Raw genomic sequence first — 72089 nt, forward strand, 5'->3', positions numbered from 1 at the left:
ATCTTCATAACAGTCTTTTGATTAACAGTTTCTTTATTGTTGAAGAAAAACGATAAGATATACATCCGACCTTCTTCTTTGACTCGTACACTTTAATCTTCGTCAAACTCCAGCATATCGCTTTAAACGTTAGAAAACTCCTCGTGTCTCGGTTAAACTTCACATGGTCGAAGGGTATTCCTTCCCCATGTAACTCCGAGCTAAACTAAATCTAAGCTTCTGCACAAGAAACACAGCACCAAACAAGCCCTTGATTACGTAATAAATCCCACCCACATAATTACGGGCAGACTAAAATTTAAAGACAAATGCCATAATTAATGACACACAAAATAAGCCAAAAAGGCCACTACAATTGGGATATTGCAAATGAAAGGAGAATTTTACATTTATTTGACAGCCTGCACAGCAGAAGATGCCAGCAACCTGCCTGGAATTCAAGAGAGTAGGGGGCAGAAGTTAGTGAAGTGGCTATTACTAAACAGAATTTGCTTGGGAAGCTGAAAGGTCTGAAGGTGGATAAGTCACCTGGAACAGATGAAAGAGGTGGCTTTAAAGATTGTGGAGGCATTAATGGTGATCTTTAATGAATCACTAGTGTCTGGAATGGTTCCAAAGGATTGGAAAATTCCTCATGCAATTCAGCTGTTCAGTTTGTGTTAAATTTTATTGTGTATTGTATGTTCTTTTTAAGGTTATCGCTGCTGGCAAATTCATTTCACTGGACCTTCGGGTGTATGTGACAAATAAAATTGACTTTGAAGGGAGCGAAGCAAAAGAGGGAAAACTGAGGCCTGTTAGCCTGACTTCAGTGGTTGGTAACATTTTAATGTAGAATACAGTGTAGGAAAGTGTGCATTCGTGCACTTTGGTAGGAATAAAGGCGTAGACTTTTCTAAATGGTAAGAGGATTCAGAAATCGGAGGTGCAAAGGGACTTGGGAGTGCTGGTACAGGGTTCCCAAAAGGATAATTTGCAAGTTGAATCGGTTGTAAGGAAGGCAAATGTAGTGTTCGCATTTATTTCGAGAGGACTTGAATATACAAACAGAGATGTAATCCTAAAGCTTTATAAAGCACTGGTCAGACTGCATTTGGAGTATTGTGAGTAGTTTTGGGCTCCATATCTGAGGAAGGATGTGCTGGCGTTGGAGAGGATCCAGAGGAGGTTTACGGGGACGATTGGGTTAATATATGGTGACAGCACTGCGCCTATACTCGCTGGAATTTAAAAGGAAACTTGCCATATAATGAAAGGCCTGGATGGAGTGGATGTGGAGAGGATGTTTCAACTAGTGGGAGAGTTTAGGACCAGAGGGCTTAGCCTCAGAATGAAAGGATGTACCATTAGAAAGGAGATAAGGAGGAAGATCTTAAGTCACAGGGTAGTGAATCTGGAATTCATTGCCACAGGTGACTGTGGAGGCCAAATCATTGGGTATTTTTAAGACGGTGATTGACAAATTCTTGATTAGGAAGTGTGTGAAGGGTTATGGGGAGAAGGCAGGAGAATGGGAATGAGAGGAGAGGGAAAGACAGATCAGCCATGAATGAATGGCCTAATTTTGCTCCTATGAAATGAAAAAAAAATGTGATCGTGTTCTTAGCTTGTGATTGTGGTTTACTAATTGAACTATATGCCATTAAACATGGAGCTAAATTAAAGCAATTAAATATTTAACGGTGTAAGTAATCGAAGACTGTCTTGGCATTGTTCAGTTTTTGGAATTTCGTGTTGGAAAAATTCAGGATGAAAATGGATGGCAATTTGATTTGTTTGATTTGAATGCTGCAGAGTTGGACCACTTGGGAGTGAACTTCACATTCATCCATGGTTTCCATTTGGGTAATGCACGTATCGGCAGTGAAGATTAGTTTATCTTGATATCATGTTCGGCACAGACATTGTGGGCTGAAGGGCCAGTTCCTTTTCTACTTTTCTGTTTTGTGTCCAGTGTACTGTACTTATACCTTCTGTATGTGATATTCTGTAGATGACAATAGACAATAGGTGCAGGAGTAGGCCATTCGGCCCTTTGAGCCAGCACCGGCATTCAATGTAATCATGGCTGATCATCCCCAATCAGTACCCCGTTCCTGCCTTCTCCCCATATCCCCTGACTCCGCAATTTTTAGGAGCCCTATCTAGCTCTCTCTTGAAAGCATCCAGAGAACCTGCCTCCACCGCCCTCTGAGGCAGAGAATTCCACAGACTCACCACTCTCTGTGAGAAAAAGTGTTTCTCCGTTCTAAATGGCTTACTCCTTATTCTTAAACTGTGGCCCCTGGTTCTGGACTCCCCCAACATCGGGAACATGTTTCCTGCCTCTAGCGTGTCCAAACCCTTAACAATCTTATATGTTTCAATGAGATACCCTCTCATCCTTCTAAACTCCAGAGTGTACAAGCCCAGCCGCTCCATTCTCTCAGCATATGACAGTCCCGCCATCCCGGGAATTAACCTTATAAACCTACGCTGCACTCCCTCAATAGCAAGAATGTCCTTCCTCAAATTAGGGGACCAAAACTGCACACAATACTCCAGGTGTGGTCTCACTAGGGCTCTGTATAACTGCAGAAGGACCTCTTTGCTCCTATATTTGATTCCTCTTGTTATAAAGGCCAACACGCCATTCGCTTTCTTCACTGCCTGCTATACCTGCATACCCCAGCAATTTTGTGTACCTTCGATATTCCAGCATCTGCAGTTCCTTTTTGACCCAGCAATTTTGTGTACCTTCGATATTCCAGCATCTGCAGTTCCTTTTTGATGAAGAAGAGTTTCGGCCCGAAACGTCGCCTATTTCCTTCGCTCCATAGATGCTGCTGCACCCGCTGAGTTTCCCCAGCAAATTTGTGTACCTTCGATATTCCAGCATCTGCAGTTCCTTTTTGAATACTTACTTTCATAGACTGATGTACAAGGACCCCCAGTTCACGTTGTACATCCCCTTTTCCCAACTTGACGCCATTTAGATAGTAATCTGCCTTCCTGTTTATGCTACCAAAGTGGATAACCTCACATTTGTCCGCATTAAACCTTCATCTACCATGCATCTACCCACTCCCCCAATTTGTCCAAGTCACCCTGCATTCTCATAGCATCCTCCTCACAGTTCACACACTCTGTGTGTGTTTGTACTTGTGTCTCTGAGTTACTAGTTCAGTAAAAGGAACAATTGCTTTTAGTTTTGCATTAAGAAGAATGTATAATCAGTAAGTTAGTTTCTCGATTATATTAAGTTTCAACTTTTTCTTAAGATATCTATGTTAACAATGGAAATGCCACAAGTACACACATTCTTCCAGGTGTATTGTTAGTGCTTAGCAATTACCCACTTGTTAATTTTTTTCTCCCCTTTTTTTTAGGAAAGTGGAAGATATGTCACTAAACTGGAAAACATGGGATTCAGAGTTGGACAAGGACTAATAGAGAGGTAATAAGCAACTGCATTTTCTAAATAAACTAGACTAAGTGGGACCCGTTGGGTCCCAGCATCAACGGGAGGGCTGGTCCCCCACCGCAATATTCCACCTCTCCACCAATTCCAATATTGGTGGCCAGTGGCCAGTGGGGGGAGGGGGTGCTTTCTGGAGCACTTGTATGGGTGTTGTGGGCTGAAGGGAATGGTTTCCAGAGGGCTGGTATGGACATTGTGGGCCGAATGGATTCTTGGGCTGGGAGCTCAGTCACTCAAGCCTGTTGTGCTGGCAGCTCACTCACTCATGGTGGGCTGGCAATTGACTCACGGCTATTCCTTGAAATTCCATTTCAAGCAGGGTGCAAGGCCACCAAATTCAAGTGCAGTGTCATACCATTTCAAGCAGGGTGCAAGGCCACTAAAGACAGCGAGTCATGACCTCTCCCTCCTCCATCTTGCAGAGACTGAGCCACGCCCACACTTCTGGGTTTATAGTCCCTACCCAACCTTCCACCAGAAGGGACGTGGCTTTCATGGAGTGATTGACAGGGGAGAGAATCTCAACATTTTTTAAACACTAATAACTCTTTTATTTTTCATCAATGGGAAAAATCCTCGGCACCTGATGAGCGGAGGGGGATTCTGAGTAAGATGGCCAAAAATCACAGCCATACGTGGTAGCTTTTTTTTTCTAAAATCTATATAAAGTGCAAACAGGAAGTGGTCAAGATTAGACTTTTAATTATATAGAAGACAAGGCAACTTTAATTAGACAAGGCAACTTTAATTAGGCAACACAGCTATAGCATTTCCAAACCAAAGTCAACACAGCTTTAGCATTTCAAACCAAAGGCAACACAGCTTTAGCATTTCCAAACCAAAGGCAACACAGCTTTAGCATTTCCAAACCAAAGGCAACACAGCTTTAGCATTTCCAAACTATATTTTCAAACCACATAAAGGGCACTGACAGGTCAGTAAAACCACTCACAGTTTAGTAGACACCTGTTCAGTGTTATTCACAGCTCAGACTGAGAGACGTGACCCTCTCGCTCCCCCCATCTTGCAGAGGCATTCAACACTTCCGGTTTTTATAGTCTCTCCGGAAGGGGCGTGGCCTTCAGGAGAGAGAATCTCAACATTTTTTAAACACTAATAACTCTTTTATTTTTCATCGATGGGAAAAATCCTCTTATTCTGCGCAGCGGAGGGGGACTCTGAGTAAGATGGCCAAAAATCACAGCCGTAAGTGGCAGCGTTTAAAAAAAAATCAATATACAGAACAACAGGAAGTGGTCAACATCAGACTTATAGTAATATAGATATAAAATAAGGTCAGCAAATGTGGCTGCCCACAATACAAGAATCCAGAGGGCAAATTTCCATCAGTGGGCTTTGCTTGTATGTTAAAGAAAGGTTCAAAGTTGCAACTCCTTACTATGGTCACTCACAGGAGAGAAGCATGCTGTTTACTTTGCCGCATTGGGCAGAGTTTTGTTGGGAATGAAAGGCCATTTTTGTCAACAGTTAAATATCTAATCGACTGAAAATTATATGTGATAGAAAAATACAAGTTACCTTTAATTCCTTAATTATTTTTGAAAACTCTTCCATTTCTTTTAAACATATGCCATTCTCACTGCTTGAGGAATATATACATAGTTTGTCCATGAAGCATTAATTCATTGTTTGGTACTGAAATATAACTTCCTCTGGCAGTTTTAAAACCAATTATTATCAATTTAATCTTTTGTCTAAATGAGTTGCAGATTTTTGCTTTCTGGATCATTGTGTTTTTTCTCTCGGCTTATTTACTTGCTATAGTCCTTTAAGTAGGTTGTGGCTTTCAGTTTTGCTCATGACCCAGATCTCCATTGATATCAAGTTTTGTTTTGGAGACTAAAGTAATCCCTTGCCATAATTGCAAGTGTTGACTGTCCAACTACCATGCTATAGGTGGCTCCACACTCCTTTCTTCCCCTTCCATCTACACATAATTAGAAGACTGTGAGCACCCATGTCATGTAGGATTAATGCCAAAAGCAAGATCTTTCATTTCACTTGAGCCAGAGTTATGCATGGAGTCATGCTAAATCTTCATATAACTAGGACTTTATTTTTAATCTTGAAATATTTTTAAATGAAAATCCTATAAATGTTACTGCACTTTCAATTAAATATTTATGGAATGATACTCCTTGCCATGCAACATATTGGTTGGACTAGTCTATTGCCACTAGCCTTTTAAAGCTGGGTTATTGATAATGTTTAACAAACAGTTAGTTATTCATATTATGGCTGGTTTGATCACAGGTTTACTAAAGATACAGCACGATTCAAAGATGAATTGGATGTTATGAAATTCATTTGTAAAGACTTCTGGACAAGTGTATTTAAAAAACAGATTGATAATCTTCGGACCAACCATCAGGTATGTTGTTCAGATGTATTTAAAATGCAGTTTGTTTAAATTAACCTGAATTCTGCTGGCATAAATAGTTATTATTGCCTCAAGTTAAGAAATAGTAACATGTATAAGTGCACCTATTGTGGTGATATCGAACTTGCTAAAACTAAACAAAATGTAGTTATTTTTAAAATTAGACTTTAAGAGGTATGAAAATGATCAGACAATAAATATCTGAAAAGATACTGGGAAAGATTATTGAAAAGTGGCTATTGCCACTGACTTTTTAAAGCTGGGTTATTGATAATGTTTAACAAAACAGACACTTTCAAAAGAGAGCTAGATAGGGCGCTTAAAGAGCCCTATAAAGAGTCAGGGGATGTGGGGAGAAGGCAGGAACTGGTTGGGGATGATCTGCCATGATCACATTGAATGGCGGTGCTGGCTCGAAGGGCCGAATGGCCTACTCCTGCATCTATTGTCTATTGTCTAAATAGAAGACTTTTTTTCAGAACTGATGCCAATAAAATAGATTACGTGGCCTCAGAGGGGCAGTAAAATTCTACAGACTGAATTTTACTGAGTGCAGCCAATTGCCGCATTCAGTGTTCACAGTAGTTCCATTGTCCTGATCACTTAGTCCAGATCTTTTATACAGATGGCTAAGGCTGGGAATACCAACGGGTTTATGCTGCATGGTAATTGAGCAAAATTTATACAGTGAAAGTTGTATGCTTTATTGCTTTATGATCTTAATGCCAATGTGAGAAGAATGTAAATTTCCTCAATTGTTTAGAAAAGTTGATTGGATTCAGGAAGTACAAACTGAATTATTTTATGTGACCGTGAAAATGAAATGATCTATTGTCAGTAAATCCATACAAGCACAAGTCATCCATGTACAACCAATGCCCAATTTAATGCAATGCGATCCTCATGTAAATGTAATAGTTCCCTTGTGTGCTTATTCCAATCCTTTCTATTTTATAAATTTCAAAAAGATTTACTGTACGCTCCAAGTAATTTCCACCATGTTTTTTAAATCTCATTTTAATCCCATTTAAATTAATACTTTCAACGCCTATCTGTTTTTTTCAGGCCTCCTTTAAGCTCATGATTTTCAGTAAGGAAACAAATTATGTAGAAATTCTCTCCCACATAGTTTAAAGGCAGCAGTCCCAATGGATGAAACTCAAAGATAATTTCGTATCATATGATTTATTAGAAATGATGTGAAAGGAAAAGACTCTTAATAGTATGCAAATTTCAATAATAATAGATGATAGATCACTTAAATGACCAGAAAGCTAACCAGTGTCAGTCAGAATGGACAGCAGGACAAATGGGACTGTTTTATCTTTCCATACTGGACAGCTGCCATCGCAAACTGTTATAAGCATACACTGCTCTCCATAATGTTTGGGACAAAGATCCATCATTTATTTATTTGCCTCTGTACTCCACAATTTGAGATTTGTAATTGAAAAAATCACGTGTGGTTAAAGTGCACATTGTCAGATTTTAATAAAGGCTATTTTTATAAATTTTGGTTTCACCATGTCGAAATTACAGCCGTGTTTATACATAGTCCCACCATTTCAGGGCACCATAATGTTCGGGACTCAGCAATGAAAGTAGTCATGTTTAGTATTTTGTTTCATATCCTCTGCATGCAATGACTGATTGAAGTCTGTGATTCATGAACATCACCAGTTGTTGGGTGTCTTTCTCTGGTGATGCTCTGCCAGGCCTGTATTGCAGTTATCTTTAGCCTATGCTTGTTTTAGGGGCTAGTCCCGTTCAGTTTTCTTTTCAGCAAATAAAATGCATGCTCAATTGGGTTCAGATGGGGTGATTGACTTGGCCAATCAAGAATTAACCAGTTTTTAGCTTTGAAAAACTCCTTTGTTGCTTTAGCAGTATGCTTGGGATCATGGTCTACTATAGAATGAACCGCCGGCCAATGAGTTTTGAGGCATTTGTTTGAACTTAACAGATAGGATGTGTCTATCTACTTCAGAATTCATTATGTTACTACCATCAGCAGTTGTATCATCAATGAAGATAAGTGAGCCAGTACCTTCAGCAGCCTTACATGCCCAGGCCATAACACCCCACCACCGTGTTTCACAGATGAGGTGGTCTGCTTTGGATCTTGGGTCGTTCCTTCTCTCCTCCATACTTTGCTCTTGCTATCACTCTGATATAAGTTAATATTTGTCTCATCTGTCCACAAGACCTTTTCCAGATCTGTGGTTGCTCTTTTAAGTACTTCTTGGCACACTGTAACCTGGCCATCCTATTTTTGCAGCTAACCAGTGGTTTGCATCTTGCAGTGTAGTCTCTGTATTTCTGTTCATGAAGTCTTCTGCAGACAGTGGTCATTGACAAATCCACACCTGACCCCTGAAGAGTGTTTCTGATCTGATGGACAGGTGTTTGTTTTTTTTTCTTTATTATAGAGAAAATTATTCTGTCATCAGCTGTGGAGGTCCCTCATTTCAGAGCACCATAATGTTTGGGACACATAGTATAACAATGATCAAGTGTTCTCTCCCCGCTGGTGGGGCAGGTAACGTGATGTCGATATTTGGGAAGCTCTCGGCTGAGGTTAGCCTTGTTAAAATCCCCCAAACCTTTGACCATGGAGTCTGGGCAGTCACTCTCTACTCTCATTACGTGGACAGCGAGTTGTGTTTGCGCCTCACCTACGCAGGCTTGGGGGAGGGGGGGGGATGTAAACTCCAGCGAGAATAAAAGAGGTAAATACCCTCGGAGAATGAAAGGGTTTGCAATTTATAAAAAAAGATTCCAGATGAGAACAGAAGTTAGACAGTACCGTGATGTCGCTGCACCAGCCCTAGTTAGTATAGAAGTATATTCCACCGCCTCTTGATTTCCCCGCTGCCACCGTTTCGCAGTCCGCTCTGTGTAGTTGAAGGTCAGCCAGTTGCAGCTCATTGTCTGGGGTCGACTCACACAGCCAGGACTCGGTGAAGCACAGTGCAGTGGCTCGAGAGACGTCTTTGTTTGTTTGGCACAGGAGTTTCAGTTCGTCCACTTTGTTGTTGAGAGAACGTAGATTTGCATGGATTACCGGTGTGCGTAATCCTCGTCGTCGGAGTCGGGCGAGTGCTCCAGAAAGCTTCCCCCGGGTCCTCCTCCATCTCAAGATCTTGAACACCAACCACAGCCCCGCCGACAAGTATGTTCAAATAATCCAGCGAGTGAGAGAAATTCGGAACAATGTATATCTGAAGTTAATGAGTACCTCTCTCATGAAAGTGATCTTTGTGGGATTTTCACAGACGACACAAACGAACAAACACAGGCTAAACGGCAAGGAGCCGTACATCGTGGCCGCAATGGTCGGCACCAGTCACATAGGTGTCACATGGACTGTTTTATGCCTACCAGCACCTTTTTGTCTAAAAAAACAATGGTAAATCCAAGGGACCTGCTATAAATCTAGGATTACTTGAGTGGATACCAACACAATTATTATGTTAGAGAAGCAAGAAACTGCAGGTGCTGGAATATAGTGCTGGAGGAGCTCAGCAGGTCAGGCAGCATCTGTGGAAGTAATGGACAGATTACATTTTGGGTCGGATGTCATCCTCAGATTATTGTGACATTGTTCTATTGCTGGGATCCATATAGAGTTCAACAGCATAGCCATTGACAGGGATTTCCAGGTTACATCAGGAATTTTTCTCTGATCCTTTGCCATTCAACCTGGGCTTTTTCACCTGAATGGCAATTTCCACCCTAGAGTTTAGGTGACGGAAAAGGTAAGTTTAAGCAGTTTGTATTTTGCTAGTGCTTGTCTACTAACATGCTTTGCTGGCCCTCTGCATCCATCCTAGGTAGATGTGAGCAACTGAGGCAAGTCTGAGCAGTGGGCTGAATCAAGCTCAATTTAACTCACCAATTAATTTTGTTTTTGGTAATCAAAGGGAGATTGGTGGAAGGGAGAATTTCCTGCTTTTAAAATAACGCGAAGAAATTTGTACAAATTATCTGAAGAGGCAGAAGTAATCTAATTCTATATTTCCACCAAATATTGTCATCGATTATAATGCAGCGCTCTTATGGAACTGAAGAGTTACCATAGCTTAATGTTAAATCCTTAATGAAAAAATAACATTGAAATCGGTTAAACAATTGACTTTTCAGTGCTTTTAACATTTTTAACTGTTGTCATATTAACCCTACAGGGCATTTATGTGCTTCAAGACAACAAGTTCCGCCTCTTGACTCAGATGTCTGCAGGAAAGCAATACCTGGAACATGCACCCAAGGTATATTTTGGTTGCACACACCTTTGTTCTTTAGGTTACATGTTTTCTTTTGGATCTTGGTCTTTGCCTGCCTTTAAAGCTATTTTCCCCATGACGTTTCAAATTCAAGAATTAACCTTGTGTTAATTAGCAACTAGATGTCTTGGTCATTATCATCAATCAACCTTGGTGTGTTCTCTAAAGTTTCCTAACGGGAGATAATTACGATGGACCTTGGGGTAGGCCAGATGCAGTGGACTCTCTGTACTCTGTTTGGGTTGACTTTGAGCTGCTGAGAAGAACTCTCTTTGCAGGTTCCTTGCGATCTTTAACATTTGAGTTTCCTTGTGGCAGCTTATTTACAGCACTTGTTTTGGGGAGAGGTCGAAGGAGAAAACAGCTAATTACTTTGTGGTCGTTCCAACTATTTTTGGTACCTACCATGCTCTGGATCTTTGATGGTACTTTGCTTGAAACATGATGGAATCTATGTTGAAAGGGGGTATTGCCATGAAAGATTGTTGCTTGTCTCTTTGCTAAATCGGTATGTTAATTATAGCAAGACTCTGCTCTGTTATGGTTTGCTTCCTCTATTTTCTCTGAGCCATTCACGCACGTTTCTTTGGAGTGCAGCATCTGGCGTTGTCCAGGGAGGAGGGTGGAATATCAATTTGTCTGACTGGAATGTGGAACAGAGTTCTTTCTGGGGCAGATGAGAAGAAAACCAAACAATTGTTCATTTCCTCTCCCAATTAAATATGCAGTTTGTTTTTTGAGTTACTAGTGCAATCATTTTGAGTTGTATGTGGCTCGGATGGTAGTATTCCCAAAGGTTGTGGATTCAAATCCTACTCCAAAGTTGAGAACCAAAATCTAAACTAGCCTTTTAAATAAGTGCCTGAGCGATTGCTGACAATGAGATACAAGTCTGAGGCTCCTTTTGTTCTCTCAATCGGGTGATACAAGCTTAATGGCACCATTCAAAGAAGAGGAATGGAGTTATCCATGAAGTCTTGGCCAAAATGTATTGCTCGAGTTGCATTACAAAAAAACATATTAACTATTCATTTATCACAGATCTTTTTATGGGATCTTGCAGGGTATGAATTGGCTAAAGTGTTTCCTGTACTGTATCATTGACCACATTTCAAAAGTACTTTGAGATGCTCTAAAAGCTACGTGAAATATTTCCAGTGTACAGAGAGCAAAGAGATTTTTTTAGTTTATATTAGAGATATAATGTGGAAACATGCCCTTCAGCCCACTGAGTCCGTGCAGACCAGCGATCCGTTACACTAGCACTCTCCTACACACTAAGGACTATTTACAATCTTTAATGAAGCCAAATTAACCTACAAACCTGTATGTCTTTGGAGTGCGGGAGGAAACCAGAGCACCCGAGGAAAACCCACGTGGTTACGGGGTGAACGTACAAACATTGTACAGTCAAAACCTATAGTCACGATTGAACCCGGGGTCTCTGGCAACAACCTTACCGCTACGCCACCTTGCCGCCCTGAATTAAAAATAATCTTTGACAGGTGGATCGGGCTGTGCACTATAAGCAGGTCTCCTTTATTAGATCCCGTGAGAACTCCCTTAATGGCCTTTGGGTCCCCACGATCAATGAAGGCTTAATTTAGTTACTCTGGAGGGGGAGTTGGGGGGTGTATTTGTTCAGCATTCTCTGACCCAGGTGAGCACAAGAAGTTAATAATAAGAGTAGGTAGCCATTCAAGCTTGTCCCACCATTTAATGATCATGAAGAAAAGACAAAGTGCTGGAGGAAACATGGATTGGTATGTTTTGGTTCGGGACCTTTCAATGGACTGAAGCTACCTTGACCCAAAATGTCACCTTGATTCTGAAGAACGGTCTTGACCCGAAACATCACCTACTGTATCCTGGTTCTCCAGAGATGCTGTCTGACCTGCTGAGTTTCTCCAGCACTTTGTTTCTTTTTTTGTAAACCAACATCTGCAGCCCTAGTTTCTACATTTAATGATCATGGCTGTGCTCGCCTCAACTCTTCAGGTGAGCGTGCTATAAGGTAAAGCGAGTTGAGTTGAAAACCCCACAGATGTTTGACTCGATCGTCTACATTTTTAATGCTAATTTACAGCTTGTTGCTTTCATAGAAACATAGAAAACAGGTGCAGGTGTAGGTCATTTGGCCCTTCAAGCTAGCACCGCCATTCAGTACGATCATGGCTGCTGATCCAAAATCAGTACCCTGTTCCTGCTTTCTGCCCATATCCCTTGATTAAGTTACCCTAAGAGCTATAATCTAACTCTCTGTTGAATACATCCAGTGAATTGGCCTCCACTGCCTTCTGTGGCAGAGAATTCCACAGATTCACAACTCTCTGGGTGAAAAGGTTTTTCCTCATCTCAGTCCTAAATGGCCTACCCCTTATTCTTAAACTGTGACTCCCCCAACATCGGGAACATTTTTCCTGCATGCAGCCTGTCAAATCCCTTAAGAAATTTATATGTTTCGCTAAGATCCCCTCTCATCCTTCTAAATTCCAGTAAATATAAACCCAGTCGATCCATTCTTTCATCATATGTCAGTCCCACCATCCGGGAATTAACCTGTTGAACCTGTGCTGCACTCCCTCAATAGCATGAATGTCCTTCCTCAAAGTAGGAGACCAAAACTGCACACAAAAGTCCAGGTGTGATCTTACCAGGGCCCTGTACAACTGCAGTAGGACCCCCTTGCTCCTATACTCAAATCCCCTCGCTATGAAGGTCAACATGCCATTTGCTTTCTTCACTGCCTGCTGTACCTGCATGCTTACTTTCACAATCATCCTTGATTTGTGTCCTTTTGTAGAACATGGACCTGAATTTAAAGTCCGCGGTGTGCACGTCTTTGAACCATATTAATTATAGGTTTAACTTTTTATTTTAGCACAACAGAAGTTAATAAAATCCCTTTTTTAATTTTCAGTATTTGGCATTTACGTGTGGGCTGGTTAGAGGTGCCTTATCGAACTTGGGAATTAAAAGTATTGTGACAGTGGAAGTTACTACAATGCCAGCATGTAAGTTGTTATTGTTTTTTGATGTTTTGGTAGCATTAACTGAAGAATTTAAGCTTTTATTTCAGTGAATCCCATATTTGTGTTTCTGTGGCAGGCTGTTTGTAGATAGCTCTCAGATGTTAATGTTTTTTGTATGCAAGGCTAAACAGCTGAGAGTATTAACTACAGATTATAGTTACTTTGTAGTGGCATCTAGTGGTGGCTTGAGGCAATGCGAACCCTTGCTATTGGCTGGCGCTGTCGCGTGATCACAGGTGTGTTTTTCACGGGTTTTTGGTTCCTCAGTTAGTTGAGCTCCACCTGTGTAGCAGGAGCTTCAAGATATTTGGCTGATCCAGCACGCGGTTGTATTATACACTTTGTTTGTCATTTCAAATAAAGAAACTTATTTTACTCAACTGGCTCGTCTCGCCAAAGTGGTGACCCCGACGTGTGCCACTTTGGCGAGACGAGCCGGTTGAGTAAAATAAGTTTCTTTATTTAAAACGACAAACAAAGTGTATAACACAACCGCGTGCTGGGTCAGCCAAATATCTTGAAGCTCCTGCTACACAGGTGGAGCTTGACTAACTGAGGAACCAAAAACCTGTGAAAAACACACCCGCGATCACGTGACGGCGGCAGCCAACAGCGAGGGTGGTTTCAAGCCACCACTAGGTGTCGCTACAACTTCCTGTATTGAAGTCAGCAGAACCAACTCTCCCATATTTAGCATTAACAACCAAAGAAGGATCCCTTTCTCTTTGCCCCCCCCCCCCCCCCCCCCAACCTTTGTTCCCCACCTCCCAGTTAAAATACGAATGTTGTGACTTTTGTTTGCTTATAAATTGCACTATTACTTTTGAAGCTACCAAACTGCTTGATATTTATTTTTTTGGAAAGTTAATGAGTTACTTTAAAAAAAACCTAGCTTTAACATTATCTTTCTTTTGCAGGCAAATTCCAAGTAATGATCCAAAAGATGTAGAAGTTATTTTCACAGGCACCGTTACTGTTGGGAAACAGGATTATTTAAACTAGGAAAGTGTTATCTCATATTCTGTAAAACAGCATTATGATGTATTTTGTTTACATGTCTTTTTAGCTATGTATATAAGTTTTGACATTTGACTTTACTAATAAATACATGTGACTATCATGCCAACTGGCAGAATAAAAAAATCTACTTCAAATTAGGGCAAAGGAATTTGACTCCTGGTCAGGTATTGTAAGTGTTATTATGGATAAAGTGTAGTACTTTTCTGTTCAACTGATTACAGGAGCATTGTATTTTAAACTCCAATTTTGATCGATATTTGCTGAAATTCTGGTTGAAATGTTGGAAACATGCAAGTACTCTGTCTGAGTTCTAGAAGACGCTTGAATATTTAAATGTAATTGCTGCTTATGTCCATAGTACTTTTTGTTTTTGTGACTACTTCAGCATCAGTTGCAGGTTTAACCGTAAAGACAGCGGGGTATTTTTTGCAAAAAAAGTGGAATGGTCTATAGGTTCATCTCATTGTAAGGTGTGTAGAAAGAAATATGTGGGTAACAAATGAATCCATGCAACTTGTGCAGAGAGACTATGTATTGAGCTTAATATGATTTATTTGTAGTTTGTTAATCTAAAACATGGCCAGTTCCAGTATTATTGTATTTTTCCCATAAAGATTTATATTCAACAGGAATTAGATGTTTAACTGAACTAGGAATGTTAGAGAAAAGATCAAAATTGACCAGAATAAATTGAGATCCAAAAACTGGGTAGTTAAAGGAAAACATTGGGGTCACCCATTGTAATTACTTGCTGCTCATACCTGCATTGGAACATGTGACCATGCCATTAAAATCCTAGCTGATTTGTGATCTGATTCTACGACCATGTCTTTGTTCTGTCTCCATTAATAACTTTTGATGAACTAAGCTGCCGACTCAAATACCTGCCCATTATCCCTACTGCTTGCTGCTATTGAGCCAACTACTAAAACCTCACAGCTGTTGGCTGGAGACTTGTACACGACTCGCTGCTGCTGAGCCTGTACAACCTGATTACCTTGTTATACTCTCATTTTGTAATGATTCTAACCTCAGTTTTTTTTTCACCTTTTAATTGTTCATCTTCAATCCAAATTTATAAAATGTTCTTTGCTTGGATAAGGAACAGTTATTTAGGTCACATTCTACTCTGCCCTTCTTCCCCACTGTTATTCATTTAAAATGCTTTGCATCATAGTTTTCCCTTTCCCTTCATTTCTAAAGCATTATTATTCCATGCTTCTATTGTTTGTTTTTCACATTTACATCAACTCTTACATTTGACTCTGTTACCCCATTTACTAGTTTAAATTCCTTGAGTACTTTAAATTATTTTGGCACAGTGGCGCAGCTGGTAGGAGCTGCTGCCTCCCAGTGCCAGAGACCTGATTCAATTCTGCGGTCTATGTGGACTTGCACATTCTCCCTGTGACCATATGGGTTTGCCCAAAGATATGCAGTTTGATGGTTAATTGTTCTCCGCCAATTGCCCCTGGTATGTATGGAGTGGATGACAATGTAGGATAAAGGTAGAACTAGTTTGAATGGGTGATTGATGGTTGGCATGGACGGTGGGCCAAAAGGCCTGTTTCCATGCTGTATCTCTGAACATTCCAGGTAAAGACTATCCCAACAATTGCATGTTGTTGCCAGTGTCCCTTCAAATTGAAGCCCCTCACAGCTATATTCCTGTCTGTTCAACAATACAATACAATACAATACTAGATAATTTCCTCTCTATATGTAGGAAATTATCTAGAGGTTACCCGTGACGTCTTGTTTTGCTCCAACCAGGATTCCTTTCCTACATTTTAAAAAATGTAGACCATAGCATTTGGATCATTCTCAATTTCCAGTACCCTTTCATGCTAGTTCAAGATGCACTTCACCCTACTACCAGTTACACAACATACCATGTGCCATTCTGGCTCGAGATACAAACCAGACACACAAATGCTGGAGCAATTCAGCGGGTCAGGCAGCATCTCTGGAGCACATGTATAGGTGATATTTGGGGTTGGGAAGGGTGGGAAGCTAGCATGATTTAGGGATGCTAAGTTCCTCAATTACAAAATCAGATTATATTATTTATTACTCTCTTTCCCAGTCTTGTTTCATGCTCCAAATTGTCATGGTCGGCATTCCGTTTATCCTTGAGTTCGAATCTATATTTGAGTGACAATATCTTTTTGGATCAGATCAGTATTACACATCTTTGTTATCCATCTTATTTATTAATGTGATTGCGTTGTGATCTTGCACATAAGGAGCAACATGGGCCTGGAGCAAACTGGCTACTCTTTACTCTACTTGCACTCTTGTTCTAATCATGAGATTTAAGAACGAGGTATCTGTGATGGAATCATGGCATCCTTAAAAATCTGTGTTTTAGACATACAACCTGTACTGCCATATTTTTGTCTGCGACTACTTTGCGTTTTGATTGAAATGAAGCATGGAAACTGGACAACTCAATACTGCCTTAAACTTACACAACTTACATTAAAGGCAAAATAAACACCCTTCTCTCTCTCCGGCTTTCCATTTGAAGTTTCTGGTTGCATACTGATTTGTAACAAATATAATTGCTGCCCATCAGCAGATGATAATTTTGTACTACTTTTGCGTTACAAGTGCTCGCTGCTATGCTGGCAAACATTGAATATCTGGGAAAACCTTTACTATTGCAGTTAATTGTCAACTAACTTGCAGGTTTTTAAAAATCATATTGAAAGCATTTAAGTGGTAAACAACTCCATTTTGATCTTTTAGAATTCCCCACTTTACAACATTTATCTCAACTATGTCCTGGCAAATGTATTTCATGTGTGGGATTGAATAATACTTTATAATTTTCCTTCAGTGAGTTCAACTTTATACAGAATTCCATTATACATCAGGTATTTGTTTTGCCTTTGTTCAATAAACTATTGTTTTTTCCAGCAATCAAGAGTTGGATTTCAGTTCTGTTCATGTGATGCAAGAGAATGTTTTAGGAAAGAGGATCAGTATTCTGTTACAAATTTGTATTTTGCCCAACCATGTCCTTAGTAGCATTTGTCCTAACAATGTGTATCTAGTTCTGCACTTATTGGGTGTGTGGCCAAGAGATCGTGTAAGCAGGATATGTTGTATACTAAGGTCAGGAAGCACACTGCAACAAATGTTTCAAAATAATGGTTAAAATACCGTAAACTGTTTCACGGTATAATCATACTGTAGAAAAAACAGTGAATCAAAGGTTTTAGAATGTTAGAAAGATAAGTTATGTGATCAGTTTTCAAGGCAGATTAAATAATATCATAATTGAAAAGTAATCATTCTTGTTTTCAAACAAATTCATGTCAACTTCCTAACTCCAATGTTCATTCTCCCAGATACATTTGCACTGCTCTAGTTTACAAGCAGAGCTTCCAATGTAGATGTAGACAAAGGGAATGTATTAGAGATTGTGGTAGATGTGTGACTCGACTTGTTTGAGAAACAATCTCAAAGATAATATGTTTCAAATATTAGCGGCCTCAATTTTTAATAGTGACTAGACCAAGGGGGACCCGTTGGGTCCCGTCCCCTCAACGCGCAGTTGCAGGGGGGGGGGGGCGGCCTTCGGCGTCACACAGACACACACCACCCCCCACACACACTAACCCCCCCTTGATATTATATTAATATTATTAATTCGCTCCTTTTACCCCACCCCCCCGCCCTATCCACTCATGCATAACCCCCAACTGTACAGGCGTGGCTAGAGAGGGAGGGGGAGGGGGTAGAGATGAAGAAGGAGGGGGGTAGAGATTGAGGGGTGGGGGCAGGGGCGCGGGGTCACGGGAGGGATGGTTCTCAAATGCAATACTCCACCACTCACTCATAGGTCCCAATATTCACCACTCCCTAGAGAGGGAGGGGGGCAGAGAAGGAAGGGGGGGGGGGGGTGGGAGGGAGGGGCAGAGAGGAAGGGGGGCTGAGAGGGAGGGGCATGGAGGAAGGGGGGCAGAGAGATAGGGGGGGCAGAGAGCGGGGTAGAGAGGGAGGGCCCCACTCCTCTCTCTCCCCCCTTCACCCCCCTCTCCATCCCCCCCTTCTCTCCCCTCCTCTCCTCCCCCCTCTCTCTGCCCCGGGAAGTGGGTAGAGAGGGAGGGGGAGGGGGTAGAGGCAGCACCTGCTAAGGTCGTAGAGCAGAATCTTCTCCACCAGGCGCCGGGCCCGAGCTAGGCTGCAGCCAGAGCGAGGCCCGGAGCGATCTGAGGACGGTGAAAAGCAGCGGAGGACTGGCCGATGGTGGCTTCCGCGAGGGTAAGCCCACCCACCAGCGTGACAGACGATCGGGCGGGGAGAAGGAGAGGAGGTCATCCCCTGTAACTCGCAGCTTGTGGAAAACAGTGGGCCTGCGCGTTGAAAATTCTGCGCAGCTTGCCGCGAGGAGCAGAGGCATTATGACGTCATTCAGCTCGCTTCAGCACATCAGATTTTAAAAAAAGATGTCAGATTGGTGAACAATTCTAGTAAAAACCACAGGAAATAATAAATCAAATTTTCAGATGAGGTGATTTTTGAGATCATGAAGTAAAACTCTACCAGAATATGTAAAAATTTCACCGTTACCACATTGGGTTTTCGAGGAGATGTGAATCAAAGAAAAAGTTCAAGCAAGCAAACGCACGTAAACATCCAAGAATCAGAGCTTTATAATAATACTAGACCAAGTGCAGACCCGTTGGGTCTGTTCCCCCAACGCGCGGTTGAGGGGGGGCTGGGGAGGGCGGCATGCGGCGTCACATGCACTAACCACCCCCACACACACTAACTACCACCCCCCCCCCCGGCACACACGCTAACTACCCCCCTTGATATTATATTAATATTATTAATTTGATCCTTTTACCCCATATTATTAATTTGCTCCTTTTACCCCATAGGGGGAGTGAGAGAGAGGAGTGGGGCGGGGTGGCAGGTCGCGGAGGCCCGAGCAAGGCACGGAGCGATCTGAGGACCAAAGATGCTATAGCGAGCTATAGGCTCTTTGCTGAGGACTGCCAAAAGCAGTGCCGATTGTGGCTTTCGCCAGCATTACAGACCATCGGGCCGCGGACACGGAGAGGAGGTTGTCCCCTGTGACGGGTAGAGAGGAGAGGGGAGAGAGGGGGGGAGGAGGGGGAGGTGGAGGAAAGCCGGACGAGTGAGTGGGCAGTTTGGTGATAAATTTTTGATAAATATCTCGGAAATAATTGACCAAAATGATTGGGATTGTATTTTTTAAATCATAAGGAATTTTTCTACCAGAAGATGTAAGAAAATCACTGTTATTTTACCATCAGCAGCAGGGCAGCGGTCAGAGGTCAGATTTTATAAAAAGGTCAGATTGGTCAAGAATTTGTTTTAAATCGGGAAAATAATGTACCTAATCACAAGGAAAATCCCTACTGAAATATGTTAAGATTTCCCCGTTTCGGCTTCTGGTTTTCGAGGAGATGTTTCAAAGACAAAATGACACTCACACACCTACACAGTTTTAAAAGTATACTAGACCAAGTGCAGACCCGTTGGGGGGGGGGGCATGCGGCGTCACACACACTAACCACCCTCACACACACTAACTACCACCCGCCCACATGCTAACTACCCCCCTTGATATTATATTAATATTATTAATTTGCTCCTTTTACCCCATAACCGCCCTATCCACTGACACATAGCCCCCAACTCGCGGGTGCGTCTAGGGGGGGGGGGGGGGGGGGGGGGGTAGAGAGTGAAGGCAGAGAGAAGTGGGAGAAACAGAGAGAGAGAGGGGCAGAGACAGAAGGGCAAAAGACAGAGGGAGGGCGGAGGGGAGGAGGCGAGGGAGGGCGGGTGAGGGGGGGAGGAGGGGAGAGAGAGATGGGAGCTTTTACCACCTATAGGGAAGAGGAAAATTTTAAGTAAAATTATTGATTTTATAATATTGTGATTAGTTCATTTTAAAATGAACAAATCACATCAGGAATGCAAATTAGGTACATGATTTGCTAAATATACTGATTAATGCCTTTGATACATACAATGGGTTGAACACTGCCACTATTTTGAGCTGTTAAAACCGAGACAACCATGGTACCATACTTTTAATTTGCAATTTGATCAGGTGCTTCCTGATCAGTCTGTAAATAAAGATATAAACTTAAGATAAAGTTGAAAAGAAAAATAATTAATTTCCTGATATAAGCATTCAAGAATCAAATGTACATGGCTGCTGCTTATTCCGTACATGAGATTTGGTTTAAAACCAAAGGATATCTATTTATTACTAAAACTAAGATCTTGACCACTTTCTGAATTTCTGTTTCGTGATTTCCGAAAGAACGCCGCCACTTACGGACGTCATTTTTGGCCACCTCGCTCAGAGTCCACCTCCGCCGGATTGGACCAGAGGATTTTTCCCATCGATGAAAAATCAGTTATTAATTTCTTTTTTAAATGTCGTCATTCTTTCTGCTGCTCCCGCTGACGGCAGGGGGGCCGGAATTAAAAAACCCGGAAGTGTCGTGCCTCACTCAGTCTCTGCGAGATGGAGGAAGCGAGAGGGTCATGGCTCTCTGAGCTGCGAATAACACTGAACGCACGTCCACTCGACGGTGAGTCCCATCGATGTGGTTGTAAAGTGTTTGCCAAATTGTCTTGGCTTTTAAAGACTTTTCAGAAAATGTGTTTGTTGCTTGCAAAGTGTTTGCCAAATTTAAAATGCTTGTAACAGTTTTCGGATGGAGAAAGCGTGAATAAACATTTTATTAGATCAGGACTGTGTTTAATTGTAAAATTGGTGCTCATTCCGTGACTTCCGCTTAGTTGCAAGATGGCGCCGATGATATCATTTCCAGTTAGCGGCAAGATGGCGCTGACTGGAGAAGGCACAGTGAAGACGTTGTTGAATAATTCAAGAGAGCTGACTGCTCTGTTTATGGTGAGTGTGTTTGTTGGACGTTATTTAAAGCATGTTTTTGCTTCAGCAGCAGCAGCAGCCTCTACAGGCTTTAAACGTCTGAATCATTCGGTTTACACACTGTATGTTCACCACGTTCTGAAGTTACTTGGCATTTTAGTATTGTGTGTGTGTGTGTGTTAGTCTGTGTGTGTGTGTTCAGAAAATGTGTTGGTTGTAAAGTGTTTGCCAAATTGGCTTGGCTTTTAAAATGGTTGCAAGTTTTTTTATGGATAAAGCGTGAATAAACATTTTATTAGATCAGGGCTGTGTTTAATTGCAAAATTGGCGCTCATTCCGTGACAAGATGGTGGCGATGACGTAATTTCCGGTTAGCGGGAAGCTGGCGCTGAGTGCGTCATTTCCGGTTCGTGGCAAGAAGCGAGAGGGTGACGTCAAGATGGCGCCGAGTGCAGAAGACGCCGTTGAATAATTCAAGTGAGCTGACTGCTCTGTCTATGGTGGTGTGTTTGTTGGACGTTATGTAAAGCACATTTTTGCTTCAGCAGCAGCAGCCTCTACAGAAGGCTTTAAACGTTTGAATCATTCGGTTCACACACTGTATGTTTACCACGTTCTGAAGTTACTTGGCATTTTAGTATTGGTTGTGAGTGTGTGTGTCTGTGTGTGAGTGAATGAGTCTGTGTGTGTGAGTCTGTGTGAGTGAATGTGTGTGTGAATGAGTGTGTGTGTGTGTCTGTGAGTGAGTGTGTCTGTGAATGAGTGAGTGAATGAGTCTGTGTGTGTGTGAATGAGTCTGTGTGTGTCTGTGAGTGAGTGTGAGTCTGAGTGTGTGACTGAGTGAGTGTGTCTGTGTGTGTGAGAGTCTGAGTGTGTGAGTGTCTGTGTGAGGTGGAGGGTGGGTGCAATCAACAAATAGTACAAATGATATAGTATTTCGTAGTTCAGCTTATTTCTTGTATAATAGCCTGATGGCTATCAGGAAGCTGTTCCTCAATGTGAATGTTATAGTTTTCAGTTTACAAAAGTCGGACGTGACTCCAGAAGTCAGGCATAAGTCGGTCACTCCACAAGCCGTGATTCAGTCTGTCAGTCCAGAGGCCATGAGTCAGTCAGTCAGTCCAGAGACCATTAGTCCCAAGGCAGTGAGTGAGTCCAGAGGCCATGAGTAGGTCACTCACCGCCCCCCACCCACTGGCATCCCCCACCTGAAGACGCTGCCCTCCGCCTGGCTATAGGATGCTCCCCGTCCTGAAGCCGCCATCTCCCGCTGCAGGACACCCCCCTCCCTCATCAGCCCACGAGAGCCTGGGGAGATGGACTGAATGTGAGGGGGGGGGAGGGGAATGGCAAGGAGCAGAGTGGGAGGGTGAAGGGAGCAGGGGTGACTGAGTGAATTGCCAGCGTACCAGGTGTGAGTGACTGCACTGCCAGCCCACCAGCTGTCAGTGACTGCACTGCCAGCCCACCAGCCGTCAGTGACTGAACTGCTAGCCCACGAGCCGTGAGTAAGTGAACTGCCAGCCCACCAGCCGTGAGTGACTGCACTGCCAGCCCACCAGCCGTGAGTGACTGCACTGCCAGCCCACCAGCCGTGAATGACTGCACTGCCAGCCCACCAGCCCTGAGTAAGTGAACTGCTATCCCACCAGCCATAAGTGACTGAACTGCCAGCCCAATAATCCATTCAGTCCACCCTCTCCCCCTTCTCTCTCGCAGAGTCTGTCACCTCTTTTGGGCAGAATTTCTGGCAGTTTCTCAGCTGCCAGCCTGCCAGGTCTGAGTGACTGAGCTGCCAGCCCAAGAATCCATTCGGCCCACAATGTCCATACTAGCCCTCTGGAAACCAGTCCCTTCGGCTCACAACACCCATACTAGCGCCACAACACCCATACTAGCGTCACACCCCCCCCCCCCCCCACCGGCCAGCAATATTGGAATTGGTGGAGAGGTGGAATATTGCGTTGGGTGACCAGCCCTCCCGTGTGATGCTGGGACCCAACGGGTCCCACTTAGTCTAGTTTCATCTGTATTTGAATTTAATTAGAAGCAAGATGAAATGCATTAGAAATTACATTAGGCCAACAACATGGGCACACTTACAAAAGTTAAATACAAGTTTCTTTTTCATTGCAATGTCACAATGTCTCTGAAATTATTGAATTTTGAACCAGTTTGTAAAAACCTTCAGCAATAACAGACAACTTCCAGCATGTCAAATTGTTTATTACAAAAATTGGGAATTGGCATTTATTCTTTGATTATTCTTTCATATGGATTTTAAATAAGACTGTCAACAAAACAGAAAATGATCTAACAAAATACATTATCAGCATAACATGGTTGAAAATGATGGACTGAGTATTTATTCCAGACTTCATTAACATCAGTCATTATCTGCAAGGTCACACTGTTGAAAATACCTGAATGAGAAATAATTAAAAAATAAACTGTTAATTGTGAGATGTCCCTTTATAGCAAAAACTGCAATAAACACCTCGGTCTTTAACTGATTGCTGTCTGTTCAGTTCAAATTGTGTTTCCTACATTACACAATTAACCACTTTTCAAGAGAACTCCAACTTAAGATGAAGATCATTGACATGACACGTTAACTTTATACTCTCTCCAAAAATACTGTCTGCACTGCTGGGTATTTCCAGCATTTTCTGTTTATGTTTTAATATAAACAAGGCTGCAGATGGGCTTCAAAAACGGGGGCTGTCAGTGGTGAGAGGGGTTCAGAGGGGAAAGTTAGGACAACATGATTGTGTAACTAGGAAACCAAAAAAATAGAAAGTGGCTGGAAGAACTTAGCCAATCAATTAGTGTCTGTGAAAGAGGACCATTTAGGATGAGAGACCCTCCCTTAAAACTTGATTTTGAAAAAAGTGTTGGGGAGAGGAGGCAAGACAAGACTGCATGGCGATTGGCTAAGACAGATGAGGCAATGAAAAGCATGAGAAATGACTGTAAGGAAGGCATTTTATGGAAATGAGGTGAGAAAGGTTCTTAAGCATTATAATGGGAAACATTGAGAGGAATGAAAATTGTCCAGGGTTACTTATTTTGCACGCACGCACACCTAGGACCTCCTAGGACCACGTGTCGACCATGCTGCGAGTTTGAGTCGAGGGCAAACTCTTCTAATCTCGCAGATCAGGTCGCCGCAGTGGGACAGCCCCTTTACAGAACTATGAAGGCAGAGTTGGCTAAAGCAGACTGGTAAGATAGATTAAAATGTATAATAGTAGATGGGCAATGGTAAATATTTAAGAGGACTTTTCTTAATCCTCACCAAATATATTCCACTGGGAAATAAAGATTCATGAGAAGAGCGACCCATCCCTGGCTTACCAAGGAAGTTAAGGACGTTACCAAATAGAAAGAAATGTTGTTAAGATTAGTGGTGGGCCAGGAGAATTTGCCAAATATTATAAAGTAGCAAAGGAAGGGTGTTACAAATGGCGAAAATAAATGGGTTAATTAGCAAATAATATAGAAAAAAAGTGGAAATAACCTTTATTAGATATGAAATGATGTAAATTGCTGAAGATGCTGGTCTCATAGAAGATGAGACTGCAGGATTAATAATGGTAAGGAAGAAGATGGTGAAGATTGAACAAATGTTACACTGGTCTTCATATTAAAAGATACTAAATGTATTGCAATAATACATCGGAGAAGAAAAGGAATCGAGGAATGATCATTGGAGCAATAACTATGGGATAAACCAGTTGCACTGATTGCTAACAAGTGTACTGGACCTCATGAGTTGTTTCTAGCCTCTTGAAAATGGATACAAATTATTGGCGTTTCGGCCTTGTTTCCATTCGGTTCTTTGGCTTCGACTTCTCGTCCGTCGGCACCACATCCAGGTACCGTGTGGGACAAGTTTAATTATAGAGAGATTTGTGGGTGTCTGGGATGCACTGCATGGGGTGGTGGTAGTGGATATGATGATTGTGTTCCAGAGGCTTTTTGATAGGCAGGTGAATGGGTGGGCAATAGAGTGATAAGGATCACGTGCACGCAGAACAAATTTGGCATGTTCGGCACAGATATAATGGGCTGTAGCCTGTAGGACCTGTTCCTGTGCTGTACTATTCTATGGTTTACATAAAACTATTCCGATAACTTAATCACAAAAGGGTTTTTCTGCTATTAATAATATAAAAAAAGTTATTCTATTGCCTACAATGTTTATACATCGAGGGGTATTTACAGCACAACTTATTACATTGTTGCCTTATTCTCAATAATGCCGAATGTGAAAAGAAAACACTTTGCTTGTAAAAGGTCAATAAACTGCATCCACTATTGCCCAACAAAATTACTGGATCCCTAGCTACTTCCAGCAGCCAAGATAATGTGAGTTAAAGTCTTTGCAATGTCTCCTCTGTTTGATTAATTAGATATATTTCATTACAGATCCCTGAAGTTATGTTTGTAATTATTGTATCACAAAAATAGCAGAGCTATACCCACAGAGCTAGCAGAATTTATTTGAATGGGAAATCCCCTCTGTTAAGGAAGAACTCTTGAAGCTGAATGTCGAAAAGCATAAAGAGACCAAGTAAAGTTATTCAATACCTGGCAACTAGACAAATAAGTAAATTCAATGCTGACAATTCTCCATCTTCTGGATTTTCCTAGAAGAAATGAAATGGGGAAAAAAGTCATATTTTTAAGCAGCTATAAGGGTGTGAGTGTGTGAGGTAAACATCATTTTGGAAGCTTATTTGTCATAGGATGTTAATAATATACAAAATAAGTATGTGTGGCCCACAAATTATTCCCTTTCATGAAAAAACTGAAAATATCAGTAAGTAGGAATGTGTTGAATAAAGCAGCTAGTTAGGTACACTTGAATGCTGACTGCCAGCTTCAGCACATTCCGGCGAGGATTGGCGCACTTATCCTTGTTGGAAATACAGACAACAGTCCACATGGGCTAATAAAAGCAGTTTAATAAATAAAGGTGGGAGAAACATAACCAGCTTTTCCATCTGCTCTCCTCATCGTAATAGTGAAACTTTACAACTCTAGCCACATCTCTTCTACCATTTGGAAAACATCAAGCATAAACTTGTGGCCCCTAAACATAGGTGAGACCAAATGCAGACCGGGCACCTGCTTTGTTGAACACCTATGCTCTGTCCACTGAAGCCACCTGGATCTCCTGGTTCGTTATCGTTTTAGTGTCCCTTCCCATTCCCTCCCTGACCTGTCTGTCTTCTGCCTCCTCCACTGCCAGGATGAAGTCAAATGCAAACAAGAGGTACAGCATCTCATATTCCACTTGGGTAGTCTACAATCCAATGGCATGGACACCGAATTATCCAATTTTATTCATTTGTACCCCCTCTGTCCCTTTCTCTCTCATTCCATCTACCCCAATTCTCTCTTCTTCCCACCTTACCCTTCCCCATTACCCCTCCTGTTTCATTTCAACTCTCCCCCACACACACTTCTCACTGAATCCCCTCCCCTCCCATTGCTCCTTCTTCCTTCCTTTTGATTGTTCCCATCTGCCATCACATGGCATGCATTTCCATTATTCACCTTCCTTTCCTATCATCTTCCAGAAGCAGCAGCGTGTTGTCCTTCACTTATCACCTCCCAGCCTCTATGGCTATCTTCACCCTTCCGTTCTCCAACTACCTACTGACCAAACCCCCCCCCCCCACCTCATCTGTACCCACTTAACGCTTGCTAATTCTTGCTCCGCCCCTCTCCCAACAACTTTACCCTGGCTGCTACCTCTCCACCTTTTCCACTTGTAGCCTCAATTGGACAGCAGTAAAGGGCCTGTCCCACTTGGGTGACATTTGGGCGACTGCGGAGCGTCAGTGACTGTCATGCGGGTGATGCCCGGTTAGGGTTGAAGCTGTAAAATATTCTTCCTTCAATGCATGGATTTTCAACATTAATATATCAAATTTAATACAATAAAATCAATTGTGCAAATGAAAAGATGCCCGAGTCATTCCGTTTTATTTATGGATGTATTGGTCCGCTTCCAGATTCGATCACCAGGGATGGATTCAATGAGTGTAGACTGAACTCCCCTCCCCACTTCCCCCCTCCCGCCCCCATCCCTCCTCTCCACTCCCCCTACCCTTCTCTCTTCCCTTCCCCCCTCTTCCTCCCTTCTCCCCGCTCCACTCTTCTCCCCCTTATCCACTACCCCATCCCCTCACATCCCCTTCTCCCTCCCTCCCTTCTCCCATTCTCCACCGTCAAGCAGACAAATGGATGAGTGGCCACGGTCTGAATTACAAATTCAGATCCGATTTCTTATTGTGCAATGTCGGATGTCAAACTAGCAGTACATTTAGTTTTTGTTGAATGAATTTCATGAACCTCACTGAAAAGTCACATGCATTAGCCAGTTATCTGATAATGGAGATGAAAATGCATTCTGCATCTTTGAATTTGAGAGCATCTGCGACCTCAAATCAATGGACTGTAGTACGGAGCTTCAGGCGGAAGGAGCTGATACAGCGTTTATGGCCACAGCGACCTTGACAACAATGACTGACAATGCTCCACCCGGTCATTATTAAACTTTACCCTCAATGTGTTTCATATTCCTGAGATGTATTTTAATCTGGTCAAAATTCAGGCAGGTGATTTTACTCATGCACAGACTTTTCATGCACTATTCCTTTGAGGCTTGCGCTGAAAAGTGCAGCTTGAACACCCAAGGTGTATAAGGTTCCTAGGTTCCCCTTCTTCCTCCTCCTTGAACCAATTCTGCATAACCTCTATTGATTCATCCCATGATGCTGTGCTCCAAGGAAATCCCTATCAATGCAGCAATATTCATGAACACCAGGTTTATGCATATGTTTCTCAAGTAAGACAAATTCACTTAGGCCCCAGCACATCACTTTCTGCTGACTTGCAATTGTAAAGATTCAAAGCAGTCAATAGAAACATAGAAACATAGAAATTAGGTGCAGGAGTAGGCCATTCGGCCCTTCGAGCCTGCACCGCCATTCAATATGATCATGGCTGATCATCCAACTCAGTATCCCGTACCTGCCTTCTCTCCATACCCTCTGATCCCCTTAGCCACAAGGGCCACATCTAACTCCCTCTTAAATATAGCCAATGAACTGGCCTCGACTACCCTCTGTGGCAGGGAGTTCCAGAGATTCACCACTCTCTGTGTGAAAAAAGTTCTTCTCATCTCGGTTTTAAAGGATTTCCCCCTTATCCTTAAGCTGTGACCCCTTGTCCTGGACTTCCCCAACATCGGGAGCAATCTTCCTGCATCTAGCCTGTCCAACCCCTTAAGAATTTTGTAAGTTTCTATAAGATCCCCTCTCAATCTCCTAAATTCTAGAGAGTATAAACCAAGTCTATCCAGTCTTTCTTCATAAGACAGTCCTGACATCCCAGGAATCAGTCTGGTGAACCTTCTCTGCACTCCCTCTATGGCAATAATGTCCTTCCTCAGATTTGGAGACCAAAACTGTACGCAATACTCCAGGTGTGGTCTCACCAAGACCCTGTACAACTGCAGTAGAACCTCCCTGCTCCTATACTCAAATCCTTTTGCTATGAAAGCTAACATACCATTCGCTTTCTTCACTGCCTGCTGCACCTGCATGCCCACTTTCAATGACTGGTGTACCAAGACACCCAGGTCTCGCTGCATCTCCCCTTTTCCTAGTCGGCCACCATTTAGATAATAGTCTGCTTTCCTGTTTTTGCCACCAAAATGGATAACCTCACATTTATCCACATTATACTGCATCTGCCAAACATTTGCCCACTCACCCAGCCTATCCAAGTCACCTTGCAGTCTCCTAGCATCCTCCTCACAGCTAACACTGCCCCCCAGCTTAGTGTCATCCGCAAACTTGGAGATATTGACTTCAATTCCCTCATCCAGATCATTAATATATATTGTAAATAGCTGGGGTCCCAGCACTGAGCCTTGCGGTACCTCACTAGTCACTGCCTGCCATTGTGAAAAGGACCCGTTTACTCCTACTCTTTGCTTCCTGTTTGCCAGCCAGTTCTCTATCCACATCAATACTGAACCCCCAATGCCGTGTGCTTTAAGTTTGTAAACTAATCTCTTATGTGGGACCTTGTCGAAAGCCTCCAGATACACCACATCCACTGGTTCTCCCCTATCCACGCTACTAGTTACATCCTCGAAAAATTCTATAAGATTCGTCAGACATGATTTACCTTTTGTAAATCCATGCTGACTTTGTCCAATGATTTCACCACTTTCCAAATGTGCTGCTATCCCATCTTTAATAACTGACTCTAGCAGTTTCCCCACCACCGATGTTAGACTAACTGGTCTGTAATTCCCCGTTTTCTCTCTCCCTCCCTTCTTAAAAAGTGGGGTTACGTTTGCTACCCGCCAATCCTCAGGAACTACTCCAGAATCTAAAGAGTTTTGAAAGATTATTACTAATGCATCCACTATTTCTGGAGCTACTTCCTTAAGTACTCTGGGATGCAGCCTATCTGGCCCTGGGGATTTATTGGCCTTTAATCCATTTAATTTACCCAACACCACTTCCCGGCTAACCTGGATTTCACTCAATTCCTCCAACTCCTTTGACCCGCAGTCCCCTGCTATTTCCGGCAGATTATTTATGTCTTCCTTAGTGAAGACGGAACCAAAGTAGTTATTCAATTGGTCCGCCATATCCTTGCTCCCCATGATCAACTCACCCGTTTCTGACTGCAAGGGACCTACATTTGTTTTAACTAATCTCTTTCTTTTCACATATCTATAAAAACTTTTGCAGTCAGTTTTTATGTTCCCTGCCAGTTTTCTTTCATAATCTATTTTTCCTTTCCTAATTAAGCCCTTTGTCCTCCTCTGCTGGTCTCTGAATTTCTCCCAATCCTCCGGTATGCTGCTTTTTCTGGCTAATTTGTACACATCATCCTTCGCTTTGATACTATCCCTGATTTCCCTTGTTATCCACGGATGCACTACCTTCCCTGATTAATACCAGTTGAGTTCAAATAAAAGTCTGAAAAAATTAATAAGCAACTAATTTACAATAGTATTACGATCCCTTCAAACATCACTGTTGGGGTGGGACCCTTCCACAGATGCACAGGGTTAATGCATCTCCACTATTGCGGTCTTGCGCTCAAGCAACTGGAAGCCTGCGCCAGCGACAGAACACGCTGGCGCGCAGCAATGCGAACAGCAGCCAGCAGCTTCGAGGAGCGCCGCATAGAGCGCCTTACCAAAGCCAGGGAGGGGAGGAAGGCTGCCGCCCAGAACCCGCCAGTGATGACGTTCATCTACCCCCACTTCCCACGAGTGTGCGGTTCACGAAATTGGACTCGTGAGCCATGTCAGAACTCATCAGAATTGAGACAGCGCAACCCGCCATCGTCGTTACCGATGGGCCACCACCACAGGTTCCAATTTGAAAGAGCTTGTTTAAAAGCAGCAGTGCAGTCTGATTAACTTCATAAACCGACTGCTTTGCATAATTCTGGTGAGAGTTAGCGCTGTATATGCCAATGCACGTTCTGCATGGCAATCATTAACTCATGTTGTGTGTGTGTATGTGTACTGTGTGTGTATTGTTTCCCAAATCAAAAATGTTTTGGCGCACACAGTATCCAGGCAACAGCTGCTACATGGCTGACATTTTGTACTGTGATCATATTAAAATCTAGCTCAGTAAAGTTAAAAGCATTTAGAATTAAGTTTAATAACGATTACTGAACAGCCTATTGAAATTTTCATGGATCTTATAAAAAAAGCACCAGATACTTACTAGTTTAGCACGAATTTCAGAACATCTTCTAGCCAGCTGTCGAATAAGAGAATGGGCCTCAGGAAGTAGTGGCTTTTCTATGCAGGCTAACAAAGCATATAGCCATCTACCCTAAGGAAAAAAATGTATAATAAAACGTCAACTGTCTAATATTTTAATTATTCTTAACTACAATACAATATCCAAACCAAGAAATAAACTGGATGCATTACCGGGACAAGGTCAAGCAATAATGTACTCATTTTTTCCAAAGGACTAGAATACAAAACCAGGGATATAATGCTGAGGCTCTATAGGCATTGGTCAGGCTACATTTGGAGTATTGTGAGCAATTTTGGGCATCATATCTGAGGAAGGATGTGCTGGCTCTAGTGAGAGTCCAGAGGAGTAGGCCATTCGGCCCTTCGAGCCAGCACCGCCATTCAATGTGATCATGGCTGATCATCCACAATCAGTACCCTGTTCCTGCCTTCTCCCCATATCCCCTGACTCTGCTATCTTTAAGAGCCCTATCAAGCTCTCTCTTGAAAGTATCCAGAGAACTGGCCTCTGAGGCAGAGAATTCCACAGACTCACAACTGTGTGAAAAAGTGTTCCCTCATCTCCGTTCCAAATGCCTTACCCCTTATTCTTAAACTGTGGCCCCTGGTTCTGGACTCCCCCAACATCGGGAACATGTTTTCTGCCTCTAGCGTGTCCAAACCCTTAATAATCTTATATGTTTCAATAAGATATCCTCTCATCCTTCTAAATTCCAGAGTATCCAAGCCCAGTCGCTCCATTCTCCCAGCATATGACAGTCCCGCCATCCCGGGAATTAACTTTGTGAACCTACGCTGCACTCCCTCAATAGCAAGAATGTCCTTCCTCAAATTAGGGGGCCAAAACAGCATACAATACTCCAGGTGTGGTCTCACTAGGGTCCTGTACAATTGCAGAAGGACCTCTTTGCTCCTATATTAAACTCCTCTTATTATGAAGGCCAACATGCCATTCACTTTCTCCACTGCCTGCTGTACCTGCATGCTTACTTTCATTGACTGATGAACAAGGATCCCCAGATCCCATTGTACTTCCCCTTTTCCCAACTTGACAAAATTTAGATAATAATCTGCCTTCCTGTTTTTGCTACCAAAGTGGATAACCTCATATTTATCCACATTAAACTGCATCTGCCATGCATCTGCCCACTCACCCAACCTGGCCAAGTCACCCTGCATTCTCATAGCATCCTCCACACAGTTCACACTGCCACCCAGCTTTATGTCATCTGCAAATTTGCTAATGTTACTTTGAATCCCTTCATCCAAGTCATTGATGTATATTGTAAATAGCTGCGGTCCCAGCACCGAGCCTTGCGGTACCCCACTAGTTACTACCTGCCATTCTGAAAGGGACCCGTTAATCCCTACTCTTTGTTTCCTGTCTGCCAACCAATTTTCTATCCATGTCAGCACTCTAACCCCAATACCATGTGCCCTAATTTTGCCCACTAATCTCCTATGTGGGACCTTATCAAATGCTTTCTGAAAGTCCAGGTACACTACATCCATAGGCTCTCCCACGTCCATTTTCTTAGTTACATCCTCAAAAATTTCCAGAAGATTAGTCAAGCATGATTTCCCCTTCGTAAATCCATGCTGACTTGGACCGATCCTGTTGCTGCTGTTACTAATTGCTATTACAAGAAAGATTCCAGGAATCAGTGTTTGACAGTACTGGGCCTGTACTAGCTGGAGTTCAGAAGGATGAGGGGGTGACCTCATTGAAACTTATCGGAAAGTGAATGGCTTGGATAGAGTGGATGTGGAGAGGAAGTTTTCACTAGTGGGAGAGCCTAGGACCGGAGGTCATAGAACTCAGAATTAAACGACGTTCCTTTAGGAAGACGATGAGGGGGAATTTCTTTAATTAGAGGGTGGTGAATCTGTGGAATTCTTTGCCACAGAAGGCTGTGGAGGCCAAGTCGATGGATATTTTAAGGCAGATATAGATAGATTCTTGATTAGTACAGGTGTCAGAGGTTATGGGGAGAAGGCAGGAGAATGGGGTTAGGAGGGAGTGATAGATCAGCCATGATTAAATGGCGGAGTGGACTTGATGGGCTGAATGGTTTAATTCTGCTCCTATCACTTATGACCTTATGGCCACTCTAGTATCTTTCTCTAAGCTCTACCTTTTGTACTTGTGTTGGGCTTGATTATATTCATGTATAGTATTGATTTGATTGGATAGCACAAGGACGGCTGTGCCTTAAGGGCCTGTCCCACTTGGCGATTTTTTTGGCGACTGCCGGCATCATTGACTGACGTATCAGAGTTGCCGAAAGATTTTGAACATTTCAAAATCCAGCGACGACAAAAGAAATGTTGCAACACCTGAGGAAACACCGCGCGTCAATACGTCATCACGCCGCAACTTTTTCGGTGACCTGATACGTCAAGTCAATGATGCCGGCAGTCGCCGAATAAAATCACCGTGGGACAGGCCTTTTAGTACTCATGACAATAAAACTAAACACTAAAGTTTATCGATGTAATTCTTAGACTCTAATGTTTGATCATCATTAAGAATGCTGTGTAAAATTTTGCCGTTGAGAAAAATATCAAAGCATTGAGGAATTTAGGAAGAGAAACCAACTCGAAGCAAATCAACAACAGAAATAGACAGCTTCAGAATCTAGTTATTTAGCAGCAATAAGAGGCACAAGGAGACAGGGAAAAGGCTAACAATATTTACGTTCAGATTTTACATTTTACTGTCATTTGTTTCTCCCTCATATTATTTCATTTTTTTTTTGCTCCTCTTTGATTGCGAAACTACTAAGGCACCATTTGTGGTGAAGCATACCACATTCCAATAAAACTGCAAAACCCATTTGGGGTTGTGGTCACCTGCCCTCAATATATTAACAGTGAAATAAAATCCTGTGCATAAAAAATAAATAATTGTAAACATTATTAAATTTCACTCCATTTTATGTTGACACCATGTAATCTTTGCATAATGCTTTGCAATTGCTTTATAATTCATCCCTGTAAGATTCCTGGTAAATCTGTGTGCATGCCACTAAGATTAATCCACAGTATCAGTGGAAGGTAAATTGGATCAAGGTATGCATTTGAAAAAGGATATTATAAACAAAATTGAGACCATTGTCCCAACTAAGATGATAAACATCTGGAGTAATGTACAACTTAATCTTTATTGTAAAAGTCATTAGGCTAGTTAAAATTGAATACTAAGCTGGGAGAATTCAAGTACAGGTGCACAACCTTTTATCCGAAAGCCTTGGGACCAGACACTTCTCGGATTTCGGAATTTTTCGGATTTCCGAATGGAAGATTTTTAGCGTAGATTAGGTAGGTAGCGCGGGCGGCTTGAAAAGTCTGGAGCGGCTGCCTCCTCCCCGGAGACCGGGGAATCATTGTAAATCATTGCTTAAATGTTAGTCACTTAGTTTGGAGGGATTTATGTGGGGGGGGGGTGAAGGGGGAAACTTTAATTCTTAGTCCCCTACCGAGGCGGGGAGCGGGCAATGCCTTACCGGGTCGCCGTGCAGTAAGCGCCGGAGCGCTGTGGCCGCCGACTCCCAACATCGCGGAGCTGGGGGCTGCGGGCGTCCGGCCGCGGGCGGCGCCGGTTGGAGCTCCGACCCCGGCAACTCTACCCCTGGCTGCGCGGCGCTCCAAATCCAGCACCGCCCGCGACCTGATGCCCGCAGACCAAGCTCCGCGATGTTGGGAGTCGGCGGCGTCGCAGCGCTGGGATACCAGCGGGGAGCGGGCAATGCCTTACCGGGTCGCCGTGCGGTAAGCTCCGGAGCGCTGTGGCCGCCGACACACAACATCGCGGAGCTGGGGCTGCGGGCGTCTGGCCGCGGGCCGCGCTGGATTTGGAGCGCCGCGCAGCCAGGGGTAGAGTTGCCGGGGTCGGAGCTACAACCGGCGCCGCCCGCGGCCGGACGCCCGCAGCCCCAGCTCCGCGATGTTGGGAGTCCGCGGCCACAGCGCTCCGGAGCTTACTGCACGGCGACCCGGTAAGGCATTGCCCGCTCCCCGCCTCTCCGACCAGGTAGGGGACTAAGAATTAAAGTTTCCCCCTTCACCCCCCCCTTCCACATAAAAGCCCTCCAAACTAACTGACTAACATTTAAGCAATGATTTACAGATGGTTAAGTGTCTCCGGGGAGGAGGCAGCCGCTACAGTAGTACAGACCTGGGTTGACCATGGGTCGTTTCGGGTCAAGTTTGGCGCCAAACGCGAGCTTTGGTGTGCAGACGACATCCTGGAAAAAATGTCCGGTTTTCGGAGCTTTTCGGTTTCCGGAACTCCGGATAAAAGGTTGTGCACCTGTACTAGCTTGATGATTTTGTGTGTATCAAGAAAACATTTTCACTACAAAATGTTCTTAAAATTGTGAAATAAAATTTTAGCACCCACGCTAATGGAAACTTGGCAGCCAGTTGCACTTGTAGATGGTGAATGATAAAGGGAGAAAGAATTGTTTCAATACAAGAATAAATTAGGCACTTGCATGATTATTTATAGCTAAGAGATATATAGCTAAGCTTTACCAGAAGCAAGGAACCTTACCAATTCTGGATATAATTTTTTATCTCCAAACCAAATGATTAGGTATTCCAATATGTTAAATACTGTAGGCTGAAAAAAACCAAGAGATTTAACAATGATTTCATATAAAACAGTTGCACAAAAAGGTAGATGAAAGAGAATGAAATATAATGCAGATAATTTTGTACTTTGCATAATACCTATTAGGACATTCAACAAAACTGAAGTATTTTAAATACTGATCAAAATGTTGAAATTGGCATTAAAAATTTACACAAGACAAACTCTTGGCAATAGACATACTATTAGTTTTTAATTTTAAACTATATTTACTGAGTATATAATTAGGCTGCAGCATGAACAAATTTAATGAGCTAGCAAAACCGTGAGTTGAATATGATTGAGATTCGTCTACTCATGAAAAGCCAGTCTACTGCAATATTACTTTAAAATATCTTGACTTAAATATCTAAATGGCCTTGGAAACAAGTTGTAATTTGTAAAATGGAAAACGTCTTATGGATTTTTTAAATTCCTGCCATAAAAAACTCAAATTCAAACAAATTAAATGCTGGTACCTGACTCATTCTGCTGACAATACTCAACAGGGGAGGAAATCCCACCTGAAAGATAGACAGATCACCGTGCACAATTAAAACTTAACCTTGATCTACATCGGAAAAGTAAAAATCTGAGTAATATTGAATAATCTTAATAATTCTGAGTGTTTATAAAGCAAAGAGCCTTGAAGGTGCAAACATCAGTTACATCTTAACAATGCAAGTTAGTTACAATGTCAAAAACTCTATATGCAATAAGGAATTCATAGAGGCACTGCAGATATTGGAATCCTGAGCAAAACACAGTGTTGGAGGAACCCAGTGGGTCCGATACCATCTGTGGAGGAAACGGACAGATAGTGTTTTGGGACTCTTCTTCAGACTGACTTCAGATCCTCAATTCCGTAATAGGAAAATATTAACTAGAGAGACTGCATAGGCAACACAGGGAATATATATATATATCTATATATATATATATATATATTTTACTAGACCAAGTGCAGACCCGTTGGGTCTGTTCCCCCAACGTGCGGTTGTGGGGGGGGGGGGGGAGGCGGCATGCAGCGTCACACACACACTAACTATCCCCCCCCCCCCGCTAATTACCCCCCTTGATATTATATTAATATTATTAATTTGCTCCTTTTACCCCATAAACACCCTATCTACTGACGCATAGCCCCCAACTTGCAGTCACACCTAGAGAGGGGGGGGGGGGGGGGCGGGGATAGAGAGTGAGGGCAGAGTGAGAAGGGGCAGACACAGAGAGAGAAACAGAGACACAGAGAGAGGGGCAAGAGGGAGAGTTGGGTGGAGAGGAGGCGAAGAGTGAGGGTGGGTGAGGGGGGAAAGGTGGGGGAGGAGGGGAGGAGAGAGAGGGTGAGAGTGAGGGGGAGAGAGGGGGTGCTGAGAGGGGGGTGAGGGGGAGAGGTGGGGAGCAGGGAGGGGGAGGTAGGGGGGAGGGTGGAGGGAAGAGGGTAGGGGCGTAGAGGGGAGGGGTTTAGGGGAGGGAGGGAGGGAGGGTGGGGGAGGGGATGGAGAGGAGGAGGGGGGGGAGGAGGGGGGGGAGAGAGATGGGAGAGGGGGGAGAGAGGGGAGAGAGGGGAGAGAGGGGGTGTGCTGAGAGGGGAGGGGGAGAGGTGGGGAGCAGGGAGGGGGAGGGAGGGTGGAGGGAAGGGGGTAGGGGTGTGTGGAGGGGAGGGGGGTTAGGGGAGGAATGGTGGGGAAGGAGATGGAGGGGAGGGGGGGAGAGAAAAAGAGGGGAGAGAGAGGGGAAGGGGGGAGAGGAGAGGGGGGAGAGGAGAGGGGGGGAGGAGAGGGGGGGGAGAGGAGAGGGGGGGGAGGAGGAGGGGGGGGGAGAGGAGAGGGGGGGGGAGAGGAGAGGGGGGGGAGAGGGGAGGGGGGGGGAGAGGAGAGGGGGGGGGAGAGGAGAGGGGGGGGAGAGGAGAGGGGGGGAGAGGAGAGGGGGGGGGGAGAGGAGAGGGGGGGAGAGGAGAGGGGGGGGGAGAGGAAAGGGGGGGAGAACCTAAAAAACATTTTAGAACCAAAAAAGACATTCTGCAAGCATTGTAGAACCAAAAGAGACACTTTTTGCAAACATTTTAGAACCAATAAACACTTTTTGCAAACATTTTAGAACCAATAGATACATTCTGCAAGCGTTTTAGAACCACTAAGGACACTTACATTTGAGTAGACATGTGTTCAGTGTTATTCACAGCTCAGAGAAACGTGACCCTCTGCCTTCCTCCATCTTGAAGAGAATGTGAGGCACACCACTTCCTGGTTTTATAGTCCCTCCCCCCTGCCGCCAGCAGGGGCAGCAGAGAGAATGGGGAATTTTGTAAAATCATTAATATCTGTGTCATTTTTCATCGACGGGAAAAATCCTCGGCACACATACGGAGGAGGGGGGCTCTGAGCAAGGTGGCCAAAAATGACGGCCGTAGGTGGCGGCGTTCTCTCGGAAATCGCAGCACAGATGGCCAAAACCGGTCAAGAACAGACTTTTAGTAATATAGAGATGGCACGGAAACAAGCCCTTCAGCCCAATTTGTCCATGCTGCCCAAGATGCCCCATCTACACTGGTCCCATATGCCCGCATTTGGTCCATATCTCTCCAAACCTTTCCTATCCATGCAGTTGTCCAAATGTCTTTTAAGTGTTGTTATTGTACCTGTATCAACTACTTCATCTGCAGGCTTGTTCCATATATCCACCACCCACTGTGTGAAAAAGTTGCCCCTCCCATTAAATCGTTTCCTTCTCACCTTAAAGCAATGTCCTTGGCTCTTGATTCCCCAACTCTGCGTAAAACTTGATTCCCCTACTCTGGGTCAGACTCAATAACAATCAGCACGGGAGCACCTCAGGGCTGCGCGATCACCCCCCTGCTGTACTCACTCAATACTCATGACTGCGTAGCCCATCATAGTGCGAACTTCATCATCAAGTTCGCTGACGACACCACTGTTGTGGGATGTATCACTGATGGGGATGAGTCAGAGTTTGGAAGAGAGATCGAGCAACTGTCCATATGGTGCCAGCACAATAACCTGGCCCTCAACACCACCAAAACCAAGGAACTGATTGTGGACTTTGGAAGGAGTAGGATGGAGACCCACAGTCCCGTTTATATCAACGGGTCGATGGTTGAAAGGGTCAAGAGCTTCAAATTCCTGGGCGTTCACATCTCTGAAGATCTTTCCTGGTCCGAGAACACTGATGCAATTATTAAGAAAGCACATCAGCGCCTCTACTTCCTGAGAAGATTACGGAGTGTCGGTTTGTCAAGGAGGACTCTCTCTAACTTCTACAGGTGCACAGTAGAGAGCATGCTGACCGGTTGCATCGTGGCTTGGCTCGGCAACTTGAGCGCCCTGGAGAGGAAAAGACTACAAAAAGTAGTAAACATTGCCCAGTCCATCATCGGCTCTGACCTTCCTTCCATCGAGGGGATCTATCCCAGTCGCTGCCTCAAAAAGGCTGGCAGTATCATCACGGACCCACACCATCCTGGCCACACACTCATCTTCTTGCTACCTTCAGGTAGAAGGTACAGGAGCCTGAAGACTGCAAAGACCAGGTTCAGGAATAGCTACTTCCCCACAGCCATCAGGCTATTAAACTTGGCTCGAACAAAACTCTGAACATTAGTAGCCCATTATCTGTTATTTGCATGTTATCAGTTTATTTATTCATGTGTGTATATATTTATATAATGGTATATGGGCACACTGATCTGTTTTGTAGTCAATGCCTACTATGTTCTGTTGTGCTGAAGCAAAGCAAGAATTTCATTGTCCTATCAGGGACACATGACAATAAACTCACTTGAACTTGAAGACACTGTGCATTCACCCTATCTATCCCCCTCATGATTTTATACACCTCAATAAGATCATCCCTCAGCCTCCAACACTTCAGGAATACAGTCCGAGCCTACGGTAACCTTTTCTATAGCTCAGGCCCTCAAATCCTGGCAACACCCTCGTAAATTTTTGTCTGCACTTAGGTCAAAAGTTTATGCTAAATACCAAGAATACATGCAAATCTGCAAATGTTCTTAAATGGTGCACAAAAATGCCATCAAGACAGAATTACTGATTCAGTTATTGATAACAATCAAAACAGTAGTTTACTGAAGCATTTTGAATCACTGCAATGAATTCCAATGAAGGTGGGTCAAAACATGACCACTGATAATTATTAATTATTTGAATCAAATCAAGTTAACTGAAACTACAATAAGATTTCCTAGAATTAGTTATGAATTCAGAATATCTGCTGCTTTAAAATTCAAATTGTTTCCCTGTACTTTGTTTTCTTGTTCCTCTCTGCAAGTTTTATGTCAGCGACCAAACCAAAAAAGAGCATAAATAAAAATACTGGATTATAATGAAATTGAAAGAAGTGCAAATAAATTGTTCAGCCTCTACATTTTTATCAATTCTATTTATAAGAGGCTGAGTTTATTTAAGGTAAACAATGGCTTGCTTGACAACAGATCACTGGTGAATAGAAGTAACTAATGTGTAAATTACAAATGTGTGATAGCTACAAATACACAATTTAAAAACAAACTACCTGCACATAGTCAATCCCTGGGTTATCAATTTCATTAGTAACTGGTGACGAATTTAAGTACAGCTTTTCTCCAAGACAGAATTTTTTCCACCCCTCTTCGTCTTCAAGAGATGGCTATGAAGTATAAATAAATTTCAATCAATTCAGGAAAAATATTTCATCGTCCAAAAGCAAAGTGTTTTTTGTAAAACATGGTTTAAAATCGACTTCAAGACTAAATAAAACAATACATTGAACATATCAAACATTTGAAGCCTTTCATTTGTCACTAGATGGCAGCAAAATACTGCTGTATAACATTTTAAGCAAGCATTGGACATCACATGTATTGCTTCTGAAAAAACAGTATTTTGCATGGTAAACACTGCTGAGCATTACATGGAATAACATTTCAACCTAATTCTATATCCAGAAGATCTGCCCAATTATTGCTTACTCCAAAAGAACTAGACATAGATTTTTGAGAACTGTATTCCCATTTGTGTTGTAACCCAAGTTACATAAAATGAGCTAAATTACCTAGGTACAGCTTTAAATTTGACTTGAAACAGCTTTAACTAGTAACTCAGGGATTTAAGGCAGGGAAATACTTCGATTGCAAAGGGGAATGAACAAGGTGAGTTGTAGCCTGGAAATTAATCCCTGTTATTTCTTGCTGATATCTGCACTGAAGGAACAAAAAACCATATGCATCTGTGCAATTAATGGCTGGGACTTGGACACGATTCAGCTTGTTACATAAAATGTTTAAGACAGCCTCAGATGAAGAAATTGTGAAACTGGGACATTTTCAATTCCTCCACACTTCTGCCTTACTTTCTAAAAAAGCTCTATACTCAGGTAAACCAGCAATGATGTCCGACAATCCTAAATACTTCATCCAAATTGCTAATCTTCATAAACAAGCTTAGGTGAGGTATGCACTTAGCTATCAATAATGCAGGGTGTTGCAGATGCGCCTGGTGCAAGATCTGTAAGTCCATTTATTTCAATTGAGGTCCTTCAAATGTACGAAAGGTTAAAGGAGGCAAGAAACAAACTGCTGGAAGAACTCTAACAGGTCAAGCAGCATTCGTGGAAGCTGTCTTTTGGCTGACGTTTCGGGTTGAGGTCCTGCATCAGTACTCCAAAGAGATGGTCGACGTTACAGTTTGAGATCTTGTATCAGGACCCAGCATCTGCAGTATGTGAGACTGCAGGTAATTTTCAAACAAACTGTACTTGCAGTATTTTCTTAGTCTTTAATTATTTTAATGAATCCTACATGTTTGTAGATTTCCTCCCTCGGAACATGGACCCGTTGCAGTTCGCATACCGTCCGAACAGATCCACGGACGATGCCGGGCTCCCAGGTCTTGCACACCGCTCTCTCCCATCTGGACAGCCAGAAGGGGGGCTACGTGAGGATGCTGTTCATAGACTACAGTTCAGCCTTCAACACGATAGTCCCCACCAGACTGGCCGGGAAGCTAATGGAATTGGGACTCAACACCTCCCTGTGTGCCTGGGTCCTGGACTTTCTCACCGCCAGGCCCCAGGTAGTCAAGATGGGAGGGAATACATCGAAGTCCCTCACCCTGAGCACAGGATCGCCCCAGGGTTGCGTCCTCAGCCCCCTATTGTACTCCCTGTACACACATGACTGTGTGGCTAGGTTCAGCTCCAACTCAATAATTAAGTTTGCTGATGACACTGTGGTGGTGGGCCTGATCTCAGACAACGACGAGAAGACCTACCGGGAGGAGGTGGCTGATCTAGCACTCTGGTGCCAGGATAACAGCCTCCTCTTGAACATCAAAAAAACATCTACCTCCGCTACATTGACGACTGCTTTGGTGCCACCTCCTGCACCCACACACAACTGACTGACTTCATCCACTTCACCACCAACTTCCATCCGGCACTCCAATACACCTGGACGATTTCCGACACTTCCCTACCATTCCTTGACCTCACCATCTCCATCGCAGGGGACAGACTCCTGACCGACATACATTACAAACCCACTGACTCACATGGCTATCTGGACTACACGTCTTCCCACCCTGCCCCCTGTAAAGACTCCATCCCCTACTCCCAATTCCTCCGCCTACGCCGCATCTGTTCCCAGGATGAGACATTTCATACCAGGGCATCGGAAATGTCCTCGTTCTTCAGGGAACGGGGATTCCCCTCCGCCACCATAGATGAGGCTCACACCAGGGTCTCATCCATACCCCGTAACACTGCTCTCTCTCCCCATCCCCGCACACGCAACAAGGGCAGAGTCCCTCTGGTCCTCACCTTTCACCCCACCAGCCGGCAAATACAACACATAATCCTCCGCCATTTCCGCCACCTCCAACGTGACCCCACCACTCGCCACATCTTCCCATCTCCCCCCATGTCTGCCTTCCGCAAAGACCGCTCCCTCCGCAACTCCCTCGTCAATTCTTCCCTTCCCACCCGCCCCCCCCCCTCCCCGGGCACCTTCCGTTGCAACCGCAAGAAATGCAACACCTGTCCCTTCACCTCCCCCCTCGACTCCATTCAAGGTCCCAAGCAGTCGTTCCAGGTGCGACAAAGGTTCACCTGTATCTCCTCCAACCTCATCTACTGCATCCGCTGCTCTAGATGTCAGCTAATTTGCATCGGTGAGACCAAGCGTAGGTTGGGCGACCGTTTCGCCGAACACCTCCGCTTAGTCCGCCTTAACCTACCTGACCTCCCGGTGGCTCAGCACTTCAACTCCCCCTCCCATTCCCAATCCGACCTCTCTGTCCTGGGTCTCCTCCATTGCCAGAGTGAGCAACAGCGGAAATTGGAGGAACAGCACCTCATATTCCGTCTGGGGTCCTTGCGCCCTTATGGCATCAACATTGAATTCCCCCAATTTGGCTAGCCTGTGCTGTCCCCTCCCCTTCCTTCACCCTCTAGCTGTCTCCTCCCACCCTCCCATCCGCCTGCCCTCGGGCTCCTCCTCCTCCCTTTTTCCTTCTTTCTTTCCCCACCCCCCATCAGTCTGAAGAAGGGTTTCGGCCCGAAACGTCGCCTATTTCCTTCGCTCCATAGATGCTGCTGCACCCGCTGAGTTCCTCCAGCAATTTTGTGTACCTTCGATATTCCAGCATCTGCAGTTCCCTTTTGAACAAAAAAACAAAGGAGCTGATCATGGACTTTAGGAGGGCACATCATCCGAGGACGTACACCCCATTGAGGATAAATGGGGATCCTGTGGATAGGGTGAACTGTTTTAAATATCTGGGAGTCCACATCTCCGAGGATATGACATGGGCATCACACGCCTCAGCACTCGTGAGTAAGGCAAGGCAGCGCCTTTACCACCTCAGGCAATTGAGGAAATTCAGAGTGTGTCCGAGGATCCTCCAGTGCTTCTACGCAGCGGCAGTGGAAAGCATCTTGTCCGGGAACATTACCATCTGGTTTGGGAATTGCTCTGCCAAGGACAAGAAGGCGCTGCAGAGAGTAGTGCGTTCGGCCGAACGCACTATGGGAACTTCACTTGCCCCCCTGCAGGAACTGTACATCAGGAGGTGCAACTCCAGAGCCAACAATATCATGAGAGACTCCTTCCACCCCTGCAACGGACTGTTCCAGCTGCTACGGTCAGGCAAACGCCTCCGTTGCCATGCGGTGAGAACGGAGAGGTTGAGAAGGAGTTTCTTCCCAGAGGCCATTCGGACTGTAAACGCCTATCTCACCAGGGACTAACTCTACTGAACGTTTTTCCTTCCATTATTTATTATGTAAAAGAATATGTGTGTTATGATTGTGTTTATAGTTTGTTTGGTTGTTTGTCTTTTGCACAAAGGTCCGCGAGCATTGCCACTTTCATTTCACTGCACATCTCGTATGTGTATGTGACAAATAAACTTGACTTGACTTGACTGACCTGTTGAGCATTTCCAGGATATTCCATTTTAATGTTAAATTCTTTAATTGGTTATTTTGTTTTTAATAGTGCTGAATGTGTCTGAACATCAGAGACAATTATCATTGAAAAATTTGACCATATTGACAGATAGTGCTGGAGGCAAGGCATTATCACCAGAGGATCTCCCGAAAATTTATGGATGGGTGAACTTTACTTTGTTCACCCACATGACAATTTGTGGGTTCATTATACACACCTGGGCCCCTATTCTACCCTGATCATTATGCAAGACCCTAGTATCAGTTGGAGCCTCACCAATCAAGTCCAGCAGATATTTGTCCAGGCATTGTACAATAGTTAGACTATTCTGCATCTCAGCAGAGCTAATGTCAAAAATGGCATCTTGGACAATACAGCACATCCCCTCCATGACACACTGGTCAACCTGAGGAGTACAGCATCAGACTGGTTCCACCAAGATTCAGTACAGAACGCCACAGGAGATACTTCTTCCCTGTGGCTATCAAATTGTACAACTCCTTCCCGTTCTCTATCTTCCCCTCCTCTATCCTCCCCCCCCCCCCGCTCCCCCCTCTTACTAGGTATGTTGCAAAGCCTACCTGAAGCGTCGCTGAAAATCTGTCGCTGCGGGTGTGCGCGATTTTGGCGCCGTTTAGAGGGGGCGGGTTTAAAACACGATTTTCTCTAGGCTGTTCCAATCGAAGATGTTCAGCCTTGTAAAATATTAACGAAAAATCGCTGAAAGACCCCGTCGCAAAAGCTATTATTAGTTTTAAAGGCCTTGAATAATAGTTATAGTAGTTTAAAAATCAATCTCTAAACCCACGACCACCAGCAACCGCAGGGTCTCATAAAGCAGACAACTGAAGGTAAACTGTATATTTTTACATTAAAAAGGGCTTCTAAAGATCCCTTTATACAAAGTTTAATATTGCGAGTAGCTCATTTTGGGCCCATTATATCCCGCAGTATTTTTCTCGGCATTTGGGGGCACAAATCTACCGCAATGTGAACGTTCTAAACCAGCGCGTTCCACAGGGACCCACTGGAAAGCTGATTTAAATGGGCATTTATTTACAGCAATTGAACACTAAATTCCTTCCATTTGGTCTATAAATTAATGTAAATGAGATTTAAAAATCATGTTTTATTGTGAATTATTTGTGAATATTATTTGGACATTTAGGCTATTTAAAAATGTTAATCATTTATTAAGAAATGGATAGATGTTTAGATCTAGTAATTGAAGTCTGAAATTAGCTACAATTAGGTAACTAACTAATTATATGCTTTAATTTCAGGTCATCCAAGTAAGATTATTTTATATTTGTTTCAGAATGCTTCAATCTATGATAACTGAAAATTTCATTCAGTTCTCTTAATTTTTAAGAAAGTTATGGGCTTTTGACTGTTCACGATCACAGCTTTTTTGTTATGTCCATAGAAAATCAATAGGGAACAAGATGCTCATTTCCGAGTATGAAAATGGCCATAACTTTTTAAATACTTGAGATATGAAAGTGAATTAGGTGTCAAATTAAACTTATTTTTATGCTTTATCTGATGGGATAAATTGCAGACTTGATTTTTAAAATCTCAAAATTTTGTAACATTGCTACTCTTACCCATTCCCAATCCTTTCCACTCATCACTTTAATTTCATGTTTCAAGTATCTTGTGTTTTATGACTGTTGGCAGATCAATTTCCCTCCCGAGATAAATATTCTATCGTATCATAAAAATCTCGCCAATCTGACCTGGATTTTTGCTTTATTTCAAAAAGCAGTTTCTTCTACTGAGTATTATTATTCCAAGTCCATAATAGTCCCTGATTTTACGAGTAACAATTCAGTTTGAAGACATCAACACGAACATGGCTAATACTTCTCTTTAGCTCATCCTTAACACCACGTACCAGCATTACATTGCTGTCCAAAGGCTGTGACTTCCAATGATCTCTATGTTTGTCTGTACTCTGGACAAAGCAAAGAAAATGTAATATTATTGGTCTAAAACAAAAGCATTATTGTGATGCAAGAGAAATTATAAATAAAAAATGTAAAATCTGCTCAAATACCAGCAGACTGTAATTAAAAAAATCATATTTGCTAGTTAGCATTTAGCACTGAAATTTGGGCTACATTTTGCAGTTTCTGCTCATTCATATTATTGTCGTATTCCAAAATTAGCATAAACTCATCCCAATGGCTATAATGACTTGTATTCACTGGAATTTAGAAGGATGAGATGGGATACAATTCTTAAGGGATTGGACAGGGTAGATGCAGGAAAAAATGTTCCCAATACCTGGGGTCATAGTTTAAGAATAAGGGGTAGGCCATTTAGGACTGAGATGAGGAAAAACTTTTTCACCCAGAGAGTTGCGAATCTGTGGATTCTCTGCCACAGAAGGCAGTGGAGGTCAATTCACTGGATGTATTCAAGAGAGAATTAGATAGCACTCTTAGGGCTAAGGGAATCAAGGGATTTGGGGAGAAAGCAGGAATGGGGTACTGTTTTTGGATGATCAGCCATGATCATATTGAATGGCTTGAAGGGCGGAATGACCTACTCCTGCACCTATTTTCTATAATCATCCTAATATGCATAAATTGTCAAAAGCAGATAATGTTTTTTTCCCCCCAGAATCTTCTTGAGTATATTTTTAAATCTATGAAAGTTGTAAGTGCTATACTTAGCGAGGTGACTATTTATCATGTCCTTTATAAGTAAAACGTTATATTCAATGCCATAGAGTTACAATAGCAATCCTAGTATTTGTTAATGTTGTTACCAAAAGTAATTCAGTATTTAAAAAGGAAATTCAATAAATTCAAATTCGATATGAAAAAAAAAATCATTATATTTAAAGACATTGTAAATATGGGTACATTCTAAATATTCATAATGCCTAAAATATATTATATGATGGCTAGAAACAAATGATGTCATTCCCCTATAATGTAATTCAACACAAAGTTCTCGAATAGATGGTCGAAACAAATATTTTTACCTGTCGGAGGACTGAAAAATGAGCTACTTGTTGTTGCTGCCATTTGAGACTGGGAGAAAATCCTGGAGGGGCTGGTTGACATCCCGACAGCTAAAATATATAAACTGAATTATGATAAATATCCAAAACATGCAGCAACATAACAGTTTGAATATCTATCGACATGAAACTCTGATGATGATAAAATAAATCAATTTCTACAATAACAAAAAGAGGTAGCAAGTTGACTTATCTCATACTGTACTGGAACTACTTCTTGAGATTTTATTAAAAAACACAAAGAGCAGATCAATCCTGACTAACACCTTTTAAATGAAAATGATCAGATAATGCAGAAAATATTAGACTCTCAATAGTGCACTTTGATCCTCTGCAGAATATTTTGCAACCATTTGAGTTAAAAAAAAATTATTCTGCACTGTAGGAAGGCACAGAAAAGAAAATGTAATTTAAATACAATAGAAGGGCGATCAAAGGATTAAAAAAGATTGCAAGATTAGAATGTAGTCATGATTAAATCATGATTTTGACTGCTTTGTTAAATACATTTTTTGATAAATTTACAGTTAAGACCCAATTATTTCACAGGGATTTGTTGCAGCTACATGAACTTGCTACAAATCATGTGTTAACTTATTTTTCAAATATCAATTACAGAATCTTTATTGAATGTTCTTTAAAGCTAACAAGGTGCAGAAACAGCCATAACTCCCCTCGCATACACACCTATCATTGGCCTGGCTTTGTACTGCCCCCACTTCTCTTCCAGCTTTCGCCGCTCCCCTCCCTCCAATCAGTCTGAAGAAGAGTCCTGACCCGAAATGCAGGGCTGCCAACATTGGGTGAGAGTTGGGAGTGAGAAATTGCGAGAGACCAAGCCCAATGGAGCATATCGACCGAGGAGGGAGGGTGTGGGAGGGGTATCTGTCACTCCTTTAAAATATGCTCCTTCTTTGAACAAGCTCTTAAACATCGCATCTGAATCAGTTTCCATCTGATTACGCTCCTTGAGGATGTCCCCCTTCCCATTGGTACGGAGCTTTTGCATTTTTCAGCTTGAAATTGTGCAATCTTTGCATACTGTAGCGAGTCTTTTAACTTACACTTGAATGCAATATTTATGTTTTAAATTGGATTAGCTATGAATAAGGTTAGGTTAAATTACATTCCTAATTACATTGCACAGTAGAGCCAGGCTCTGATTAACAGGTGCAGCACATGAATGATCTTAGTGTATTCATGTATGAAAATCAGATTATAATCAAGCACTTTGCCCATGTTGACCAACCTGGGTCTCACTGCACACCTCGTACTACTCCTGACCCTGACTCCAGTTGCATACCTTCTCTCATTCCTGACCCTGAGTCCAGCCTTACACCTGGCCCCCTATTCTACCCTGATCATAGCTGCTTACCTGCTTAGGTTCCCAGTGCTGAACACTCCCATTGTCCCAGCTTTGATTGCACACCTAGTACTATTCCAGACCTTGACTCTGGATGCACACTTGGCCTTGCTCCTAGCCCTCTGCACTGACAATATATCTGGCCCACACATAAAGCCCCATATCTGACTCCCTGGACTTAACCTATTACGTTGAAGTCCACAGGTGCTTATCTAATGCAGTAATCTTTTATGGGGCACTTCACGGACCAAATTTTGTATCATAAAATTTGCTACATCCATTGGCTTCCTTGTTATCTAACATGCTAGTTACTTTGTCAAACAAGTCATCAATTGGTTGAACACAATTTCTCATCCATAAAATTATACTCACTCAGCTGTATAAGTATTCTGTTACCATTTCCCACATTTTCCTAACAAACTGTCCTGAAGTCATTTTCACCCCCAATATTTTCAGTATTTTGCTGTCTTCCTCTCAGCTGGGACTTTTCCGAAATGCAAAGTCCAATAACAATATATATTTAAGCAATAATATTCTATTTAATGTGATCTTGAGAGTACATAATATTTTCTGTGGTATTCATAACACAACAATGATGAAAAGATCTTTGTTTTGATTGCACCTACCAACATGCATACATTATTATATTACAGTTAATATGTACCGAGGGCAAATTTTTGTTCCAATGCTCCCCATTCCCAATTACGTTTACATTGAAGTGATTGAAATCCAAGTGAGGTTTAAATGGCATCAGAAAAATAAATCCTCCGGAATGGATGATATTCCGTGGTTGGTTGGAGTCAGTATCAGCACAATGACTATATTCAACTTTGAATCTTCAGATGTCCTGGTTCAAGCTAAAACTAAATACAAATAATAACCTCCTCACACATTTCCCTGCAAGTATCTCTGTCACTCCTTTAAAATATGCCCCTTCTTTGACCAAACTCTTAAACATCGCATCTGAATCAGTTTCCATCTGATTACACTCCTTGAGGATGTTCAACTACGTGTTCAATTAATAAAACAACGAGATTGGGGACATTTCTATTCAACCTGTTAAAGGAATTGGGGGGGGGGCGGTTAGAAATAGTCAGTGTAGTAAGCAAACATAATAGTTGAGTGGCAAATGACAATAGTGCTACCATCCCAATATTTAACTGAAGGAAATAATGGGTTACACGGGCTGTATGTTGTGACAGACAGCCTGACACCTTGCATGTCATTTTAATAGTACACTTATCCCATCCCCCTGGATATTCCGGATTAATAAATTAAGGTTTGTCAACTAATTACAAATCAGGCTAATTACAAATCAATAACATTAGCCAACTCCTAAACACGAAGCGCTGAGCATTGGGATCCAGACATCACGGACAACTGGCCTCAGTTCCCCGCTCACATCTGGTGGGGAAACTCCCACGGTAGGGACATTTTGATGTATTAAAATCATGTTTTAGTGCACTATAGAAGTATGATTTCAATGTTTTTTGTTTTTAATATTTTTAAGGGGTAATTTTTTAAGGTAACTTTTTCCACACAAAGGGTGGTGGGTGTATGGAAAAAGCTGGCAGAGGAGGTAGGGACTATCACAACATTTAAGAAACAGTTAGACGGATACATGGATAGGACAGGTTTGGAGTGATATGGACCAAAAGCAGGTAGTGTAGCTGGGACATGTTGGCGGGTGTGGGCAAGTTGGGCTGAAGGGCCTGTTTTCACACTGTATCACTGTATGACTACATTATACCTCCACCATGCATGAATGCTTCAAAATCAAGTGGTCGAGTTTTATGGCCATATACTCAAGCATAGAAACATAGAAAATAGGTGCAGAAATAGGCCTTTTGGCCCTTCGAGCCAGCACTGCCATTCTATATGATCATGGCTGTTCATCTAAAATCAGTGCCTATCCTGTTTTTCCCCCATATCCCTTGATTTCGCTAGCCCCAAGAGCTAAATGTAAGTCTCTTGAAAACATCCAGTGATTTGGCCTCCACTGCCTTCTGTGGCAGAGAATTCCACAGATTCACAACTCCCTGAGTGAAAAATGTTTGTCCTCATCTCAGTCCTAAATGGCCTACCCCTTATTCTTAAACTGTGAGTAATTCTGAACTCCCCCAACATCGGGAACATTTTTCGTGCAGTTACAGGAAGTGAAAATCTAGCAGGCAAGCAGGATGCTTTCTCCAACTACCCCCATTTGAAGGCCACTATCTTCCACCGCTTCTACCCAGTGCTTGGTACCTATTTCCAGCAGCCACTGGTTGTCCTCCAGGATGCACCGAGCCGCAGCCTGGTCCGTGCCAGTCACCAGGACAAATTTGGCGTAGAGACTCTCACGGCAGCGGCACAATGCTCCCGACGTCTCCGACGGTCCGGGACTCTTGCACTGAGGCTGCTCAATGGCCGGAGCTGCAGCGAGCAACTCGCCAGCCCCGCAAACACTCGCCAGCCCCGGCTCCCCATCCGCATCTGCCCCCGCCGCTGCTTCTGCTTCCATCCCTCCCTCCGCCCCAGCTCTCCAACACCCACGACCAGATTGCTCAGAGCACAGCAGCGCCTCATCCAAAGCTGGAGACATTGGAACATGTCGAACCAAAAAAGTGGGGACCCCCCCAGCCCCCCCGGTTTCGCGGCCCATGTGAACATTCTCCTGCCACTGGCCGGCCTCGCTCATGTCAGCCTCTTCCCGCAAATCCTTAAATTCCGACTGCCACGGGGAGCAGGACATGGCCTTACTTGCTGCGCTGGGTGACACTCATTCACTGCCCGGTCCATGTCTTTCAATGTAAATTTGCATGGGGACATGCTTTGGAGGTATGTGATGGTTCGGCCAAGTGAGAATAACAGAGAATAAGAATGCTGCTGTCTTGTCAACAGATGCGCACACAAGCAGTTGATATTAATTTTGAAATTCTCGTTGATCACTGAATTTCTCACGACAGAGAATTGGGCTCAATGCGTGAGAGTTGGCAGCCCCGCGAAATGTCACCTATCCATGTTTTCTAGAGCTGCTGCCTGACCCACTGAGTTACTCCAACATTTTGTGTCTACAACATTCTTTGTAAACCAGCATCTGCAGCTATTTGTGCCTAAGGTGGATAGTCATATTTCCTAGCTAGAATGGGTAATTAGAGTCATAGAGTGATACAGTGTGGAAACAGGCCCTTTGGCCCAACTTACCCACACTGGCCAAAATGTCCCAGCTACACTAGTCCCACCTGCTTGCGCTTGGTCCATAACCCTCCAAACTTGTCCTTTCCATGTACCTGTCTAACTGTTTCTTAAACAAACTCATCTGGCAGCTTGTTCCATACACCCACCACCCTTTGTGTGAAAAAGTGACCCCTCAGATTCCTATTGAATCTTTTCCCCTTCAGCTTGAACCTATGTCCTCTGGTCCTCGATTCCCCTACTCTGGGTAAGAGATTCAGTGCATCTACCTGATCGACTCCTCTCATGATTTTGGATGATCAGCCATGATCACCCCTCATCCTCCTGTGCACCAAGGAATAGAGACCCAGCCTATTCAACCTCTCCCTGTAACTCAGACCCTCTAGTCCTGGCAACATCCTCGTAAATCTTCTCTGAACCCTTTCAAGCTTGACAATATCTTTTCTATAACCTGGTGCCCAGAACTGAACACAATACTCTCAGAAAAAAGCCCATTTGACCACCTTATCTACCTGCAACCCGACCTTCAAGGAACCATGCACCTGCACTCCTAGATCCCTCTGCTCTACAACACTCCCCAGAGGCCCAGTATTCATTGTGTAGGTCCTGCCCTTGTTATAGACATCCCAAAATGCAACTTGTCCTTGCTCTTGATCATAAGTACTTTCTAAGTATATCCAATGTCATTAGATGATTTCCCCATTTTACCCGCTGGCCATCGACAAAACAGGTTGAGTTTCATTCCCCATCGATAAGAATCAGCATTGATTAGGTCCGATTGAGGAGAAGAGATTGAGGGTCTTTATCACATTAAACTTATTAGAAGTGTGAATTTTCTTTGAGCTGACGTTGATAAAGAAATAGGTTTTATCTTCAACTTATGACTGGATAAGTGAAAACTGGGTGTTTCTAAAGGAAAGTATTTGTGGTCAGAAGACTCTTGGACAAATGCTGTCCCTGAGTCCCTTGATCAAGTCCAGGCCTATTTAAAAAAATATATGAATTGCATTGATAGCAAGAATTAAATGTGATTAATTATCAACCCCATACATTATTACTATGGCTAGCCACATAAATAAACAAAATGATGCTAATTTGACATGGCACTCAAATTTCAAGGGAAAACCCCCACTCAGATAAACAAGAATTATGTTGACGTTTCCAGTTAATTAATGTATTCATTTAGCAATTTTTCACCTTAGCCACATTCTACAGTACCGTTAAAACAATTGTTATATTTTGAAGTTGAACCAATATTAAGTAGAGAATTTGACAATAGCAAGATTAGTGTGCAGCAAATGTACAACTAATAATGTGTATCTTAATGGTTATAGGTTATGGGGAATGTTTCTCAAAAGATGAACCAGCCCATCCAAAAAATCAGCATGCAAATTTCTATGCTGCTCAAGTGTGACTAAAAAAATGATTTCCTCATCCAAATTAAACCAATTTTGCTTTGCTTTGTCTTTAAAGTAGATTTCAATTGCAAAGTTGTCATTTATCTGGCAACTTAATCTTAATACCAATTTCAGTACCATTGACTGACAATACAGAGGTAAAAGCACTCAGGAAAATACTGTAGTTTTCATGTAATAAAATATATTGTACCTACTGAAATATTTACTGTCTGATTACTTTTTAACTTTCTTGGGTCAATCACTGCCACCACTACTTCAGGACATCTTGATGCTTCGATCCTGATTGCAAAACAAAAACTTCTGAATTACAATCCATACCTGCAAACTGCAAATAAAACAAAACTATCTTGTTACATTTTTTTATCCAACAATATTTACTTCCAATCTTTCAGCTGTATATCTGTCATTTATGTTCTAGTAATGCACTAACACTTTACAGCATGAAACCTTGTGAGAAATTGAAACAGATTATTTCTTCTTTTTCCATTGTTTTCCTAGACTACTGCTGAACATGTATTGCCAAATGATGAGGCCTGATCTATCTGAGGAGAAGCAGGAAACTTCTTTACAGTACTCATTCAGAAATCATTCTTACTTTGATAATAACTGTAAGATGATAAAGACCATTAGTTAAGTTTATTTACAAATATTATACACATTTTTGGGAAGTGAAAAGTGTTTAAAATGGTGCAAGGATTTGCCATTAGTTAAAACAGATCAACGTTCTATTTAGAACATGATAGACTGATTTGTTTTTCCTTTCAATTATATTGAAACTAATCCTCTGATCTCCATGGTCATGGAATGCCCATTAGAGAAAAACATATTTTTCCAGGGATCCACCATTGCCATATTTGGTTGATGAATGCTGCAAGGCAAAAAAATTAACAGTAGCCTGGACATAGGACGCAAGTCGAATCAGAAGTTGAATTGGCATGTAGCAAAAGTAATGCTGTGGTTGTTATGGGAGATTTCAACATGCAGGTAGACTGGGAAAATCAGGTTGGTACTGGACCCCAAGAAAGGGACTTTGTAGAGTGCCTTCGTGATGGATTCTTTGAACAGCTTGTATTGGAGCCCACCAGGGAGAAGGCAATTCTGGATTTAGTTATGTAATGAACCGGATTTGATAAAAGACCTCGAGGTTAATGAGCCATTAGGAGGGAGTGACCATAACATGGTCAGGTTTAATCTACAATTGGAGAGGGAGAAGAGTAGATCGGAGGTGTCAGTGTTACAGTTGAATAAAGGGGACTATGGGGCCATGAGGGAGGAGCTGGCCAAAGTTGACTGAAAAGAAACACTAGCAGGGATGACAGTGGAACAAAAATGGCAGGTGTTTCTAGGAATAATACGGAAGGTGCAGGATCAGTTCATTCCTAGGAGGAAGAAAGATTCCAAGGGGTGAAAGGGACGACCATGGCTGACAAGGGATGTCAGAGACAGTATAAAAATTAAAGCGAAGAAGTACAACGTAGCAAAGATGAGCGGGAAGCAAGAGGATTGAGTAATGTTTAAAGAACAACAGAAGATAACCAAAAAGATAATACGGGGAGAAAAGGTGAGGTACGAAGGTAAGCTAGCCAAGAATATAAAGCAGGATAGTAAAAGCTTCTTTACGTATGTGAAGAGGAAAAAATTAGTTAAGACCAAAGTTGGACCCTTGAAGACTGAAAATGGTGAATTTATTATGGGGAACAAGGAAATGGCAGATGAGTTGAACAGGTACTTTGGATCTGTCTTCACTAAGGAGGACACAAACAATCTTCCTGATATAGTAGTGGCTAGAGGATCTGCGGTGACAGAGGAACTGAAGGAAATCCACATTAGGCAGGAAATGATGTTGGATAGACTGATGGGACTGAAGGCTGATAAATCCCCAGGGCCTGATGGTCTGCATCCCAGGGTACTTACGGAAGTGGCTCTAGAAATCGTGGATGCATTGGTGATAATTTTCCAATGTTCTATAGACTCAGGATCAATGCCTGTGGATTGGAGGGTAGCTAATGTTATCCCACTTTTTAAGAAAGGCGGGAGAGAGAAAACAGGGAATTATAGACCAGTTAGCCTGACATCGGTGGTGGGGAAGATGCTGGAGTCAATTATAAAAGATGAGATAGTCGCACATTTGGATAGCAGTAACAGGATCGGTCCGAGTCAGCATGGATTTACGAAGGGGAAATCATGCTTGACTAATCTTCTGGAATTTTTTGAAGATGTAACTAGGAAAATGGACAAGGGAGAGCCAGGGCCGCGGTGTTGAGCCGCGAGGACAGGTTTTAACATCGCCCGGGGGGTATCGCCTCAGCGCAGAAGGAGAAGAGGAGGGAAGAGACTGCAGCCCTAAGACTTTTGCCTCCATCACAGTGAGGAGATGTTGGGTGGACTCACTGTGGTGGATGTTAATATGTGTTTATTGTTGTTTTTTATTGTATTGTATTATATGTATGACTGCTTAAATTTCGTTCAGACTTCGGTCTGGATGACAATAAAAGGCTATTCTATTCTATTCTATTCTATTCAGTGGATGTAGTGGTACCTGGATTTTCAGAAAGCATTTGATAAGGTCTCACATAGGAGATTAGTGGGCAAAATTAGGGCACATGGTATTGGGGGTAGAGTGCTGACATGGATAGAGAAGTGATTGGCAGACAGGAAACAAAGAGTAGGGATTAACGGGTCCCTTTAAGAATGGCAGGCAGTGACTAGTGGGGTACCGCAAGGCTCGGTGCTGGGACCGCAGCTATTTACAATATACATCAATTATTTGGATGAAGGGATTCAAAGTAACATTAACAAATTTGCAGATGACACAAAGCTGTGTGGCAGTGTGAACTGTGAGGAGGATGCTATGAGAATGCAGGGTGACTTGGACAGGTTGGGGGAGTTGGCAGATGCATGGCAGATGAAGTTTAATGCGGATAAATGTGAGATTATCCACTTTGGTAGCAAATACAGGAAGGCAGATTACTATCTAAATGGCATCAAGTTGGGAAAAGGGGAAGTACAACAGGATCTGGGGGTCCTTGTACATCAGTCTATGAAAGTAAGCATGCGGGTACAGCAGGCAGTGAAGAAAGCGAATGGCATGTTGGCCTTTATAACAAGAGGAATCGAATATAGGAGCAAAGAGGTCCTTCTGCAGTTGTACAGAGCCCTAGTGAGACCGCACCTGGAGTATTATGTGCAGTTTTGGTCCCTTAATTTGAGGAAGGACATTCTTGCTATTGAGGGAGTGCAGTGTAGGTTTACAAGGTTAATTCCCGGGATGGCGGGACTGTCATATGCTGAGAGAATGGAGCAGCTAGGCTTGTACACTCTGGAGTTTAGAAGGATGAGAGGGGATCTTAATTGAAACATATAAGATTGTCAAGGGCTTGGACATGCTGGAGGCAGGAAACATGTTCCCGATGTTGTGGGAGTCCAGAACCAGGGGCCACAGTTTAAGAATAAGGAGTAAGCCATTTAGAACAGAGACGAGGAAACACTTTCTCTCACAGAGAGTGGTGAGTCTGTGGAATTATCTGCCTCAGAGGGCGGTGGAGGCAGGTTCTCTGGATGCTTTCAAGAGAGAGCTAGATAGGGCTCTTAAAAATTGCGGTCAGGGGATATTGGGAGAAGGCACGAACGGGGTACTGATTGGGGATGATCAGCCAGGATCACATTGAATGGCGGTGCAGGCTCGAAGGGCCAAATGGCCTACTCCTACACCTATTGTCTAATCTATTGATGGAAAACAGTGCAACTTCCCTTTTATATATCAATTGCAATTCAAGTGCACCTGCATGTAATGAAAAATTCCATGTGCTGATCCTCCACTTTCACTTCTTTTCATCTTTAAGTCCAATAATTGATTTAATTCAGACACTTTCCCCACTTTTACTTACTGGACTCTTTTTAAATATTCTTGGGGTGTTCTTGGTGGCACACTTGGGTCAAAGTCTTCAGTGGTATCCCAGTCATCCACAGGTAATTGTCTGGGCATCAGCTCTTCATCAAAATTCATTTTGTCAAAACTTCGTTACCACCCAATCACGCAGGAAAACTTTCTCAGAATTGCATTTGATTCGCCTAATAGATGTGGAATCAGAAGAGAATTAATAATATGAGAATCAATGAATTTGAGCAAACATTTTACATTTAAGGCTTGCAATGAAAAATTGCAAACCATGCTACACCGTAAAACATCAGTGCTGCCATGTATATTTCTGATGATGGTGTACTTTACATAAATTAGAGATGTGAGAGGATATCAGAGTACCCAGAGGAGAACCACGGGGTCACAGAGAGAGTGAAAACTCCATGGCTGATATCAGGATCAAACCCTGGTCTTTTGCTGCTGTGAGGAAGCAGCTCTGCCAGTTGCGTCACTGTGCGGCTAGATGATTGGAGATGGACATTAAAGATGCAATGGCTTTATTCTTGTCTTCTCTCACCTAATATTCATGCGAGCTGGGAAGAGGTTGCAGTTGTCACCAATCATTAACCATGAAGTAAGGGGGTGTGGGTGGGTAGGGTACATGTACAAAAGGGGTGTTAGTGTGTGCGCGTGCATCGATCCAAAGCAGCAAAATATATAAAATGTTAAATATGTACAACTTCAAATTTATTTGTATGATTAACCATCTATTTGCTCTATCTTTTTATAGTATGGAGACCCCTCTAGATATATATATTCTCCCTCTTTCCTTCTCTCTCTCTCCTTCTCATGGTCCACTGTAAAATCGAATCTGTTCGTTACCCGGGACAGCCTGCATAATATCATTTTTTCAGTGAACTCAGTACATTTAAAGGGGGCACAGGATACATAGCCCATGTGAGTTTAAAAGGTGTACAGGAAACTGAACCAATTAAGTTCCATGGTAGTATGAGAAATAGAAACAGGTGAGTTTCAAAGAGGTGAGGGGAAATAGTGGTGAGTTTCATGGAAGCATGTGAACAGGGGTCCCAGATCCAATGTGTCAAAGGGAACACAGGAATCAACATCGAAATAGCTAGATACGAAATCATCAAGATTTTCAAACATTGGGATAGCAGATTCTGGGAGTTTTGCAGTCAAAACAATTATTTTTCCCTTTAAGGTAAAGGGGTACTGAGCATTATCAATGTTGTATGACTATAAATGTAACTATATGAAAAACTGAAGATAATAGTTCGGCCTATTTCCAGCAAAGAACAAGCACATGACATTTTCTTTGTGGCTATATTTAAACTACAAGGAATAGGGATTCTATATGAACTATTTAAGAGCTCCATTAAGAGACAGCATGTTTGTCAGTTCAGCAATTGGTGGGGCAGGGAAAGAAGCAAACCAGGACCAAGTGCACCCACTCATTACAGAGAATATAACCGATGAACACTAGCCTCCTGCTTCACACCTGACCTTTCCTAATGGAAGCAGGCCTACAAATGAAAGGAAACAGGAATTCAAATGTTGAGAGTGCACATCAGCAAACCATGATAAAAGCACTAAAGTGTCATGGTATTTGTATTTTGCAATGAAGGTTGGTTCTGGGAGTGAGTTGTTTAATGTGATAGATCAGAATTGAAATTTATTGAGAAAATAGATGAGAAGGGATCAGAGCTATGGCAAAGACACCAAACTTCCACAACCTTGATGACCTGGCAGACCCAGAAGGGAGAAGAAATATGCATAGGCTGTCAGAAGGCTGACACAAGGAACTGCAGATGCTGGAATCTTGCATAGAACACAAAATGCTGGAGTAACTCAGCGGGTCAGGCTGCATCTTTGGAAGACCTAGATAGCTGATCTTTCTCATCGGGACCCTTTTTCAGACTCATAGACTATGTTTCAGGTTGGGATCTTTCTTCAGAGGCATCGGCTACATTTCAGGTCTGTCCCCTTCAATCTGAAGAATGAATTTGAAGAAAGGATCCATGCCCTCCAGAGATGCTGTTTGACCCCCCCTGTGCTACTCCAGCACGGTGTGTTCTATGTCAAAAGGCAGTCACTCCAGCCTGAGTGAGTGAGCATGAAATGAGCTGGGCATTTTCAGTGGTAGAACCAGCTGGTGAAAGGACATACCGCAAAATCATGGCCACTGTGAAGCAATTAATTAAACTGCAAGAAACCAGCCTCTGCAGCTCCTTCCTTTCACATTAGTTCTATGTTATCCCACGCTCTCATCCACTCCATACTAGGGACAATTTGCAGAAGCCAATTAACCTACAAACCCGAGCATCCGGAGGACACTCACGTGGTCAGAGGGAGAACATGCAAGCTCCACAGACGCAGCACGCGAGGTGAGGATGGAACCCGGGTCCCTGACGCTGAGAAGCAGCTGCCACTTGGCGCAGGTGGTGCGGTGCGGAGCGCGCGCAGACTCACATGAGCGCCCGGCGGTTTCACGGCACAGCGCCGGCCTTGTTCCACCGAGCAACGACGGTAATGGAGCCGCGCCTACAACTCCCATCATCCCATCGCACCGCGTCAACTACAAGACCCAGCAGGTAACGCGCGCCTGCGCCTGCGCACTGCGTGGCGGCGCCTGAGTTGACAGCGCAGCGGCTGATGCTGATGGTAAAATAACATTTGCTGCGTCGCTTCAGGCAGACTTTACCGTGCAACATATTACAGGAAGATATGCATGCAGTGACCCTGTGTCCCCGCTCCATCATTCTCTGTCCCACTCTTGCCCCTTACCACTGACAACTAACAGGTCATACTCTCTTTACAGCAGCATTGGCAATGCTCGGAGCTTCATTGCCATTAGAGAAATAAAAATATTTTTACACCAAAACTCCCATAAACTGCTGTGTCATTGTTTGTAAATCTTGATGGCTTTGTATCTGGCTCATTTGGATGCTGATTCCTGTGCTCCCGTTGACACTGGATTTGGAGGCTCCAGTTCCCAGCTGCCATGACATATCTCACCTGATTCAACGGACACTCCCCCCCCACCCCTGGCAGAACTTAATAAAAGCTTCTCATTTGACTCCTCTCACTTTCTTCAAGTCAAAGGTGCAGCCCTGGGCATGTACATGGGCCTCAGCTAAGTCTGTCTTTTTGTTGGTTATGTCGAACAGACCTTGTTCCAAATGTACACTGGCACCATTCCCGAACTCTCTGCTACATTCATAAGTTCATGTTCATTAGCGATAGGAGTAGAATTAGACCAAGTCTACTCTGCCATTCAATCATGGCTGATCTATCTCTCCCTCCTAACCCCATTCTCCTGCCCTCCTCCCATAGCCCCTGACACCCGTACTAATCAAACAGGTGACTCCTACATGGGACTGCCTCCTGTACTCTGCAGAACTTGTTGATTTCATCAACTTTACTACCAACTTCCACCCTGCCCTCAAATTTACTTAGACTATCTTTCTCTATCTCAAAGGTCAACTAGCAACCTACTTCGCACAGTTACCTTTACTACATCTCCTCCCACGGCCACCCTACTTCTTACACGCCATCTTGACGTCATCACTTGCTCTCTATTTCTCAGTCTCAGGCCATAAATCACAGCCGTAAGTGCCAGCGTTTTTTCTAAAATCAATAGACAGAACAACAGGAAGTGGTCAAGATCAGACATTTAGTAATATAGATATATATAGATTGTGTATTCTTTCCACTGTTTTCGCTTTGTGTCAGCAGCTCTGGTTATAGAGGCTCGAAGTTCAGGTGAGTAAATTAATGAAAATATCAAGCCTTTTACCCAAGTCTGGCAGTTTTATAGAAGTGGAAATAGATTGTCTTTCTCATGACCTAGATTTACGGTTGGGTTTAGATTTATTTAGTCACATGTACCGAGGTAAAGTGAAAAGCTTTATTTAACATGCTATGTAATCAGATCAGGTAATACTATATATAAATCAACATGCATCAAAGTAAAGAGCAATATCAGAAGATGCATCCTTGGAGCGCAGGAGGATAAGGGGTGATCTTATAGATTGTATAAAATCATGAGAGGAATAGATCGGGTAGATGCCCAGAAGAGAAGAGGAATCGAGGACCAGAGGACATAGGTTCAAGGTGAAGGCGAAAATATTAATAGGAATCTGAGTGGTAACTTTTGCATACAAAGGGTGGTGGGTGTATGAAACAAAGTGCCAGAGTTGAGGCTGGGACTATCCCAACATTTAAGAAACAGTTAGACAGGTACATTAATAGGACAAGTTTGGAAGGATATGGACCAAGCGTAGGCAGGTGGTATTAGTGTAGCTGGGACATGTTGACCGGTGTGGGCAAGTTGGGCCAAAGGGCCTGTTTCAACACTATATCACTCGATGACTCTAAGACTGTGCTTCACAGATTTGTGCCGCATAATACAGGCACAATTGCAGCCAAGGCGACCAGGGAGACTTGGTTTTTTGGTGGCAGCCATGGTGAGAGTAATAGTGAATTTAATGCACCTTAACTGTTGCTAACGAATATAGGATAGCCTATGATTGTCTCGGGAAGCAGAACACTGTGACCTCGACGCACGGAAGTGGAGGGAGTCTGCTGGAGTCAATAGACAGTGTGTTTGTGGTGGTTGCGGGTCTTGGTGTCAGCGGAGGCAACTGCGCCCTCCAGCAGTCGTGTGAGCCCGTGAACTGAGTGCACCTTGCGGCAGCTGCACAGATCGGCTGCACAGAGCAGCGGTGGAAGGAGCAGATCCTTACATCATCGATCCAGTGATGTCAGGGCATTAGGCCTTAAAATGAAAAAAATATGAAATTGCATATCTCCTTGGGCTAAGATCGAAATTTCAGGGACTTGGAAGTTACAAGATGGTGCTGGAATGTGATGACTCTTTGTATGCGTTTCCAAAAGAGGATCTATTAAACTAATGTTTGGTACGATTTAACTGGATAGCATGCAGAACAAGCTAAACCACAAGCAGCTGTGGCCATAGAAGACCTAATTATGAACTGGATCATTCTACCAAGTGGCTGCAAGTATTAGATCAGGTGATTAGGCTTTCTTCCTTGTTGTTACTTTGCTATTTTTCTGGGTCTTCTTGATCAAGTGAGAGCTTTTGGCTACACGAAAGGAGAAATGGCCAAGAATAGGATGATGATTAAGGAGAAAGGAGGTATAAGCATACAGAATGTGGGCTCGGTAAATCAGAAAGGATTGAAGATGAAGTGAGACATGAGAAGTCAAGTCATATTGTCACATGACAATAGGTGTATATTGTCAAATGCACAAATAAAGTGAAATACAGATTAAATTAAAAAAATTGTCTGCAGCAGCATCACAGGCACATAGACTCAGATAACAGATGGAGATGCACACCAGAAGAATGTTGTTTTCTATGATCTCTGTGTCACATTTGGCTATAGGTTTTGTGACAACAGTTTCTTTCCTTCTGAATCCGTGATGCTGATGTACACAAGTTCTGGTGCAAGGGAAGTTTTGGCTTTAGTTGAAGCGGCGATACATTTTGAACCTGTGAAATCTAGGTGTGAGGTTTGGAATAATGTATATGCGATAGCATGTCATAGATACATAGAAAATAGGTGCAGGAGTAGGCCATTCGGCCCTTCGAGCCTGCACCGCCATTCAATATGATCATGGCTGATCATCCAACTCAGTATCCCATACCTACCTTCTCTCCATACCCCCTGATCCCTTTAGCCACAAGGGCCATATCTAACTCCCTCCTAAATATAGCCAATGAACTGGCCTCAACTACCTTCTGTGGTAGAGAGTTCCAGAGATTCACCACTCTCTGTGTGAAAAATGTCGTGGAACTTATGAATGGTGTGTCTACATCTTCCTTGACAGGGCTTATTGTCAATTGAGTGATTAATTACCCGGCTAATTGTGCATTTAGGAAGACCAGAGAACAGAATATAGAAACAGGAGTAGACCATTCACTAACCATTCAATGAGATTGTGTCTGATCTTTTACACCAGGACCTTTTCCCTGTACCAACCACATATCCCACGATTCCTGTAATATCCAAAGATCTATCGATATTTGAATTGAATATACCCCAGCCATCCTTCAGAATCGTTGTCTATTCATTCCCTCCACAGCTGGTGACAGATCACTGAGGTCCTCCAGCATTTGTGTTTTGCTCAAGATTCTGGCATCTGTATTGTCTTATGTCTTTCAAAAGTAGCAGTTTTAGCACGGACTATCAGATGTGATAATTGATTAGTGGCATGATTTTCAGGTACAATCTCCCTCAGTTTAAATGAACAGGCTCTGATTTCATATTGTGAGTCATTTGCTCATTTTATGGCACTAGCTAGTTTTGCACCTGACAATCCATATTCCCAACAAGTTTATTATATAACTAGATAAATGCCCATTTCCAAGAGCTTGGATCTCTCAGCACATCTAAAGGTACTTGAGCAATGTATTCAGCTCCAGAGTAAAACATTGGTGGTATAACCAAAGGTTCGGTGGTCTGTAAGATAAAAGCAGAAAATACTAGAAATACTGAACAGGTCAGGTAGCATATCTAGAGAGGGAAACAGAGGTTGCATTTCAGAGAGATGACTTCTTAGGTTGATGACCCGTTAGAGTCTGAAGAAGGGTATCGACCTGAAATGTCACCCTTTACTTCTATCAAGATGCTGCCTGTCCTGCTGAGTTACTCTAGCATTTTGTGTCTATCTTTGAATACATGTTAGGTGGTTATGCCTATCACGAAGATGGCAGCTGAAACTCTTGTCTCCAATAATTTTGCTTCAGTTCAGAAAGTTATGGGGATCAGGTCCCACATTAAAAACATGACAAGGACATGAGCCATAGAATCATAGAGTCATAGAGTGATACAGTGTGGAAACAGACCCTTCGGCCCAACTTGCCCACACTGGCCAACATATCCCACCTATGCTAGTTCCACCTGGCCACGTTTGGTCCATATCGTTCCAAACCTGTCCTATCCATGTACCTGCCTAACTGTTTCTTAAATGTTGGGATAGTCCCTGCCTCAACTACCTCCTCTGGCAGCTTGTTTCATACACCCACCATCCTTTGTGTGAAAAAGATACCGCTCAGATACCTATTAAATAGTTCCCCCTTCACCTTAAAGCTATGTCCTCTGGTTCTCGATTCACCTACTATGGGCAAGAGACTCTGCATCTACCCAATCTATTCCTCTCATGATTTTATACACCTCTATAAGATCTATAAGCCAATTATAGTACTGAGTGCTGCACAACTGGGGGTGCTGATTTTGATTAAGATATTAAACCAAGGCTATGCCTGGTCCCTGTTTGATGTAAAAGGTTCCTTGGAACTATTCTGGATCATGGGATGCTGATGTGTGGGTCAATTATTTCCTGGTGGCCTGGTCAATATTTTTACATGACTCCATTGTTATTATTGGGCGATTTGATCAGAATTACACGCAGAGGTTTGTGGTGAACAAATTGGCTACTGTGTCATACTGTAAATTGTTTTGAGATTACCTTAATGAAAATCAGAAGGTGCTATATAAATGCGTGTTCATTTACTTTTTCTTTCTAGACTCCTAAAATCTGTATGCTATTTCCACATATTTCACCCAGTAAAATTATTCAGATGAAAAGCAAGTGCCATGACAATGATTCCTGTGGGACACTGCTGTATCGGTGTTCCAAAGAATTATTGAGAAATAGTAATTTTGTTCAAGGGAAAGTAGCCAATCCGTGATCCATTGTACCATTGTAACGATTTCTTCCACACTATTCTGAGAGGTGTCTTATTAGAAGGGACACCACGTTTATATCATCTGCTGATTCATTTCTTTTTTACACTGTTCTCTTACAGTGTAGATATGTGCACATATCCACACCGTAACAGCACAGTGTCAATATATATTTCACAAATGTAATTTTAAATCAAAACATAAAACACTGGAAATACTTAGCAAGTCAGGAGAGAGAAATAGAGTTAATATGAAATGAAATTATTTTATATTTGCCCATCATTGGAAAACCATGATTTACAAGTTTTGGGGGATAATTGAAATAAATATACTCACACATTACACGGGTGCTGTTGTGATGAAAATTAAGAGCAAGTAGATTTACACCAAGATGCTTTAAAATCTTATGTTATCCCAACTTCAATATATTACAAATGAAATATGCTTGGCATTTCTAAAAGAAAAATTCTGCAGAAGCTGGGAAATTAAATTGGTAAAAATTATCAGCAGGTACATATGAGGTGTGTTCCATTATCATTAAGTGCGGCATCCTTGCAATCATAGCTATGGGACTCGTCTATATCTGTGTAGGAAGGAACTGCAGAAGCTGGTTTAAACGAAGATAGACACAACATCCAGGAGTAACTCAACTGGACAGGCAGCATCTCTGAAAAGAAGGAATGGGTGACGTTTTGGGTCTAGATTCTTCTTCAGGTCTGAAGTAAGGTCTCGACCCAAAACGTCACCCATTTCTTCTCTCCAAAGATGCTGCCTGGCCCGCTGAGGTACTCCAGCATTTTGTGTCTCTTCTCGTCCACATTTGTTCCATTTCCTGCACTTCTGCTCCCACCACCTCTCCTCCTATCAAGATCAAGCACTTTGTCCTCACCTTCAACCTCGCCAGTCTTCATAGACAAGTCAAGTCGTCAAGAGAGTTTATTGTCAGGTGTCCCAGATAGGACAATGAAATTCTTGCTTGCTGCAGCACAACAAAATATAGTAAGCATAAATACAGAACAGTTCAGTGTGTCTATATAGCATAGACCATATATATATATATACACATAAATAAACAGATAAAGTTTTGCAATAGGCTGTTATAGTTCAGAGTTTGTTTGATGGCGAGTTTAATAGCCTATCATTATTTTGATATATCATCCTTTACAACATAAACGCTGTAATTTCCATCATCTTACAACACGAGACACATTTTTTTCTTCCCATCATTTTCAGCATTCCAGATCGTCAGTCCATACTTTCCTATAGAACAACAGGAGATGCAGCAATTGTCCTTTTGCATCTTCCCTTCCCACCATCCAGTCCTTCCAGGTGAAGTAGCAATTCACTCGCACTTCCAGTTCAGTATATTGCATTTGGTGCTCACTGCATGATCTCTTGGAGATACCAAGTAGGTCAGCTGAGCATTTTGCAGAAATTCTCCGCCTAGTCTGCAGAGCCCTCTGTTGCTCTAATTTCAGCCTCCTACTTTCATATTTCTTTATTTTTGACCTAATTGCAAGAACCCCATTTAAGCTTTAGGTACAGCATCTCATTCTTCTTCTAGTAATGTTGCAGTCTTATGGACTCAATTCAATAATATTGGATAACCAATCTTTCTGTTTGTCATTAAAACAGGTTAGATCTAAATTTTAAAATTGTGATAAAAAATGACAGATCTTGGACCAGCAATGTGCAAACATTCTGTTTTATCGATTGTTGTGTTCATTATTGATATTGTAGTATAGCATAATGTGTCATAATATCACCAGCAGCTTTAATATAATTATAATGTTGATACTTGAGTGATTGACATATTAATTCGGATTAATTGTGCTATTATAATCAAAATCAGTAATTGTTTTTAATCACATTATAAAACACTAATAGAATACAAATATGAATAGGGCAAGAGGAAATGCTTTGTGTTTGAGAGAAAGGGAGAAAGTGGAAATTGAGATATAGAGAGGTAGAGCACATGCATTGCAAAATAATTAGAAAAAGAATGGACTTGCAGAAGGAAGCAAAGGACAAGAGGGAGTGAGATTATATGGATTTCTCACATAAAGCTAAACCTACACAGATGAATTACCTCCCCCTCCCCCACCCCCTCCCCTCCCCCTCTCTCTCCCTCCCTCCCTCCGCCCCTCCCTCTCACCATCCCTCTCACCATTCCTCTCACCATCCCTCTCTCTCCCCCCTATCCCCCCTCTCTCCCCCCTCTTGGGTTCAACTCTGATGAATCTAGTCTCTGTGGTGTTTGCACATTCTCCCTTCGTTTGCACGTTTGTATCCCTTAGATGCTCTGATATTTTCCATTGTCCCAGGTAGGCAGCAGGACAATCTGGGGGAAATTATGGGAATGAGAGGGAGAATAAATAACAGGGAAATGAGTGGAGAATAGAAGCTAGCATAGTTATAATGGGTTGAATGGGCTCCTATGTGGTAAGAAAGTATGAGAATAATATGAGAATATTATTTGTGCTATCGCCAAGGCAAAATAAGAGACCAAACCTGTTGATGGTATTTATGCTGGCTTTGCTCATGTTATTAGCATGTGCACTGTAGATACCATTCTGGTCCTGTAAAGATTGCCTAATTTCATTGTGCTCCTCACGTTTTGTGACTACCTGGGTTTCCTCTGGGTGCTCGAGTTTCCTCCCACATCCCAAAGACGTGCAGGTTTCCAGGTGAATTAGCTGCTATAAATTACCCTTGTGTGTCAGGAGTGGATGAGAATGTGGGATAACATAGAACTTCTGTGTGAACAGGTGATGCTGGTTGTTATGGATTCGGTCGGTCGAAGCGCCCGTTTCCATGCTGTATCACTAAACTAAATGAAATTTTAATGTGCTGAGAAATATAACTTTTTGAGAATCCACTATATGCATTAAAGTTATTCTTGAGTTAAAGATTGCAAATTAGTATTCCAGTAGAGACCGTTCTGCATTAATTTTAATGGATATAAATCATGCAGAGCATGGCCAATGCACCTGAATTCTAAATGTGTACTGTAATCCTGCAAAAACACTGCTGCAGTTTCAATTTATAACATCTATCCATTCTCTCCCATGGGTTATGGATATTTCACTAAATTGCCAATTTGACAAATTTTCCATCAAAGCTGCTCTATTTTGCATTTCATTCATTTCTAATGCGGAAATAACTAGATAGATAGAAATATGGTAGTTTACTGATCTGTGCACGATGGCTTCACTAGAAGGATGCCTTTATAAATAATTACTCACAACTTAATAGAATAATCTTTTTGAAGTATAGATAGTAAAGCTATTACAATATATTTCAATGCAATGAAGTAGTACAAATTCAAAAATAGTGTTGATTTAAAAAAATGCTCAAAATACATTTTTGTCTTTTTTATCTTAAATAATAAAAATGTGTAATGAATTGTCACTTTGCTTACTCATTTTGTATATATCATTATGGCAATAAATTCTACTGGAGCCTGATTAACATGTGGCAAACCTCACCTGAATAGGTTTTCATAGTCTATCTAAAAAAAGTTGATTGGAAATGTTTTGTATTGCAATCGCGTCAATCATTCATTCAGTAATTCAATCCCCCCAAAAAGCCTGCACTTTACAGAAGAAATTAGATTTCTAGAATTTGCTGTCTATAGCTAAAACCCAATAACTGATTTAATATATTTCATGCACTGAGGATTAAAAATCAAATAATTAGACAGCCCAATTAAATTAGGATTTCCATAACTTGTACGAATTCCAAAGTCTGCAAAATTCAATATGAACAAAAGTGACAGTTAATGAAAAGGTATTAGTGCGGTCTATCTTTAAGCGCATACATGTTGTCCACTCGTATTCACTGTGTTTTAATATTATAGTCGTATTAGACAAGGACTAACATGGTGTGCCTTCTTTGCAGCAATATAATGTTATTGAATGAAGTATTCATTTAATTAGCCAAGAATCTTAACATGGCAGTAGTTTATGTTTTGCAAATATACACAATATATATAATCTTTGTGAAGCCATTATAATTGTGGTTGTAAATGTGGTTACAATTTAAAATGAGCTACCATTCTGATTAAAAATTGACTTTATTTTGGCTGTGGTTTGCAAAGTAAATGTCAGGATCAAAATCATACCGCACTAAAACAGGCCCTTCGGCAGACCATTCATGTTGACCGTCAATCATCCTTCTACAGTAATCCTACATTTTATGCTCCCCATATTCTCATCAACTCCCCTCCGATTCTACCCCTCACCCTTATGCCGAGGGCAATTTACAGTGTCCAATTAACTTACAGACCCGCACGTCTTTATGGGAGGATATTGGAGCACCTGGGGGAAACCCATGTGGTCAAAGGGAGGACATGCAAAATTCCACAGTCAGTGGCTGAGGTCAGGATCGAACTTGGGTCTCCAACACTGTGAGACAGCAGCTCGACTTGGTACTCCATTGTGCTGCCCCTAACTGGGTGATATATTATTCATGAACCATGATTTATGTTCAAATGAGAAATTCAGAGAAGTATTTTCAATGCGAATATTTGTAATTCAACAGCCAAAATCAGAACATGTTTAACAAGTATGTAAGCATTCTGCATGTAAGAATGCATCATTCTTTAGCAAAATGTGTATCTAGAAAGTTTCCTAAGAAATGCTTGAAAGCAACTTTAAGGTAGATTTTAATCAGTTGATCATAGACTCTACATGCTTCTCAAACTCGTATGTCTCGAATGAGCAATTGTTTCAAACTTGGTTGAAACAGGATAGTCAACGTCATGGAGACCCAAGAAACTGCAGATGCTGGGATCTTGAGCAAAACTACAAATGCTAGACGAATTCAGCAGGTCAGGCTGCATCTGGGGAGAGGATGGACAGACAATGTTTTGAGTCGTGATAACTCTTCACACTTATAATGTTGCTTGTTCATTCCCTTCATGGATGCTGCCTGACCCACTGAGTTCCTCGAATACTTTGTGTTTTTAGTCAACAACAACTAATTGATACCACATGAAAACACATACAGTATTATATGAAAACAGCCAAGGAATCAAAGTGATAGTCAAAGAGAGTCACACGCAAATTCCCTTTCTCATTCCCATACTGACCTTTTTATCTTGGGCCTCGTCCATTGCCAGAGTGAAGCCATATATAAACTCATGAATACCTCATATTCTACTTGTGTAGCTTACAATCCAATGTTAAGAACATTGAATTCTGCAATTTAAGGTAACACCTCCCTTTTCTATCCCCCTCTCTCTTTCCAGAGACCACCCCCTCACTCCCACTCTGGTGCACACCTATTTCTCCCACTATCCTGCTCCCTCCCCTACTGCCCCCTTCAACCTATAACCCTCCAGCTGGCTTTACATTTTATTCCTCTCCTTATCTGACACTCTTTCTCCTTTTCATCTCTAACCTATGTCCACCCATCTGACAACCAAAACTCCCCTCACACATATCCACTCCCCTCCCCACCTCATTTCCAGCCTTCTACCCTCACTGCAATGTCTAAAAAAGGGTCCTGACTTTAAATGTTGCTTATTCAATCCCTCCGGAGATGCTGCTGGACTTGCTGAGTTATTTGTGTTTTACTCAAGATCCCAACATCTGCAGTTCCTTGTGTCTCTTTCTAATAAATAACTAGTTTGCTGGTCAACATAAAAATCTGAATATCTAACAATGAAAATTTAGGAAATACCCTTTCCAATGTTTCTAAATGTTTCTGATGATTAGAGTGTGTTTGGACATATTTAGAAACTATTACAATTCTTAATAAAATTATTAATAATAATTTATTAATTATCATTAATTAAAAAATATATATTTATCCAAAAGCATGTGAAATATGTAAATTAACCAAAAAAATGAACATTAATTAAAATAATGAAAAACTAACCACTTACCATAATGTACCTTTTTCGCATTGGCCAGATATGAAAAATGGGATTGTACTAAATATGGAAGTTATGTGACTCAGTGTTGAATCCAGAAATTCTCTCTTCCCATACGGGTTTTAATGACGAAGTGCCATTTAATTTTAGTGATTTAAGTTGATTTTGAAAACAGAGCACTCAGCACTGAACTATGTGGCACTCCACGGGTCACAGACCTCCAATCGGAAACACGCCCACCACAAACTTTTGACTGCTTTCTCAAAGCTAATTTTAAATCCAATTGGCGAGCACACCTGGGATTCTAACCGATCTAACCTTCCAGACAAGCCAATCATGTGGGACCTTGTCAAAGGTCGATATAGGCAATATCCGCTGCCCTGCTTTCATCAATCCCCTTGGTGACCTTTTCAAAAAACTCTATCAAATTTGTGAGACAAAGACATGCTGACTATCAGTCCCTGTCTATCCAATTGCTGGTAGATCCAGTTCCACAAAATCCCCCTGAACAAATTTTTCACCATTCATATAAGGCTCATCGGCATGTAGTTCCCTGACTTGTTCTTGCAGCCCTTCTTGAGTAATAGTACAACATTAGCCACCCTTCAGTTTTCTGGAATTTCTTCTCTGGCTCATGATGATGCAAATAGCTCTGCAAGGGCCTGCACAATTTCGTCCCTCGCTTCCCACGAGGTCCGAAGAAGTACTTTGTCAGGCCCAGGGAGTTTATCCACCTTAATGCTCCTTAAAATTACCAATATCTCCTCCTTGGTAATTTGTATATGGTCCAAAACGTCACAATTCATATGCCTAATTCTTCCCCAGTAACCCTTTTCAACTGTATAAATAACCACAAAATTCCAGGTAAATTCACAATAACTCACATCTTAAAATGACACAAAGTGCTGGAGTAACTCAGCGGGACAGACAGAATTTCTGGAGAACATGGGTAGGTGACGCCTCAGGTTGGGACAATTCTTCAGGCTACTCATATCTTAAATCTGTTTTTTTGAAGATATGTTACACCACCATAATTGGAGATTTAAATATATATTGAATCGTATTCATGCTATAGTTGTATATATCGTTGTTGTATATATATATATATATATATATATATATATACACATGTGAGTACAAAGCCATTGCATCTTTTTTAAAGGTGAAACATTTGTAAACTGTATTCAGAACTGTAAACTTCAGAGGATGGAGTAATCAGCATTAATGCTAAAGGGCAGATTTTTTTTTAAAGTATTTCAAAGTTTTATTCTATATGTTTAACCAGATCCCTAGTCTAAGTTTGTTTCCATTGTAATGATGAATGGTCTTTGGTCTCTAATTAAATGCTAAAATCCATCAGATGCATTTTGAAAGTTATCTAATATATTCTTATTGATGTTCTAAGACCAGAATCAGACAGTTAATCTTTCTTGTTTCCATGCTTGTAAGCACATAAGATTTCCTTTCATGATTTAGAGAGCAAAATATAAACAATATGTCTATTCTACTTGCAAAAGTGAGTTTGACTACCTATCTCCACCCCTGCGTCAGATCATTTATTGCTGAAACTTTGCTGTAACCTCTAGACTATATCTTTCCCGATGCTCTTCTGATTGCTA

The 72089-nt window shown here is 42.4% G+C and overlaps 2 protein-coding genes across 3 annotated transcripts in view; one reads left to right on the plus strand and one right to left on the minus strand.

The window, feature by feature from the left end:
- Positions 1-15314, plus strand: part of trappc6b (trafficking protein particle complex subunit 6B) — a 23276-nt gene extending 7962 nt beyond the window's left edge. The window contains exons 2-6 of the mRNA XM_033027164.1: positions 3369-3436; positions 5735-5852; positions 10046-10129; positions 13065-13158; positions 14094-15314. Coding sequence (XP_032883055.1) covers positions 3369-3436; positions 5735-5852; positions 10046-10129; positions 13065-13158; positions 14094-14125 — 396 coding nt within the window. The 3' untranslated portion in view covers positions 14126-15314. The remainder of the gene's footprint in view (positions 1-3368; positions 3437-5734; positions 5853-10045; positions 10130-13064; positions 13159-14093) is intronic.
- A 7882-nt stretch (positions 15315-23196) lies between these two features.
- Positions 23197-59459, minus strand: gemin2 (gem nuclear organelle associated protein 2). Of its 2 annotated transcripts, XM_033027165.1 has the most exons (11): positions 59350-59459; positions 56888-57071; positions 53195-53279; positions 47004-47093; positions 45906-45965; positions 40096-40209; positions 36024-36068; positions 35467-35535; positions 30871-30981; positions 25682-25740; positions 23197-23511 (listed from the first exon to the last, which is right to left on the minus strand). In XM_033027165.1, the coding sequence occupies exons 2-11, from the start codon at positions 57004-57006 to the stop codon at positions 23475-23477; spliced, it is 789 nt and encodes a 262-aa protein (XP_032883056.1). In that variant the 5' UTR covers positions 57007-57071; positions 59350-59459; the 3' UTR covers positions 23197-23474. The 2 variants fall into 2 exon arrangements, with proteins under 2 accessions (XP_032883056.1, XP_032883057.1); XM_033027166.1 differs by lacking the exons at positions 45906-45965; positions 47004-47093.
- Positions 59460-72089: the final 12630 nt, after the last annotated feature.

The sequence above is a fragment of the Amblyraja radiata genome, chromosome 9, assembly GCF_010909765.2.
Source record: "Amblyraja radiata isolate CabotCenter1 chromosome 9, sAmbRad1.1.pri, whole genome shotgun sequence".
NCBI lineage: Eukaryota > Metazoa > Chordata > Chondrichthyes > Rajiformes > Rajidae > Amblyraja > Amblyraja radiata.

Coding starts and splice junctions, on each gene's coding strand:
- gemin2 (XM_033027165.1), bottom strand. CDS start 57,006: ATGAATTTTGATGAAGAGCTGATGCCCAGACAATTACCTGTGGATGAC. Junction 45,966..47,003: donor ATTTTTCAGTCCTCCGACAG/GTAAAAATATTT, acceptor TGCTTTGTCCAG/AGTACAGACAAACATAGAGA. Junction 23,512..25,681: donor CTTATTTGTCTAGTTGCCAG/GTATTGAATAAC, acceptor TTTCTCATTCAG/GTATTTTCAACAGTGTGACC.